Source organism: Spinacia oleracea, chromosome 3 (assembly GCF_020520425.1).
Source record: "Spinacia oleracea cultivar Varoflay chromosome 3, BTI_SOV_V1, whole genome shotgun sequence".
NCBI lineage: Eukaryota > Viridiplantae > Streptophyta > Magnoliopsida > Caryophyllales > Amaranthaceae > Spinacia > Spinacia oleracea.
Window position 1 is genome coordinate 84,622,983 of NC_079489.1, and position 72,089 is coordinate 84,695,071.

The 72,089-nt window shown below is 35.4% G+C and overlaps 2 protein-coding genes and 1 pseudogene across 2 annotated transcripts; 2 read left to right on the plus strand and 1 right to left on the minus strand.

Moving 5' to 3' along the window:
* Positions 1 to 22,878: 22,878 nt before the first annotated feature.
* LOC110786335 (proline-rich receptor-like protein kinase PERK9) lies at positions 22,879 to 30,881 on the plus strand. Its single transcript, XM_021990878.2, has 8 exons — positions 22,879 to 24,614; positions 24,931 to 25,332; positions 25,422 to 25,508; positions 27,583 to 27,653; positions 27,741 to 27,817; positions 27,961 to 28,108; positions 29,959 to 30,120; positions 30,205 to 30,881. The coding sequence occupies exons 1-8, from the start codon at positions 23,525 to 23,527 to the stop codon at positions 30,673 to 30,675; spliced, it is 2,508 nt and encodes an 835-aa protein (XP_021846570.1). The 5' UTR covers positions 22,879 to 23,524; the 3' UTR covers positions 30,676 to 30,881.
* A 567-nt stretch (positions 30,882 to 31,448) lies between these two features.
* Positions 31,449 to 33,067, plus strand: LOC110786328 (uncharacterized). The gene has a single exon (XM_021990872.2). It carries the CDS (start codon positions 32,410 to 32,412, stop codon positions 33,001 to 33,003), a length of 594 nt encoding a protein of 197 aa, XP_021846564.2. The 5' UTR covers positions 31,449 to 32,409; the 3' UTR covers positions 33,004 to 33,067.
* A 292-nt stretch (positions 33,068 to 33,359) lies between these two features.
* Positions 33,360 to 53,240, minus strand: LOC110786326 (uncharacterized; annotated as a pseudogene).
* Positions 53,241 to 72,089: the final 18,849 nt, after the last annotated feature.

The following is a 72,089-nucleotide window of genomic DNA, read 5'->3' on the forward strand; positions in this document are numbered from 1 at the left end:
TGAAATCTATCTTTATCATATTGAGTAGTCTATTATGGCAAGACTCTAATATTATTTATTTATTTAATTAGTTAATAACTTAATTATATGCGATGACATGGAGATCCTACGTGGACGCTCTAAATGATCTCCAAAAAACTCCCCTTTATATATATATTAGATTTCGCATGTAAACGGCGTTTTAAAATTTTGACAAAAATTAGAGAGTTGATGCCGAACCCAGAATTCCGAAATTCGAAACCTAACTATGACTTTTCGGAGGTTTTAGTTTTTCGAACGCAAAATTTTTAATTTTTATGACGTTAAATTAAATATTTGCGAATCTTATATGTAAATCTTGAATCTATGATTGACCTATTGTATATGTTTAACAATTTTAAATCCTAATCTTGTTAATTATGCAACCTAATTTGTAGTTGTAATTAAGTTGTTGAATTTCGAATAATTTAGAATTTGTTTTGATTTTCAAAATTAATTGACAATTTAATTAGAATCCTATGATTAAAAACCAATATAAAATTTGTTAAAATTGAAAAGTTCTAAAATTTTATGACCTAGATTTAAATCCATAAAAATAAATGTAATCGGAAATAATTTGAAAAATACATTTTCGATTTTTGCCCAAATTTAATGAAATTAATATGATTTATTAATTTGTCGATTAAATTTAAAGTATAAAAATTATTAATATTTTAAAACCGATCACCAATCTTGCACGCACGAAGCAATGGAAGCTAAGTGTTACCCTTAAGGGGTTTTGCATTGTGCGGGCATGCGACGACGAGCAAGCGAGCTCGTCGCCCATGCGGTACGATGCAATGAGCGAGCAAGCATGCGCGGCAGGCAAATCTTGTGCCGTGTGGATGGTCGAGCAAAATTTGGGCAGCGATGCATCGTAGCGCAAGGCACGAGGCAAGGCAGCAGCATACGAGCAAGGGAGCTCGCATGCCGCTGCGCATGCCACGGCCCAGCGCGCAGCCAACGACGAGTAGGCAGCAGGCACAACACGAAGCTGTGCGCTGCGATGGTGCATCATTCGGCCACAGCTACGTGGGCCTTAGGCACTGCTTTATGCACGCGGCCCATGTGCGCTGCGGAGTTGCTGCTTGGGCGAGGCATGGGCTTCGGCCTATGGCCTTGCCTTGCCACGTTGGGCCGTTTATTTTATGTTTCGGTTGAAAACGATTTTAATTAAATTTAATTTCGTAATTTAATTTTTCTCGGAATATAATTTTGATTAATTTAATTATTATAAATTTATTTATACTAATTATTTTACTAAAATTAAAACCTTGATAAAATTTATATTAAGTAAATTTAAATCAACTGAAAATAAAATTAAAGGATTTAAATATTATTATATATGAAATTTAAATTTTAATTAAATTTGTAAGTTCGCGGTTGGACTAGGAAATAAAATTTTATGTTTAAAATTTGTAAAGCATGTAAATTTCTTGGTTTTAGTGGGAGATTTTAGTAATTTAACTCTTGATTAGGTCTACTTTCCTTTAAGGTTAAAACAACTCGATTAGAACTAATAAGGTTGAATAATTTGTAGATTATTGGAACCCTTGATTAGTTGTTGCAAATGTTTATGTGATGCATAATTTGTTCTACTAACTTGCTATGTGGGCCATTCATTGATAAATGAATGAGTAAATGGTATATTGTAAATCTACTGTTTTTCAGGTTACGGAAAATGACTACTATGGCCCAAATAGGATAGAAAATATGGTCTGCGTACCATTAATTTGAATGTAAAATTGGTCTAATGCACCAAAGTTTTTAATTAAATTTAAATTCGTAATTTAATTTTTTCTCGGAATTTAATTTTGAATAATTTAATTATTATATATTTATTTATACTAATTATTTTACTAAAATTAAAACCTTGTAAAATTTGAATTAATTAATTTAATCAACTGAAAATAAAATAAAGGATTTAAATAATAATTTATATGAGCTTTAAATTTTAATTAAATTTGTAAGTTTCCGGTTGAACTAGGAAATACAATTTTATGTTTAAAATTCGTAAAGCATGTAAATTTCTTGGGTTTAGTGGGAGAGTTTTAGTCATAAACTCTTGATTAGGTCTACATTCCTTTAAGGTTAAAACAACTCGATTAGAATTAATAAGGATTGAATAATTTGTAGATTATTAGAAGTCTTGATTAATTGCTGCAAATATTTATGTGATGCATAATATGTTCTACTAACCAGCTATGTGGGCCATTCATTGATAAATGAATGGGTGAATGGTATATTGTAAATGTATTGTTTTGCAGGTTATGGAAAGTGACTGGTATGGCCCAAATAGGATAGAAAATATGGTCCGCGTACCATTAATTTGAATGTAAAATTGGTCTAAAGTACCAAAGTTTTTAATTTAAATATGGTCTGCGTACCATCAAATAGTTGTAATTAGTTTCAATTATAGCATACCCTATTTGAAGAAAATGGCGCCTCCCATGGTGAAATTCAAGACGGAGTTTCCAATCCATTTTCAAGACGGAGTTTGAAGATGAAGCTTCAAGATGAAGTCGGGCCATACTATATCATATTTATATCTTATGCATGCTTTAAGTTATTTATTGCTTTAAATATGTCTTAATTATTCATGAGATTGTGGCTTGAATATGTTGCATGATTAAGGATTTTAGTTCACTTAAAATCTAACCAACATAGTAAGAGCCTTAAGTTCCAAACTTTAAAAAATTGAGTTAAAAGGTGCCATGCCAAAATAACAATTACTTGGATAACCTTTACATCAATCTTAGTAATATTTTTCCGCCATAGCGAGGTGTTACTTATTGATCCTAAAGGGGTAAGGTACACAAATAATTGTGAGTACATGTTAGTTTTGGTAAAACTCAACGATATAAGTAAGGAGTCCTTTTATGTCGTGGCAAAATAGATAGGTTTACCTAATAAGACCTTAGACGTACCTATCAACCAAGAGTAGTTTCTAGACTATTAGCAAAGGATTTTCTTACCTAAAATATTTTAGAATTGAGTCTTAATACATAATGTGCTTAATTCTTTAATGATTTAAGGATCTTGGAATCATTTTATTCACACCTGCCGGAACACATAACTTGAATAAAATGCTTAATAAATATTGAATTATGCATGCATGCTAGAATTTAAGTTTATTAAGAGAAACTGTGAATGGTTATTTATTTGTTTATTCTTTTCAATTGTAGTTTTAACTATGGCAAACAACAATTCTTTCAACATTCGATCAATTCTCGAAAAGGAGAAGTTGAGCGGGAAAAACTTCCTTGACTGGAAGGAACTTGCAAATAGTTCTTATGCAGGAAGAAAAGGAGTATGTCCTGGAAGAGGCGATTCCCGAAGCCGCTGGCGACGGGGTCACTCAGGCAGCCCTCAATCGTTGGATTGATGCCAACAAGGATGTAAAATGTCTAATGCTTGCAACCATGAGTGCAGATCTACTGAAAACGTTCATCAACTCAGATGCTTTCACGATCATCAGTGAGTTAAAGAACATGTTCCAAGATCTAGCTCGAGTCGAAAGATTCGAGACTCATAGGCAAATTCTTGAGACCAAGCTTAAGAAAGGCGAGCCCGTAAGTCCACATGTTCTCAAAATGATTGGACTCATTGAGAATATGAGTCGGCTGGATCAACAGTTCTCTCAGGAAATGGTTGTAGACACCATCCTCCATTCTCTTCATACCGGGTATGATCAGTTCAAGCTGAACTATAGTATGAATAGTCTGGACAAATCGCTCACTGAGCTTCACGGTATGCTGAAGACCGCTGAAAAGACGCTCAAAAGTGATAAGCAAGATGTGCTTATGGTGCGTGGGGGCAAGTTCAAGAAATCTGGTAAGAAGAAGAATGCTAAGAAAGGTGGCAAGAAGGCCAGCCCAACTAAGCAAGCTGGCGTCCCCAAGTCTGAAAAGAAGAAGGTGAGCCAACCCACTTCTGAATCTGAATGCTTCTACTGCACGAAGAAGGGGCATTGGAAGAGAGATTGCTTGAAGCTTAAGGAAGATCAGAAGAACGGAACGGTCGTTCCATCTTCAAGTATTTTTGTTATAGACTGTATACTTGCAAATTCAACTTCTTGGGTATTAGATACAGGTTGTGGCTCACACTTATGTTCCAATTCACAGGGACTAAGAAGAAGTAGAAGGTTAAGCAAGGGTGAAGTCGACCTACGAGTGGGAAATGGAGTACGGATTGCTGCATTAGCTGTAGGAACTTATTATTTGTCGTTGCCCTCTGGGCTAGTTTTGGAACTTGAAGAATGTTTCCATGTTCCAAGCCTTACTAAAAACATCATTTCTGTTTCTTGCTTGGATGCTAAGGGATTTTCCTTTTTAATAAAAGAAAATAGTTGCTCGTTTTATTTTAAAGGGATGTTTTATGGATCTGCTAGATTAGTCAATGAACTTTATTTATTAGATCACGACAAACAAGTTTATAACATAAACACCAAAAAGGCCAAAAAGAATGATTCAGATCTCACCTATCTGTGGCATTGTCGATTAGGCCATATTAAATAAAGCGCATAGAAAGACTTCAAAAGGAAGGCATTCTTGAACCATTTGACTTAGAGGATTATGGTAAGTGCGAATCATGTTTACTTGGCAAAATGACAAAGCAACCTTTCTCTAAAGTTGGAGAAAGAGCAACTGAACTATTGGGTTTAATCCATACAGATGTATGTGGACCAATGAGTACAAATGCTAGAGGTGATTTCAGCTACTTTATCACTTTCGCTGATGACTTTAGTAGATATGGTTATGTCTACCTAATGAAGCATAAGTCTGAATCCTTTGACACATTCAAGGAATTTCAGAGTGAAGTAGAGAATCAGTTAGGCAAGAAGATTAAGGCACTACGGTCTGGCAGAGGCGATGAATACCTGAGCTATGAATTTGATGACCATCTGAAAGAATGTGGAATTCTATCAGAATTGACTCATCTCGGAACACCTCAATGGAACGGTGTGTCAGAACGGAGGAATAGAACATTTCTAGACATGGTTAGATCAATGATGGGTCAGGCCAAACTTCTAATAGAATTTTGGGGACATGCACTAAAGACAGCTGCACTCACACTAAATAGAGCTCCGCCTAAAGCTGTCGAAAAGACTCCATATGAGTTATGGTTTGGAAAGCCTCCAAATGTGTCTTTTCTTAAGATTTGGGGTTGTGAAGTATACGTCAAACGATTAATTTTAGACAAACTTCAACCAAAATCTGACAAATGTATCCTTGTGGGCTATCTAAAGGAAACAAAGGGGTATTACTTCTACAATATATCTGAGAACAAGGTGTTTGTTGCTCGAGATGGTATCTTTTTGGAAAGAGATCACATTTCCAAAATGACAAGTGGGAGAAAAGTAGACCTCGAAGAAATTCGAGTCGAACAAAAAAATCTAGAGAATGCTCAAGATGAAATTCAGGTTGAAACTCATAGATCTTTAGAAGTATCTGGTGAGAATCGGGAACCATCTAGAAATGTAACCCCGCGTAGATCGCAGAGATATAGGTCTCAACCGGAAAGGTACTTAGGTGTTTTGAAAAACGAGAGCCATGAAGTTCTATTACTTGAAAGTGATGAACCTGCGACTTACAAACAAGCTATGACGAGCCCTAACTCCAAGCAATGGCAAGAAGCCATGCAATCTGAATTAGACTCCATGTCTGAAAATCAAGTTTGGGATTTGGTCGATTTGCTAGAGGCTACCAAGCCATAGGAAGCAAATGGGTATTCAAACTGAAAAAAGGACAAGGATGGGAAACTAGAAGTTTTCAAAGCTAGATTGGTTGCGAAAGGTTACAGGCAAGTCCACGGTGTGGATTACGATGAAACCTTTTCACCAGCTGCAATGCTAAAGTCTATTCGGATAATGTTAGCAATCGCTGCATATTACGATTACGAAATATGGCAGATGAAACGGCGTTTTAACAGAAACTGTGTTTATGACACAGCCTGGGGGTTTTGAGGATCCAAAGAATGCTAAAAAGGTATGCAAGCTTAAGAAATCCAGTTACGGATTAAAGCAAGCATCAAGGAGCTGGAATATATGTTTTGATGAAGCAGTCAGTGACTTTGGCTTCATCAAGAACGCAGACTAATCTTGTGTATACAAGAAGGTCAGTGGGAGCAAAAATGATTTTCTAGTATTATATGTCAACGACATATTACTTATCGGAAATGACATTCCTATGTTGAACACTGTCAAGATTTGGCTTGGGAAATGTTTTTCGATGAAGGATCTAGGAGAAGCACAGTACATATTGGGCATCAAGATTTATAGAGATAGATATAAAAGGATGATTGGACTTAGTCAAAGCACTTATATCAATAAGGTGCTTGAAAGGTTCAATATGGCAGACTCCAAGCGAGGCTACCTACCCATGTCTCATGGAATGATTCTAAGCAAGACTCAGTGCCCAAAAACACTAGATGAGCGTAGACGAATGAGTGGGATTCCATATGCATCATTGATTGGTTCAATAATGTATGCTATGATATGTACACGCCCGGATGTTGCGTATGCACTCAGTGCTACGAGCAGATACCAGTCAGACCCAGAGAGGCACATTGGACTGCTGCCAAGAATATTCTGAAGTACCAGAAAAGGCACAAAGATGATTCCTGGTCTATGGCGGAGATGATGAATTAATTTTTAAAGGCTATACGGACGCAAGTTTCCAAACCGACGAGGATGATTTCAGATCACAGTCTGGGTTTGTCTTCTGCCTCAACGGAGGAGCAGTAAGCTGGAAAAGTGCTAAGCAAAGCACCATTGCGGATTCTACAACTGAAGCGGAGTACATTGTTGCACATGAAACAGCAAAGGAAGCTATTTGGCTAAGGAAGTTCATAGGAGAACTTGGTGTAGTCCCCTCCATTAAAGGACCAATAGCTCTATTTTGTGACAATAACGGAGCTATTGCACAGGCAAGGAGCCTAGACACCACCAGAGAGTCAAGCATGTACTTCGTAGATTTCACCTTCTACGAGAGTTCGTTGAAAGAAAAGAAGTCGAGATAAGAAAGATTGGAACTGATGACAACATATCAGATCAATTAACTAAACCTCTGCCGCAAGCGAAGCACAACTCGCACACTGCAGCTATGGGAATCAAGCATGTTGGAGAATGGCTTTCATGTCCTTATTTAATGTTTTAAAGTTTTAGAGTTTAATACTTTGTAAAACGTTATTGGTTAACCATTCATATAAATGAATAGAATTCATTTTCCATTTAATTTGTGGTTTATTAAATGATGAGTCCCTTCAAATTGATGATATATTCAAGATAGACTGTCAGGACCAGTCTTGTGACTAAGAAACGTCTATCAAGTGAACTTGAATGTCAAAAGTTAAAAATGGTCCCTGGTCGGAAGTTTTCTATAAAGGTGGACGCATAGAAAATGCTAGACGACTAGAATGCAAGATGACTAGTAGTTCTGTTTCTTGAACTATGTGGACATGGCAATGTCGCAATCATTTGCATAGATACTTATTTGAGAAAGACTAGTATCGGACAGACCTATGAAACTTTACTGTAAGAGATGAAAATCTGTCATAAGTAAATTTCATTAAAATTATTAGACACTAATCCTCAATACCTGAGTGATTTGAGATTACTTGTTTGAGAACTGGTTACTTTGACGTTGTCAACCGTCGCACCGTAAAAGGAGGCTATAAAGGAAACGCTCGGGTAATCACCTATCAAACAAAGTCTAATCTCAAGATCACAAGATTGGGATTGTCCTCCCATAAATCAGGATGAGATGCTGAAAGTTGTACAAGGCCACTCGGAGAGCTAGAAACTGTAAAATGCATGGCCGTGCTCAGATGAATCATAGGCTATGATTATCTATTTATTTGATCAGTTGAACTCTGAAACCGAGAAACACCTCTGGACATAATAAGGATGACAACTCTTAACTTATGTTCATGAGCAAGCATCAAGCGACAAAGGAATTAGGCAATGCACACGTGTCCCTAAGGACAGGTGGGAGACTGAAGGAAATAATGCCCTTGGTCCAAATATGCATTCAATGTTAAGTCTAATAAATGCGGTTCAGTATTAATTATGCAAGTTAATAATTCTGTGAGATCAAGTGAACTGTATGCTAGCTAGAGGCCGCTTCAGTTCAAGTGGAATTAATAATATTAATTCACAGCTTACTCTTGACTGAACCCGTAGGGTCACACAAATAGTATGTCAACGGATCAAGTATTTAAGTTAATTAAATACTCCGTTTATGGATATTCGGAATCGACAGATCTAGGTTCCAGTGGGAGCTGAAATCGTCAAAAGGCAAATTATGAATACTCCGGAAACGATGATATTGCCGGAAACGGAAATATGGATCGTATCGGAAATATAAATATTATCCAAGTCGTAGATATTACCGGAAACGGAAATATGGTACGTATCGGAAAATATTAATGGAAATGGAAATATTGCCGGAATCGGAAATATTGCCGGAAACGGAAATATTGCCGGAATCGGAAATATTATTGGAATCGGAAATATTAAATATTTGTTCGAAACGGAAATAAATTCTGGAATCGGAAATATTCAATATTGTTCGAATCGGAAATTAATTCTGGAATCGGAAAACGAATCGGAAGCGCGACGTACGAAATAAATATCGGACGAGCTTGCTAGACGCAAGGCCCAGCACGAAGCTAGGCCTGCGCCTAGCGAAGCCCGCGCAAGCGAGCAGCAACAAGCAGCGCAGCCCGCCAAGCAAGCAGGCCCAGCCGAGCACGAAGCAAGGCCAGGCCCAGCGAGCAAAGCAAGGCAGGCTGGCATCGCCCTTGCAATGGGCCTCGTGCCAGCGCTGCTGGTCCGAGCCGCGCGCGCGCTCAGCGCCCCTCGTGGGCTGCTCGTGTGCGTGTGGGTGTGTTGTGTTCGTGCATGCTACGAATCCTTAGACGCTTAGGATTTGTCCGGTTAGTTGTTTTCCTAAATCCACTAGAGTTAGTCGTTTGATTAAACACTAAAATACAAAGGATTAATTTTAATAGAATTCTAATCGAATTAGTAAATTGAATCCTAGTGGATATCTAAGTCCGATAATTCCTCCCTATAAATAGGTGATACATAATCACAATTTATAACAAATAATCTCAAGTATTCATATAGTTTTAAGATTAAACTAAGCTTAATAATTTTCCAAATAATTAAGTTCGAATAACATAAAACCGTAGACTATATTCTAGTTAATTGAATCTAAGGCGGATCCGAACGTGCTGTGGACTATCTACGGAGGGACGACACTTGGAGTCCTAAACTTGTTCTTGTTCGGTTCGGGAGAATCTAGGGAAGGCACGCGTCACATGTATGTATCCTAAATTATGCTAATTGACTATGTAGCAATTAATTTGGATTCCTGGCTTTATGGTTTTTCCGCATGAAATATATGTTTTATATTTGTCATAACCTAACACACGGGCCATGGGCTTAACCGGGTCGGGCACACGCCAGGCCCACGTTGTTCCGTGTCGGGTCGGGTTGGGCCGAAAAGTTAAAAACAGGGCACAGGCCCGGCCCAAGCCCACTGGCTTTCGTGTCGGTCCGGGCCGACCCGTCGTGCCTAAGGATAATTTTACTAAATTTAGCGTGCTTTGTCGTGTTGGGTCAAGTCGTGTCGTGCCTTGTCGTGCTTTTTTCAAAAAATTAAGGCTTAGGCTCGGCCCACAACCCACGACTTTGTGCCCTTGTCAGCCTGTGCTTTTTTCGTGTTCGGGTCAGGCCGGGCTTTTTTTGTGCCCGGTCGGGTCGGGTTTCAGGTCGGCCCGACCCACAACCATCTTTACCTAGGGGGTAGGCGAGGAGTGCGACCTCCTAGGTCCCAAGGCGGAAAGGGGCCCAAAATAATAGCTTGTCCATTAAATTAGTACTAGTAATAAACAATACATTAAATACACATGTTATTTCCTTGACTCATTGGTAGAAAGTAGGTGCTAAAGTTTTGATATCTACCATATGTCTTGTGTTCGACTCCCCTCACTGACTTTCATCTTCCTTTATTCGTTCAACTCTTTTCTTTTCTTTCTTAACTTTGTCAATATTTTTGTATTTTTCAATATTTTTATTTTTGTGTTTTGTTAGCTTGTTATGTAATTTTTTATTTAAATTTATTTTTTAGAAACTAATTTTCTCATTTATAATACTTTGTACATATAGTGTCTCGATTATTTAAACTCTTTATTTGTATTAGCTCTGTCCTTTAATCCTTTACAAGATAATTAAGTTTTACGTTGAGTTTATGTACGTAGTATTTGACTTTTAGTACTCAGTTCTAATTGATGTAACTATATGTAGGCGAAAAAAATGCTTATTTGATGGCTATGGGTCTATAAGTTTTAAAATAGATATCAACTTTTAATGATGACAAAATTAACCGATACTTTTATGAACCTTTATTTTATAAAAAATAAAAATCTCTTTTTGCATATTAATTATCTTGTAATTAAGTAAGTATTTATTTTATTGAAATATTTCAAGATCGACTAGAGCATGATTTTTAATTATAGGATCCTTCAAAGGAGATATAACAATTTTATATTGATTTGAATTCAACAATATAGTGGAATTAACAAAAAAAATTATGATATTATTTCAATTAAAGACGTATCATTTCAAAAGGGGCCCTGACCCCTTATTTCGCCTAGGGTCCTCAAAATGTCAGGACCGGTGCTGTATGGGGCTATGGTTTTAATTTCGCACGAAAAACTGATTTATTGATGAAGATTTGTGTGGTGTTACACCAGACGTCAGTTCTACATCTACAATCAATTGAAGCAAATTTAAATCTCAAAATTACAACATATCAAAATTACAATCTCAAAATTACATCTACATTGAAGGTTGTATCAAACAGCGTTGTGAAATAGGGTATTCATCATAGTCAGATCTCATCCTCAATGATCGTGGTTTTTCCGGATTAGACTTTCGTTAGATCCAAATTATTTTGTATTTGTTAATTAGTTTCAATTTCTATTGTAGATGTTATATGACTATTTTATTAATGAATTAATTTTACCTTAAAAAAATCACCAACATTGCAATACACTTTGTCTTGCTAATCATCCCTAGATGTCTTTTTTACTATAGTTTTTTCGGTTTATGACTTACTACGTATGATGTAGTTATGTTTTTTTTTCTTTGAATAATAAGGCATGTAGTTTTTTTTTTTTTTTTGGACGGGGAAGAACAATATCATTAATAATAAGTCATACGATATCTACAATGATAAAATAGATCTGCATACCACAAATTTAAAGAAAATACATAATTGTTACAATCAAAGCAATTACTATTCTGCATTCTAAAGCACATCTCGTACTCCACCGCTTCTAGCTTGACGCGAGTAGTGATTTTCGATGATTTCACATCTTTTCAAGTAGAGCCCTTCGTAATCTGCGCACGAATTGTTCTGATCGACGAGTTGATGATAAACTCTAAACCTTTAAGGCATGTAGTTATTCACTTATTTGAATAATGAGTTAATAAACAGAAAATTTAAAAAGTTAACTAACCAAAGTGACAAGTATTTGAAAATGAAGGAAGTATTTTCTTTTGACTTTATTCATTGTGTAGTCAAGGTTTATTTTGGTTTGTGCGAATGAATAAGCCACAATAATAATATTAGGTACGGAGTATAAATTATTGTTTAATCGAGGTGACAAAAGAGAAATGTACCGCATGAAATTTGCAAAAACTTACTCGTACAATAACACAACTGCTACAGTGGCGTGCTACGTCAACGTTTGAATAATATACATGTCCATATAAAATTTATAGGACCACTAAAAAATTATCAAAATGATTGCGTAAAACCTAAAATCATACGTAGTAAGAACAAATCAAAGCACACTTCCTCTATTTTTAATAATTAAACTTTTTGCTTTTTAACACTATTCGATTCACATATAATTTTTGATAATTATTTTGTGATTTATGAAATATATATGTAAAAGAAAATATAAGATATTGTTTGATTCATCTCGATATATACTTTTAAAATATTAAAATTTTATAATTTTAAAAATATTAATTAAAGATATTAATTATTTAAGTTATACAATAACACTCATAAATTCTAAATGATAAATGTAATAATTAAAAGATGGAGAAAGTATAAAAGTCCTTCTTCCTTGGTTATACATTACGAAGTAGTATAAAATTGAAATTACAAATCTAAAATGTAATTGGTCAAACTCACCTATGATAGTAAATATAAAAATCTGTCGGTGTTCAAATACAAAATAATATTTCGATGAGGACAAAATCAAGTTGGCCAATTGTTGGTTACCTCTGCTGCTCGTGGTCAACGATTATTAATACTTAACCCAAACATGAAACATATCATTAAAAAAAAAAACACATTAGACATCACACTTTCTTATTTACATGTGGTATCAGAATGCTTAAAATTTACACTTATATATTTTTATAGTGATAAAATTTTTCATTTTAAAAATTAAATTATTCAAAATTAATAATAATATATAAAATTAATCATTTAAGCCTTTAAAAATGTTTATCAATAAATTTATTTTTTTACGATATAAAAGTTAATAAAAACTAAGTAAATGTACAAAAAAGTGAGTAAAACTCATCTGGAACTGGAGTACAAGAAATTTATTGTACATTTTGTGTGTGCAAGAACTTTTGTTTAAACATAGAGTAGAAGTAAATCGAGATTTCCTCGTATTTTTTTGTTTATTTTTTCTCCTTTTAAGGATTTCTTACCTTTTTATTTTTTGATTGAGAATGAGTTGGAAGAACATTATAAATTATGAAAAAGGGAATTTCAATTTGTACATGAACTATGTAAAAAAGTTAGAAGGACTTTAAAAATTTCCCTTGTACGTAGTGGGGATTTTGAAAATATATAAGAGTTCTTCGTATGTAGCATTGTAGCAGGGTCTTTATTTCAAAAAGGAAAATGTTGTAATTTAGCTTCATAACTTAGGTCCCATGTATAACGGGTCCCTAAATTTTCAAGTAGTAAATCAGCCTCATAACTGTTCTGGATTTTTTTTTTAAGGTAAAGTATTGTGGAATGTGTAATCATCTCTAATTGTCAATTTTCCAGATAAATGTCATTGAAAATGAAGTATAATTTTCAAAAGAATTGAAGTTATGAGGCTGGTTTGCACATGAGACCTAAGTTATGGTAGCCCCATTCCCCATTTAAAAATAAATGAAAAATCAAAAAAAAAATGAAATAATAACTAAAATCACCACCTGCCCTAAGGCGCGTTTGCCAGTAGCATTTGAGGTAGCAGGTTAACCTATTTAGAAGGAAATAAGGAAGATGAGGGTAGTCATTGTTGTTAAAGCTTGAGAGCTTGTAGCCTTGAGAGAGAAAGTAAAGGACTACATTTTTATTAATGATGTAATTGAATGTAAGGTAGTACAAACCACTGTATTTATACTTAGTATTTACAAGCTAATTCTCTATACTTCAACCCCCCCCCCCCCCCCCCCCCCGCCTCAAACTGGAGATGGTGATAAACATCTTCAGTTCGAAAGCTTTGAAATAGACTGTATACTCCTTATGAATAAGCATAGATGTTGGTTACTGCTGCAGGGTCCAATATTGCTTTGAAGAAATGAGCTCTCTGAAGTTTTGAACACTGCTAACCTTTGTGTTTCTTCAACACTTCGCATCTGAAAATTTTCATGTGAATCAATCGTTTCTTCCTTACCATGACCGACAACTTCAAAGAGGAGAACACCACCAGAATACTTCATACAAATTGAACTGACCAATCAGAATAATGTGGTTGAATCTAACAACCATGAATCAGCTTCCTGTCCTCCAAACACACCCTTAATCAGCAATCAATCACACACATACACCATAACTCCAATGTGAAGAAAGAAGGATAATGTGTTTGGGATTGAAAAGAGGGAGAAATTCAGCTATGAAAAAGAAAGCCGAAGATAGAAATTGATCAAAAAAAAGAAACAATTTGATAATTTGACCCTTTGGGTCTTTTGAGAATTGACCACTTTGGGTCTGAAACTGACCTCTATGGGTCTGAAAGAATGAGCCACTATGGGTCTCATCAAAATAAAGATCACAAAGGATCACCAAATAGACCTCTATAAGTTACAAAACAGACCTCTATGGGTCACAAAATTGACCTGCTTTTACAAGTTCTGATTCTCCAGATCTATTGCTGGGAAAAATGCACAAAACTGACCTGATTATACAGGTTCTGAATCTCCAGATCTATTGCTGGGACAAATGTTGAATCGTTCCAACATTCAAAAGAAAAAAAAACTTCAACCCAAAACTGGCAACCTCTGTTGGGTTACAAACAAACTTCAACACCCAAAAAAATTCAATACTGCCGGCAACAAATCAAGCCAACATTCAATAACCAACCTCCATCATTTAGCAACCAACCTCCATCATTTAACAGTATACTATCCTCTTGCAAAACTGATGCATGATCTCCTATTCCAAGGTTTTGCAGCCATTCTTTAAGCGGTTCCTGTTTCTTGTGAATATCCCCAATTATCACACGTTTCTTCTATGCAAAGTGTAAACAGTTCATGATTGCAGGCTGGTCCACAATACGTTCACAGCCTCCAAATGCTGGAGCAATATAAGCAATCTTCAATGCATCAACAAATTTAATTGTGGTTATCAAGTCTCCATCAATCTCAAAACTAATTGGAAATAATTCTGATGCAGTTGACAGTGTAGAAAAGGGACTCCATGGAAAACTGCTATACCCAGAACTCTGCAAAGTTAATTGACCCTAAATCCACCTTTGATGTAGGAGCCAAATCCATTTCTGCCGCCTTTTGCTGAATCCCCAAATGTTTAGAGTATGATGATCATAATTTCTTAGTGAAGTTCACAGTTAGGCCTATTTCTCATGTTCGGAAACATTGTGCTAATGCATCATCCATTGATTGGGTGATATCAGTGCACCCTAATCAGCATATAAACATTTAATTCATGTCTGTTGCTTGAATGTGTTCTCTATCCACATTCATCGAAGAAGATGAACTCAAATCTCGCGAATCCGTCCAAAGATCGAAACAATTTCAATCAAAACACTCACTCCAGTTTTCACACAAGAACCAGCCACAGGAAAAATTCAATTGAACAAATGAAATTGGGAATTAAACCCTGGTATTTCGGCTAAAACGACGCTAAAATTTAGCCATTATGGCTTGATTTAGTCATGGTTGACCATTGACGAAGTAATTCACATAACTGAGCAAAAAAAAAACAAGACAAACTTGCCAAAAAACAATTGCAGATATTTCCTAAAGAAATTGCAGCGGTTCTGTTTAATGTTGTTTACAGGAACAAAATCACCCAGAAATTCTCCAAATTCATCAAGCAGCGAATTGTAACCAAATGAATTAATGAAGAAGATCAAGAAATCAAACCGAATCTTTAGCAGAAGCAGACGACGACGGAAGAAGAACAACTGCATCCAAATCGATCATCGATCAAACCAATAATATCACCGGCAGAGGAAGCAATCAAGAAAACAAACCGCAATCTCCTGTAAAGATGAAAGCAATAGAAGAAATCGTAAGAACACTCGCACACAACGATCTCAAGACCGCTAAGGAACACGAAAACGCAAATTACTTCAAGAATCTAATAGCAGATTCCTGTAAGTATACGGAAATCTTCAAGAACCCTAGAATTTGGGGGAAAATTTGACGAATTGGTAATTTGATTCGAATAGAAATATAATGCGGAATTCAAGAGCCGGGATCGTTCCCGCTCTGATACCATGTTGAAATTGAGAGTTTAGGGGAAGGAGGAGAAGGGAATAAGGAAGATGAGGGTAGCCATTGTTGGTAAAGCTTGAGAGCTTGTAGCCTTGAGAGAGAAAGTAAATGACTACATTTTTATTAATGATGTAATTGAATGTAAGATATAGTACAAACTACTGTATTATACTTAGTATTTACAAGCTAATTCTCTATACTCCAATAAAATGCTACTTGTAAACTTTTTTGTAAGTGTTTTTGTAAGGTAGTGGTTTAGGTAGCAGTTAGTGATAGAGGAAATAGTTGGGTAGTTTTTGTCAAACGTTAAATATAGTATCGTTTAAAGGTAGAAGGTAGCGTTTGATAAAGCTATAGTAAAAGTTTAAACAATATATATCTTTTATATATTATATTTTACAATATCAATCGCTACTTTTGCCGAATACTCATACTAGTTACCAACCACTTTGACAGCTAACCATTAACTACTGCTACTCATCGCCACCCGATACTCAACCGCTAAAAGCTACTTGCTACCGCTAGTTTTACCAAACCAGGCCATACACTATATCCGACACTGCCCTTGGTTGTACGAGAATATTCTGGTATATAGTATGCGTGTATAATTTACTTTTGAAGTTAATTTAAATTAATACTCCATCTGTTTCATATTAATGGTTACACTTTGGCTTTTTAACATTATTCGCAAACTATAATTTGACTATCATTTGTGATTTACGGGTAAGGAGGAAAAATATAATGTGTGAGATCTTGTTTGATACTTTGATTCTTCTTGATAAATACTTTAAGAATATCATTTTTTTATATATATCTTTTACAAATACAAAATTTGAGATTTTAATGTTCAAATATTTTCATGGACAACCGTGAAAAAGTAATATGTGACCATTATATCAAAACGAATTGAAGGAAGAATCACATACTTAATTTGTAATACTTCGTACTTCGTACTTTGTACTCCCTCCGTTCCATAATGATATTTCAATTAATACTTTTCACGTTTGCCATTGCATATTTTGTATCATTATATCTCTAATTTTATATTGGTAAAAATAATAAAATTTTGATATTATTAAAGTACTCACGAATCAAATAAGATACCCCATGATTTTTTTTCTTATGTATTGAAAATGATTTAGAAGATTCTTTTCAATTGTTAATAATGTCAAAATTCTAAATTGTAACATCATTATGGAACGGAGGGTATAATTTATTTTTTACTGTAAATTGTTTCTTCTTTAATCTTTACCAAACATGCAAGTCAATAGTATGTGACTTTTTCTTAGGATGATAATCATGATATACTGCCATACTGGTATATATTGACATGAAAAAGTAATACACTAACAAACATTACAATTAGAAAGAGAGGTTATGAAAAAGCAAAGTGTAACATTGAAAAATAGTTTTTTTTTATCAGCACCGGTTTTCAAAATTATACTGTTTAAGTAAGGCTGCGTTCTATTCACCTGATTTCCACTTATTTTTCCTGAACTTATCTTAAATTATCTGAATTTAACTGAACTTAACTTATCTTATCTGAACTTATCAAAACTTATTTTAGTTATAAATTGTATTTGGCCAACCCTTATTTTTCCTGGACTTATCTTATCTGAACTTAACTGACCTTATCTGAACTTATTTTTCCTAAAATAAGTGGAAATAAGGTGAACAGAACAAGGCCTAAGTGTAGCAGCCCGGTCTTTCGAGCTGTTAATAAAGAACACTTAACCCTTAATGATCACAATTAACTCTTAATTTGCAGCGGAAAAATTAACCTTAATCTTAATTAAGCACGATCTTGGATCTGTGGGTTATGGGCCCACAAAATAACCTTAAATAACTTAAATGAATAATCCTTGAATAAATAATAAACCTTTAACTCACAATCACACTTACAACAATTCATAGGCTAATCTCACAAATAAATACAACCTTAATATATAACACATAATTTGAATCCCTTAAATACAATCAAGCTCCATTTGGATCCCATCTGAGCTTCCACACAACCTGCTTATAAAGAGAAGGCATAGAAAAAACAAAAATTCCAAAATGAGTGGAAAACTCGTAACCTTTACTTCAGCCCGTAAAAACGTTTTATTTCCAAACCATTTGATCAAAAGAGTTTTCAAAACACAACTTGGCAATTGTTCGGAAATAGACTTTTGTTGTATTTGAAAACGTATAGCTGGCATTGATCATTCCCTTCACAAATCAGTGGCAAGAACAGGCTTTGGACACAAACGTAACTTATCATAGAACACAAATTATCACACAAATTCGACCGTTTCGGACTTAGCTTTAATTTCAGTATCTTTTCTCCGCCTGTAACTTGCCGGACTTTTCCATAACCGTTCATAATCCAATGCCAGCAAAACAAATAAGAATCATATGTTTAGTTTGCAATATCATTTCAAAATCTATTTCAACACACAAATTATTTCCGAACAATTCCACAAACAATTTCACAATATCAATCAAATTTACTTAACAATCCAATGTAAATGCAATTCATGATATTCATGGACATGGATATATGATCATATAAAATAAAGAATAAATTTCAAACACACACAGGCACAAATATATTTTGTTGAACATAAAAGTTACCTCAAACCGCAATTCAGTTCCATAATTAACAAGAATACTCTTAAATATCTTCCATGGTCAATTTCATAATCTTTTATCACCGTAAATTAACTTGAATTGAACCCTTAATTTATCTCCAATAAGGAACGAAACAAAAACGGTGGTACGCTGGATAACAACATATCAGCAGTCCGGAGGGCGTATCTCCTAGCACACATATCCGAATCGAATGATTCTTGAGCCTAATTTGGGTATCTCGGATAGATCTACAACTTTCATGAAGGAAATATGGGCTAAAATGGATCACAAACTGGAGATAATTTAGAAAACAGAAATCAGCAGTGATAGAGAAGATAGAATTTATAAGTGAGATGAGTATTTGTTCAATTGTTTTCCAAGGTTTTCTAAGACTTTAGGGGTGGTTTTGTATTAAAGTAGAAGCATTTTTGGGGCCTGTTAGGCAACAGAAATCGGCAGCTCATGGTGACTTAAGAGGCTAAAGATTGGTGGTGATTAGTGAACCGGAAAAAAATAAGAAAGTAAAGGAGGGATCTTCAATTAATCATTTTAATGGTCCAAAAATCTTTAATACTATAATAAAATTTGGAATTTTATATTGAATTTCCAATAACTTAATCAGATTAGCTAGGAAGAAAATATGTGCATTTGACAACACATCAAAATTTCTCATATGGCATTACCATCAAATGACACGAAGGAGAACATAAGCAACAAGGGTGACAAGACTCTCAAGGAAATTTTTGGCAATTCATAAATGTGCACAAAAGAAAGAAATAATTAAATAATTAAATTAAAGGTAATAAGTTTTTCTTTTATTAAAACCATTTAAACATAATTAAGTTTACAAAATATAATTAAAATTTAGTCAAAAGTTGCTTAAAGGTTGGGCTAGTACACTAAGATTATGTTCTGTTCAACTTATTTTGATTTATTTCAGACAAAATACTTTCAGATAAGTTCAGATGATATAAGTTCAGAAAAAATAAGTTTTTTTCAGACATTTTTACACACAATTAAGTTTAGGATTTTTGGTATTTACTAACTTAAAAATACACCACTTTTGTATTTACTACCTTATGAAAATTTTATTTTAAATTACTAATTTAAAGTTCCATGTTTTTTTTATTTACTACCACTTTACATTTTTCTCATTTTACAATTGAGATGTCTCTTTCGTTTCTTAATCATTTTAAGTGATTCAAAACCTATTTTTCTCATTTATGTATGAGGATTCTATAAGGGTCTTATTTTTAACATTTTGTAAAAGGTAAAACAAATTAAATATTATTTGTAAAATTTTAAAATATTTATGAATTATCAAACGAATTGTTTTGAAATGTCGTTCTCAATGAAATCCCTATAGAAAAAGGAAAATAATGAATTTTGAATCGCTTTAAACGATTAAGAAATGAAATAAATATCTTGATTTTAAAATGAGAAAACTGTAAATGAGTAGTAAATAAATAAAAAATTAGAAGTTTAAGGTAGTAATTTAACATAAAATTTTCATAAGGTGGAAAATACAAGGTAGTAAATACCTAAACTCCCTTAAATTTATTTCAAACAAATAAGTTTTTCAGATGAAATAAGTTCAGATAATATAAATTCAGACAAAATAAGTCGAATAGAACGAAGTCTAATTGATTAAGGGATAGGAAGTACATATTTTTGGTTTCTTTAGTCCAGTGTACAAGTACAACCGCTAAAATCATTAGCAAATTAGCAAAAACATATGAAGAAGTATCCCCTCCGCTTTTATTTAATTGGTAAATTTTACGTTTCACGCATACCTATTTAAGTGTTTAATCATTAATATCTCTAACTTTCCCTCTATATAAAACTAGCTTTTGAGTCTGTTTAAACAACGGGCGGTTGTATAGTGGTTATTTAGTTTGTCTTTTTAAGTTCTAATTTTATTGAGCTTGTGATTTCAGATAGAGTATATGATTTAAATAGAGGTAAATTTTGAAAGTTGGAAAAAAATACATAACTTAAATAGTGTATTAATATTGTGTGGAAATCGGGAAGATGGAGTAGAAATCGGGAAGATGAATAGATTGGTGAATTGATGTCGTATGAGGAAGATGGGGTGAAAGAGGCGATTGGAGTTGTATAATATATCAAACAACAAAGAAAAATAAAATATAAACCCAAATTGATGGAGGAGAGAATGGATGACACGTGTCATCTAATCAAATGTGTTGACACGTGTCATCTAATCAAATGTGTTGACACGTGTCATCAAATCAAATGTGGTTTTCCTTTTTATAGACTAGGTATAGATTATTTCAAAAGTTGATATTTCGAAAGAAGATATCGAGACAAATCAAACAAGATAACCAACAACTTCATTTTTTATTACTCAAAAATCACAAATGATAATCAAATTGAAATGTGTAAAAAGTGTCAAAAATTAAAGTGTAACTATTATATCGAAATGGATGGAGTGTGATCTAACTTGATGTGTAAGCTTAATACAAACACTTGATATGAATATATGATTATGATATCATTGATTAGGTCCCGTGCACAAACATATAGGTCCCGTGCACAAACATATATTACTAGTCTTATATGCATGCTATGCGTGCGAGATTATATAAAAACTAAAAATTGCGCTATGACAACTAATCACAATAAATAATACGCTTTAAAAATTGTTCAAAAAGTTCATTTGAAGAAAAATTAGATATAATCTCTAGTTAAAAGCACTTACATAGTTAAACAATGTAATACACATATTATATGATCAAAAATCTAAATTATTAGTAATAAAGTAAAGAAAATGAACATGTAAATAGTGTGTTTCTTAGGAAAATTGAAAAAAAGGAATTCGGAAATTAGGTTTTGATAGCGAGTAGATAAAGGTTGTCGTTGAGTGGATTATTTGAACTGCAGCATTGAGCGTTAACGTTGTTCCACCATTTGGACTGCATCATTTTTTTTTTTGTTTTATATGAATTAGACTGGAGGAATTAAGGGGTTATAAATTAAAATAGAGAGAATTAAGGATTTATGAATTAAAATGGAGAGAATTAAGGGATTTTGTCATCTTTTCCCAAGTCATTAACAATTTAACATCAACACCGGTACATTATGGAGGTGAAAATTAAGGGGTATTTGATTGACTTTTTGATTTTTGATTTTTGATTTTTGTGTTTGGTAAAAAAATTATTTTTTAATTCCTCCCCTGATTTTGGTGGGTTAAGTTAGTTGTAATTAAGTACTTGGTAAAAAAAATTCATTTTTTAATTTTGAGTTTTTGCCAGTTGTTACTTGTTGTTTTATTAGTGGCGTAATTTGTGGTTGGGCCTACGTAATATTTACTGCAATTAAGTTATTTTTTAGTAGTTTTCCTTATTTATTTCTGATTTTTTTTCCCTTTATGACGTTATTTATTGTGGCTAATGACTGATTTTTTTTTTTTTGTATTTAATACTTATTGTTAATATAATTTATGGGTTGGTAGGGGTATGTTAGTCTTTTTTATAGGGGGACACCAAAAGTGTATTTACTAAAATAACCCCAGGTATTCCCTTATTTTTTTTTGGTGCGAATGAGCCACGAGGGCGGGGGATGAGAATCGATCCCAGGATCACCTGAAACCAAGATGAAAGCTCTAACCAACTGAGATATCCATATACATATGGGTGTTCCCTTATAAAATAGAGATAAAATTATAATTTGACCATTGTTTTGTAAAATATTTGAGTAATAAAAAATTGTTCGAATATAGAGTAGTATAGAGTACAAAATATTTTGACAAATTTTCAAAAGATTAATAAAGATTTGCTCGAATATACTGAATTTTTTCCATAAAAAATATTAAAACAAATAAATGAATAATATTTTTTTTGCGGAATTTTATTTCACAGTGATACGTGTCATTTTTTTTATTAAATTAGAATAATGGCAAATTTGCCAAATACAACCTAATAAAGTTTTCTATTTGCCAATTACAACCTTAAATTTCTAATTTTGTCAATTACAACCTTAAACTTATACATCTATTTTAAATTACAACCCGAAATCATTTTCCGACAAAAATTACCGGAAGATGATGTCATAACGTTATTAAAAAAAATACGAAGTACATAATATCTATATATAAAAAATATTTTTTCGATTATTTTTTTTGTTTTAATTCTTATTTATTGATTTAATTTTTTTTTTATAGAAATTATGTAATTATCATTTTTAATAACATTATGACATCATCTTTCGGTGGATTTCGCCGGCAAATAACTCCGGGTTGTAATTTAAAATGCATGCATAAGTTTAAGGTTGTAATTGACAAAATTAGAAATTTGAAGTTGTAATTGAAAAATAGAGAACTTTATTGAAGTAGGTTGTATTTGACAAATTTTTCTAGAATAATTAATCGTACTAATAAAAGGGAATTTAAAATGTCGCTGTGAGCTGAAACTTTAGGAAGAGAGGCCCCACATACCGTGTGTAGTGTGTACACACAGCAAGTAGCCGCGCTTTAGAGAATGGAGAATTGAAGAGAGAAGATCTAGAGAGAATGTTAACGGCAAAGTGACCCATTCTCATATTTTCCCTATTTTTTTGGGTTAATTACACTGGAAATCACTGTAATTGCTCACTTCACGTTGATGCAGACCTAACAATAACAATTAAGGTTTGTTTTTCAAAAAAAAAAAATCCTTTTGTTTCTCATTTTTACATTCAAATATCTTGTTTTACTTGGTTTGAATAGTTTGGAGTTTCTGACCAATTCAGTTTTTGAGATTTTTCGACTGGGTTTGCTGAGCTTGTTAATATTATTGATCTGAGTATTTTTCTCTCAACAACATTCATAATCATAATTCATCTCAATGTCATATAGTTTGTGATCTGGGTTTTGTGCAATTGATCTGGATACGTCAATTTTTATGTGATTATCTTTGTAAAATTTGAGGTTTTAATTGTGAAAGGAACTGGGAATTTTGGTTAGTTGTTGCTTCAATTGATAAGTTTGGCGGTTGAGAATTTTGTGTTATTATTGTACACATTCAAGGGTTTGGTTAAGACTTACAATTGCTGAATTAAGGGTTTTGACAGATTAACTGATCTTTGGGGTTTGAGAATGATGTTTATGTAAATATGATTAGTTGTTAGATGGCCACAGTTTCGCCATCACCAGATTCTGCACCTTCTGGTGTCCCACCAGTTTCTCCTTCCCCACCACCACCACTGCCTTCGACACCACCACAGCCTTCAACCACACCGCCTCCAGCCCAAACTAGCCCCCCGCTTGCACAACCTAATGCCAATCCCCCTAATCCTTCCACCCCTTCGCCTCCTTCTCCGCCACCAAATGCTCCACCACCTACCAATACAGGGACCCCAATTGTCTCACCTCCACCTGTAGACTCATCACCCCCGCCTACACCTAGTGCACCACCCCCTACTACACCGGTATCCCCTCCTCCAACTCCATCCACTGCTTCCCCACCGTCAGTACCTAGTGTTTCACCACCACCACCAACCACTAATCCGCCTGTAAATTCTCCTCCGTCCGCAGGTGTCCCACCACCTTCGACACCAGCCAATCCGCCTACAATTTCACCTTCGCCACCATCTTCATCAACTCCACCTTCAAGTACTCCATCGCCACCGGCAACTCCTCCGGCAACAAGTACTCCTACACCACCATCTGCAACCCCACCCAGTAATTCTCCACCTTCACCACCGTTGCCAAACCCTCCTGAAGGTTCTCCATCTCCACCAGCAGAGAGCCCACCGGAAACTTCACCTCCTCCAGAAGCACCCACTTCACCTGTAAATCCACCACCACCACCACCTTCACCATCATCATCACAGCCTTCTCAAAGCCCACCTTCTCCACCTGCTGCATCACCTCCACGCTCTAGAGGCACCCCACCTCCATCTGGTCCTGACCCAGCTTCTCCACCTACTAGAACACCAGGTGCACCTCCTGGATTACAACTTTCACCGCCGCCCCCAGGTTTAGTCCCATCCTCGCGTGATTTACCGATTGATAGACCAAGTCCTGATGCACCTGAAACTGCCAGTCCAGGGGGAATCGGAACAGGTGGAACTGTTGCTATTGGCGTTATAGTTGGTATTCTGATGCTCGGGCTCATTGGTTTGGTTGGTGTATGGATCATTAAGCGAAGGAGAAAGTCTTCTGGACCTTATGATGGCCATGTCATTCCTGCCTCAATAGGCTCTTCTCCGCGATCAGGTAATACTTTTTGAGTTTTTGGTGCTTTGCTGTAGCTGATAATTTTCCCACCAACAAAATTTAATTGTCTTTCTGGTAACCTTTATACAATGCCTCTGTATTTCAAATTTTATACTCCATGAATCCCCAATGTAAGAATATATGATAAGTTTTTGCTTTTATTATTTCCAAAGGAAACATAATGTATAAATTTATCACCAATTAAGAAGATTGTAAATGTGTACGTGTAATGTAAACAATCAACTAGCTTATAAATGTGGGAAAATTGGTGGCAACTTTCTCTGATATGTAACTTAGACGACTATACTGGTTACAGATGGGAAGCTGCTAGTGACGACAGAGTATCCCGGTTCTAATTTTGGTGGCTCTGGTAGTGAAACACCCACTGATCCTGGGGGATATGGCCATTCAAGGTCCTGGTTTACTTATCAAGAGTTGTATGATGCTACCAGTGGATTTTCTGATGAGAAACTTCTAGGTGAAGGTGGATTTGGTCGTGTATATAAAGGACTTCTACCAGATGGCAGAGTAGTAGCTGTGAAGCAGCTGAAAGTTGGTGGTGGACAGGGGGAACGTGAATTTAAAGCAGAAGTGGAAATAATTAGCCGTATACACCATAGACACTTGGTTTCTCTTGTTGGGTACTGCATTTTGGATGATAAAAGGCTGCTTGTTTATGAATATGTACCTAACAACACACTCCATTTTCATCTTCATGGTAAAGGCTTGATCCTTATTGCTTTGCTTTGTTTTTGCACCTTGTTATAACTTTTGTAAATTTGCTTATGAATTCCCTTATTTTGGCAGGAAAAGGGAGGCCGGTTTTGGAGTGGGCAACACGAGTTAAGATTTCCGTAGGTGCTGCTCGTGGTATCACATATCTTCATGAAGATTGTGAGTGTTACTCTTTGTTTTGTGATTCTACTCAAACTAAAGTTACTGTCTGTCACTCTGTCTCAGGTCATCCACAAAGACATTAATAGATGAACTGAGATTTCATTTGTGTTTCTTAACTGATTTTATGCAAAAGAAGAGGGAGTCATAACCCTGGCTATGAGATGTGCAAAATATGTCCGGAGGATATTTGTAGTTACAAACTTACAGTTTGAAATGAAGAATCAGAAAGTTTGTCGAAACACCTTTTTTTGGGGAGGTGGGAACTGGGTTAATGGTGTGTGAAAGCACTTAGTCAGAACTCAGAAGTTCTTTTCCACAAAGTCTTCATAGTTGCTGTACTAACTAAGTCATATGCTTCAATCTCGAACTGGGAAGGTGCTATTACTTTTATAATTCAGGAGGAACTTAGGTCCAAATTTCACTCAATAGGTAATTATGCATCTGTTTTAAGGAGTGGCTGTTTAAGAGGTGCTTTTACTAATAATTTAGTTTGGGATATAAACTACTACATGAAAATTGGACCTTCCTAGTTTTGGAATCCTCTTGTTGTTGCAGGTTTGGAATTTAGAGAAGGTCACAGGTTTTAGGACTCTTTTCTATTGAATCCAGTGATAAAGGGTTGATGTCATCATGCCGAGCCAGATACTAGAATGAGTTTATTGTGCGTCTTCTTTTCTGTCTGACTATCTTTTTAAAATGAAATCTTGAGAGAAGAGTCTAGAAATGCTTGTGAATCTGAAGTCACATGAATGGATTGTTAAGTAGTAATGCTTGCACAGAACCATAAAGGGGTCAAGTGTACCACTTTGTCTTGTTGCTTCAACTTGGAATTTGGCTGCCACACCCGTGTAGATCCAACAAGGAGATGTAAATGGATCAGTACCTAAACATTTCACCATGCAGTTGGACCCTTCATGCTGCTTTGAACGCTAAGTAGGGACTAGAGAGAGAGAGAGAAAGGATTTGAGGGCAGTGAAGATAGGCTTAGAGGAGTACAGTTTACTTATTTGGAATTGATCTACTGTGCAGACTAAGTCCAAATAAAGGACAGTAGAACTCTCTCTATCTCTTCTCAGCAGCTCATACTTGGATTATTCTGGTTAAAATTTGTCACATAGTCGTGTCTAAGTTTAGGACAGTATTGGAGTTTCCCATGTCCTAAACTTTGAGGCATGACGAGTTGCACACCCATACCCAATCTAAGTACACAAATAGAGAGAAGAATGTATATCTGGAGGATTCTAGAAATTTTCTCGTGTTAAATGCACGAATATGTGGAAACTTAACTCAGTAAGTATTACAACCACACAAGAATGTTTTCCCAGAAGTGCTATCACTGCTTTGTCTTTGATTACCTTATGGCGGTAAGGCCTCAACCCTTGGGAGTGTGAAGCCTGTACCGTGTACCTATCTTCATCATCTGCTGATGCTAACTGCTAAAGGTCTTTGTTTTCTCTGACTTACTGCTAGCCAGACTTAGGGTATGACCGTAAAAGGGGTGTAACCTGGACAATGCAGGTTATTTGCTGTTGCTGCATTATCTATGTTAGGATTTTAGTCAATTAAGATGTGTAACCTGGACAATGCAGGTTATTTGCTGTTGCTGCATTATCTATGTTAGGATTTTAGTCAATTAAGATGTATGTACCCTAATAGGTACATTTAATTTTAATCACACGGCTTTATATATAAATCAGTTTACTTCATTATTACTAGCCTTAATGCTTCGTTAGTGTGATGACCCAAAATTCATAATCCTGTACTTTTGTTCCATAGTAAAATGAAAGCACAGTCATACTCTTGACCGTATCTATCCTTTTACCATTGTAAATTTGAAGACTAATACTTGACGTTATCTTCCTTTTTAAGTTTCTAACTACTGCTCTGTGTAGCAAATTGTCTTGGTTACTGCCTTCGACGGTAGATTATTCTCATCAATTCTGTAAAACTTCCATATAGATGCTAATTGCTAAAAGCCTAAATCTGATGGCTTCTTGTAATGCCCTTGTTCTATATCTGTTTGCTGGTACACTTCTTTCTCTTGACTTTGTTGTTCTTTTGATAATGCCAGGCCATCCGCGAATAATTCACAGAGATATTAAATCGACAAATATTCTATTAGATAACAACTATGAATCTCGGGTATGTTATTTGCTCACAAGGCTTTTGTTCTTCAATCACCTTCCTTTTTATATACCTTTTGGATTCAGTGGTCTGGTTTTTTTCCAGGTTGCAGATTTTGGGCTTGCAAAATTGGCAATGGATGCAGAGACACATGTTAGCACTCGTGTAATGGGAACATTTGGGTAGGTATTATTTAAAAATGGTTGCTTTAGTATATCCACCTAGTGTATATCTAATTAGGTGATAACATGCTGCTCTTTGTTTAATGTCATGCCTGGATGTGCTGTCCTTAACACATAGAATTTTCATGTTTGTCTGGTTTCAGATATATGGCTCCTGAGTATGCTACATCTGGCAAGTTGACTGAGAAATCAGACGTGTTCTCTTTCGGTGTCGTCCTTCTAGAGCTTATAACTGGACGTAAGCCTGTGGATGAATCACAACCTTTGGGAGATGAAAGTTTAGTTGAATGGGTATGTATCTTGCCACTAGTCAAAACTTTTAAGCTTGAAGCTTTACTAGGGATTGTAGGGGATTTCTTTGCTTTAACAAAGGGATCTTCGAGTGTTATTTTCTCCTTGTTTGTTTCCTTTTCAGAATTCCTCTATTATTTTCCTCTCTCTAGTAAACCTTGTCTTATTGCTAATTGAAAAATTCACTGATTTGGGCAGATAGACTTGTTAAATATTATAATAATCTGAATTTTCAGTTATCCTTGTGTAAGAAATGAGGCACTGTTTCATTAGTTTTGAGTCATAAGCTGGATGCTAAATTAGGCTTGACCCGGATGATTATAGTTTATGTATGGTGGAATTAGAGAATTGACTGAAACACTAGATAAGTAAGTAACCAAGTTCTTTGCAAGTGTATTTGGGCTCAGCTTCATGTATGTTTTTCTTTTTCCTGGCTCCCAAACTGCCTTTTGGCTGATATTGCTATCATTAAGACGTCATGAGGCCAAGGCCAAGCTTGATAACTATAGGAAGGATATGTATTGACGACATCGTCATTCTGTTTTTATTTGTTTGCAAGATACCTCCATCCAAGATTAACCACTGGTGTACATATTTGTGTATGGGGACTACTTACTAATTCCTGTTAAAGGCCTTACTCCAAAGATGGACTGAAAGTATTGCTTCTTTCCTTTTGTCTTACATAAAGAGATGTATTGCATGAAGAGAGTTTCTGTAAATTAGAACAACTTTACTATGGAGAGGAAAAGTAATCCTGCACCTAAATGAAGATTGAGAATATTGCGGCATGCCCGATAAGAGAAGGCAGGCCTCTAGAGTCTAGATGTGAGATGAAGGGAGAGATGATGAAAACCTTGCAAAAGAGGAAAAGGGAACCTGTATGATGTATCTAAGTTAAGGTTGAGAAAGATAGTTTCCATTAACAGTGTATCAGATAAGAGAAGACCTTCGAGGCAATAAGATTAACCTTGTAAGAGAAAACCGTTGTGGCCGGAAATGACTAAAGAGACAAATAAAACAAACCTATCCGACTGTGAAGCCACATGAAATAGGCAAATAGCCTACAATGTGGATCATTGTAGAAAATCTGCACCTGCTTTTAAGAAAAATGAAGTGTGTCAAATCCACTTTACAGATGCAATATATTTAATTTCATCTTGTATTGTCTCTGCTTCTAAACTGAAGGAGTGCAAGAATCTTCAAATGCTCAGATAGTGTGTAACTATGATGTATCCAATTGAACAACTTTTGCAAAATCAAATGTAAAGTTTCTGCATGGATCAAAGAAAAACAGAAACAGCACCACACACCTAATATGAATGCAGCTGGTGAAGGTCATGGTGTGTGCAGACTTGTTCCTAATCATTTGTGATAGTGGTTGCATTTGAAATGCTTAAAATCATTTTCGAAGAAGAGAAAACAGTAAGGTAGAGGTATTACTTATAAAACTGTTGGCACATATTTTAGCATATTATACCTGGAGTGTGATTAAGTAGGAAGGGGATAAAAAGGTGTCTGCTGAATTAGAGAAAACAACTTATTCTCACATAGATGTAATCATCCAGGTTAAGTTTCTTGGTGTCTTTTTCTTTCCTCTGGCTTAATGCATCTGATATGAATAATGTGGTAACACCACTCTCACAACTGCTACATTTTTTTTTTATCTTCTGGCTATAAGATTTGTGATAAGAAGTCCTCAAATATTCTGATGGTAGTGATTTGCATGCTATTCATGCTTCATATGACATGATTTTCCCCCAATTGGGATGGTGTGGTAAATATTGCTTAACAAACCATTGCAATACTAATGTTTAACAGTCATTATAAGTCGAATACTTTTTCCATTTTAGGCACGGCCTTTGCTTGCACATGCGGTTGAGACGGGGGAACTTGATGGCCTGGTAGATGAACGTCTTGAAAAGAATTATATTGAGAGTGAGATGTTTCGAATGATCGAGGCAGCTGCAGCTTGTGTGAGGCATTCATCTGTAAAGAGACCAAGAATGGGACTGGTAATTAGGGCGTTAAATTGCTATTTACTGTTAATACAGAGAAAAGTAGAACTGCTTATATTGAGTCTCTTGTTATTTTTGCAGGTTCTCAGAGCTCTTAGCATGTCAGACTCTGGAGATCTGTCAAATGGACTGAGGGTGGGTGAAAGTCAGCTGTATGATTCTGCGCAACAATCTGCTGAAATTAGATGGTTTAGGAGGATGGCCTTTGGTGGAAGTCAAGATATTAGTAGTGGTTATTTCAGTAATTCCAGCCAGAATCTTGGGTTTTCAGGGCAGAGCAGGCGGAATGGTGATCTTTCAACTCAACATAACCGAAATTCTCAGACTGTGGGGATCCCAAACCAAAGTGGGAATAATGTAAACTTTTCGTCAGAGCGTCGTTCAAGCCAACACAATCAGCATGGACATAACCGAAATTCTCAGAATGTTGGGCTCCCAAACCAAAGTGGTAATAATGTCAACTTTTCAGCCGAGCATCATTCAAGCCAATACAATCAAGGTAATAGGAATCCTAATTTTTTTAGTGCGAGCCCAATGACGATGGATTTATAAAGAAGGTTAAGGCAATTGGAGTTCAATATGATTGTTGTAGGCTAGTCTAGGCTCTGCTATGGATCATGTGGCACTGGCTATGCTCTTTGCTGCATTTTTTGCACATAAATTTTGAATTATCTCCATCATTCTTTATCATTGTAAGTATTACAGGTACAGAGATTTTGTTTAGCAATTTTTTTTCGTAGTGCTCTTTTTTCACATTATTCCCTGTTTGGTTCCAAATATTCCCTTCCCTTGGGAAAAAAAAACATAATCATACGCATCTATACAATATATTATGTTAGGATACTCATAAAAGTGATCACGTTTCGCTTATTATTACCTCTGTTTCATAATGATGTTTACACTCTCTGTTTTAGTCTGGTTTATAATGTTATTTACATTGTCTATACTATTTTTGAACATGAAAGTGTACCATCTTACCTTACAAAGTTTACACCTTTTTACTCACTTTTTTTTTTTTTTTTATAATTTTTTTTTATTACACTCACCCACTTTTTTACACTCTCTTACTTTATCCATGTTTTATTATACTCACTCATCTTTTTACACACTTTCTTTCATTACTAAGTTCCGCTAATAGAGAAAGTATGGAAGGAAGGGGTGCCTTGTAAAACTATAACCGAGGTGTTGAGACAATGTAACTATTATTTCCTAATTCCGCAAGTTCTTTGATCAAGGATGCTACCATGAATTGGGGGCTGCAAGGGTCAAGTAACCTTGCTAAGATATAGCACATGTAACAAGTTCATTCAGTGGCTCTTTAATTTAGCTTACTTGATGCAATTATGTTATTAATTAGATTAAAGGATAAGAGAATAAAGAAATATACCAAAACTATTTTCATGTGCTTGTATAAGTATCAGAAATTAACGGGGGTAAGGATTCTCTATACGCCAAGCAAAAGATTTGATGCTGCAACATGAAGATCGCAGTAGATGATGGTTGGTTAACTTGATGAGCAAATAATTCTGATTGAGCTTAACTTTTACTATCAATACTCTAACCTAGGGATTTAACCTGAAGTATTAATTAGGGTGCAAGCTTTAAGACGTGAATACCAATTATTTATTACTCCATATATTTTTCCATGATTTATTTTTAGATTTTCTAATAATATTAATTTTGCAAAGTGAACAGGTAAATGCTATAGCTCAATTGGATATGGATATAGTGTTGAAATTTCAGGTTGCAGTTCGTATCTTATGCAGAATCGAGACTATTTTAAAAATGCGTTTTAATATATTAGCATAGATATGAAAGATTAATACTTTTTCTAAAATCTCTTTGGAGGGTTATGCGCGGGACAATTGAAGGTAGAACCGATGGATGTTAATTAGAAAAAATTGGTTATAGGTGGAAGACAAGGGTTAGTCACATGTAGGCAACGGAAAAGGAAAGATACCTGGAAGTGGACCTCCTTAAGTAGACATGAAGAAACATGAAATTGACATCCCTTTTGATTCACCTTGTAATTTAGTGACTTTATCTTAAATTTGCCAACCTCATTTAAATTCCCATTTGCAAAGAATTTTCATTTTAAGACTTTTTTTCTTTTTTTTTTTTTCTTTTATTCTCCTTTGCTTCCACCCTTCCTTCACAATGGGCTCCTTACAGGAGGAGAAAGGAACATACATCTCCCACAAGCAACCCTTTGTTTGCTAGCTCTCCATCTTCAATTCTTTTATATATTAATCCCTTTTTTCGATCGATCTCAATTCGGTTCCATTTATGGAGGATTGTAACACCCTTATATCCGATTGTATTATCATATCATGTTGTTGTCAATGCTTGCTCTTACAACTCGTGGTGTTCATGTTCCTACAACTCCCTCTTAGGGTGGCTCGGAAGACTAAGGAGTACGCCAAACGGAAGCTCTGGAACACAAGAAAGAAGAAGAAGAAGAAGAAGAAGAAGAAGAATCAGCAGCAAGATGATGAACAAAAGGTAGAAGAATATGATAATTATAATAGTGATGATAAAAGTGGAAAGTCAATGTCTTTGAGACTTCTTGAATTAGAAGGGATGGCTGTTAATGAGTTGCATAAGTGGGGGACTTGTATGGAAGAGGTTGATAAGGTTTTTGAGGATTTGTCTTTCAAGGGACAATTTGGATTTGGAAGTTTTTGGGGAACAAATTTTGTCAATAATCATCAAATTAATCATACTTTAAATAATAATAATAATAATACTAACAATAATAATAATAATAATAATAAATGTTATTGTAAATGTAATAGGAGGTTGACAAAGGAAGATGAATTAGATTTTGGCAGTCACGTTGTAAAGTTTCATTTGATTGAAATTATTGGTCGTTTTAGTTAAATTAGCTCCTCTTAATTTTATGTTATTTTTCTCATCATTATTAATTATTATCATCTCAAACCTCGCTTCTAAGGATCGACTACTTCTTATCACTACTTTCATTTTTAACTTTAGATTTGGACCTTTGATTTTGTTCAACTTTTTGAATACATTTGATACATGTATACTGCAGTTCAATTGTACACGCGGGTGTGATTTTAATACCTGGAAAATCTTACTGCATTTTTTTTAGGGGAAGAACAGAGCCAGAAAATTAAATTAAATCAAGCGAAAGAATTAATACAAATTCGCTCCGAATGAATATCGGTCATTGTAACATTGTCATTATATATTATATATTATATATAATGTACTCCTCATTGTAACCCACAAATCCCGTAGCCACAACCACCAGCCACCACATCCACATCAAACATAACCGAACTCTCAAAAATACCAAGTTGCTCCTTGTCATTATCTGCTGGCTGCTGCCCATTTAAACCTGTCAATGAACACACTCTGCATCCAGATTTTAGAGGCATGAGTAAACTCAAAAAGGAGTGCATTATAGTTTCCTCTGCCCCGCACACCGAGCATCTCCTAGTAGGTCGTATATGACAGTCGGTACATTACATCCATCATAACCAAACTCCCCTTACAAGCTCTCCAGATAAAGTGACTTAATTCAGGAGGCATGTCGAGTCTCCATACTATAGTCTCCATAGCTCGTCCTCATTTGCACCATTGAAAAGCTCCCAAGTTTTCTTAAATGACCAATTCGTCCCAACCAATATCCCGACCATACCGTGTAAAGCCCATCCGAGGTAGGCCACCAATATCTCATGTCCTTTGGCCATGAACGAGGCAACATAATTTCTAGTACTTCCTTCTGCTCCTCTTCATTGAACGTCGCTGCAACAACATCAGGTCTCCAACATCCTAGCTCAAAATCAATGAGCTCATTTACACACATATTACCATCATAATTTCCCATAGGAGTTGGCACACCAAGTGAGCCATCCCCCGGAATCCACGCATCCTCCCATTCCCCACTCTCCATTTCATCCCATCCAACAACAAAGATTTTGCCCCCCAAATACTTCGCCAATTATAGTCATTTTCACTTGATTAGTTCCTTCATCTTGTTCATTTTATTGTCATGGTGCATTTCCATCCCCAGGTTCATTTTATATCTTTCAAAAACCGTGAAGGTGGACTGACTGAACCCCTAGCTGTTGGTCCTGAGATTGATTTTTTCCATTTGAAGTTAATGGCCTATGTTGGGCCCAAGTGAGTGACTAATTGTGAACTCTTTTATGTAAAGTGCATAATAAGTTTTATTTTTTCATTTGTTTTGTGCATCGAATAATTTGCCATTTTGTTTGTTCATTGCTTTTAAATCTGTTATGGTAAGACAATCAAGGATGTACTTTAAATATAAATTTTATTGATCTTGGATAAAAGTACATGATAAGAAGGGATGACAACAATTTAGCCTCTTATTCTATTTTAGGAACGAAATGGAAGGGAGAATGACATAGAATTAGTTTGTAGTGCAATATTCTAAGTCTGAGCTTCTTTGAACTTTGAGTCTGTATCTTCAAGTTTCGGATAATCTTTAGTCTTCAGTGCAGCCAACAATCTAGTTTGTAGCTTAGCGTTTTCAGTCCAGTAGAGATTTGCTTATGAGTATGTCATTCTAAACATTCTGGTGGTGGAATGTTCGATATGGCAGAGGGTAAGTATGCCATAGTTGTCCTAAATGTTGTTTGGTGCTAAAAGAATGCTATGAGAAGTAAATTAAGTTTTAAACATTGTAGGTGAATGTTTAATCTTATTGGAGTATAATGCTCTCAACTTCATATCTTACATGGGAAGGGTCAAGACTCCGTCCTCAATTAGATATTGTATTGCATTCTTTAGGTGCCAACGCTGTTTGATAACATAACTTTTTCCCTGATGATACTCAAAATATTAGATATGGTCCCAATACTTGCCTTTAACACGAGGGTCCGGGGTGAGACCTATTGGACACAACATTCCCCGAGTTTTTAGTTTAGCAAGTATTTTTGTGTACGACTCACCTACCGGGGTGAATTTTCTGTCTTTATTCCACCTTTTAACCCTTTTTGGTTGACAAGCAAATTCATTTACTGTCTTTTGTTTTTCAAAGAGGGAACTCCGTCTCATTAGAGAGGTTAGTTCATTTATCCTTTGATGGTAACTATCTCAGGAGTAGGGTGCTCCGAAGTGTTGTAACCTATTCGGCGGATTAGGCAACTGAGATGATTACTTGGACCGTGCTCAAATTGATGAATTTGCTTGTGTTTTCCTTCTAAGGCGATGAGGCGAGAAGTAAGCTCTACAAGAGTAATCGTTATTAGATGGATATGCTCTTGAATGCTACTCATGTTCGGATTGGAAGTTAAAAGAGAGCGGATTTGATGAAGACTTCCCTAAATGATTAGAGTTTATGATGCCAAGAGACCGTTCCTTGAATTATGCTCAAATTAGTCAGGACCCTTAGGGAAGAGTTGATGAATTATTATTGTTTTTGAAAAGTAAAACTGAATTTTGAAAGTTGGATATGATCACCTAGTTCTTGATTAATGTTGACAGATTAACACTACCAGCAAGTTCAGATGATAAGGAATGCTTGGTCAATCTGAGTGGCAAACTGAGTACTTGAAGGTTTGGGTTGCCCGTTTAAAGGTAGTTTTCGTGTCCTTGATTAATTTATAGACTCGAGAAATGGGTTGCTCTAAAATCTGGACGATTAGAAATTAGATTGTCATGATCGTCTTAAGATTCGATTAAAATGACAAATTGAGTAAATGTCAAGTTTGCATTTTGGGAAATAATTCTGTGTCTATTAGTCAAGTGGGAGTTATAGTGCTCTCATGGTCTATACTTTTAAGATCTAGGTGATTTGAACGGAATGTAATAATCGCTTATAAATTAAGAGTGTTAATTTATTAATTTCGAGGCATGGACTGAGTTAATAACACCTTTAGATGGTGAATGCCGTCTATAACAACGTACTAATTATTTGGAATATGTTAGCACGCTATTTCGGACGACTCAAACTCAAAGGTTGGACATGGGTTTGACTCATTACACAAAACGGATTTTTATGAAACTGCTGGACTACAACAACTATAACTTTCAATCTGCTAACTGTTTTGGGCGGAAACTGACTCTGGGTGATGGAATAAGGATAAAACTACGGACTTATAGGTTATGGGCCTCACAGTTCTTAGTTAAACTCTTTTTATGCCCGTAGTGTTACTTTTGGCTTTACAGGTTGGTCTTTAGTTACAGGATGAGGATAAAAGGAACTATCCTAGGTGTAAGTGAACTCTAGGGGGGGGGGGGATTCTAAGTGTGTGAAGACTCTCCAGGATGTAATTCTAGGTGAATGATGCCTCTAACGGTAGACTTTAATGTTAGGTTATGATACATATGACATTACATAGATCATGCGGAAACAACCATTAACCCAGGACAACATATTATTTACACATAATCATATAGCATAATTTAGATGCATACTCTTTGTTGCGTGCCCTCCCTAGCTGCGCCCGAACCGAACAAGAACAAGTCTTTAGGACTCCAAGTGTCGTCCCTCCGTAGATAGTCCACAGCACGTCCGGATCCGCCTTAAGATTGACCAACTAGAATCGCCCTTAAGGTACTAGAAAATTTTGGCACTTTATGAGCAAGATGTGTGTTTTAATTTTCTCTCAAAAAACTCACTTTTGAATACTTTGAAACTTCTTATAAATTGTGAGTCCTAGCCTCATATTTATAGGGGTATGGAAAGGGAATCGAAATCCTATTCAGATACAAATTAATTAAACCTAGAATCCTACAAGAACTCTAATTTAATTAATTTATCAAATAGAATTAGGAATTTAATCATTAACCGAACTCTGCATGTTTTAGGAAACGTGCACGAACACAAACACTTGCACACACACGCACGGCAGCCACGATGGGCCCCATGCGTGCGCGCGAGCAGCAGCCCACGCAGCGCCCGCGCGCGCTGCGCAGCCTGCTGGGCCTGGCCTTGCGCTGGGCCTGGCGTGGCTGTTTGTGCGGCACGCTTGGCTTGCTGGGCGATGGCCTGGCTTCGTGCTGGGCCTCGTCCGGCAGGCCTCGTCCGATGCTTATTCGTACGATGCGCTTCCGATTAAATTTTCCGATTCCGGAATTCATTTCCGATACGAACAATATTTAATATTTCCGATTCCGGAATTAATTTCCGTTTCGAACAAATATTTAATATTTCCGTTTCCGGAATTATTTTCCGATTCCGGTAATATTTCCGATTCTGACAATATTTCCGTTTCCGGCAATATTTCCGATTCTGGCAATATTTCCATTTCCGATAATATTTTCCGATACGTACCATGTTTCCGTTTCCGGCAACATCTACGACTTGGATAATATTTATATTTCCGATACGATCCATATTTCCGTTTCCGGCAATATCATCGTTTCCGGAGTATTCATTTCTTGCCTGTGACGATCTTAGCTCCCACTGAAACCAAGATCCGTCGGTTCCGAATATTCATAGGTGGAGTATTTAATGCCATTAAATACTTGATCCGTTTACGTACTATTTGTGTGACCCTACGGGTTCAGTCAAGAGTAAGCTGTGGATTAATATCATTAATTCCACTTGAACTGAAGCGGCCTCTAGCTAGGCATTCAGCTCACTTGATCTCACTGAATTATTAACTTGTTAATTAATACTGAACCGCTTTTATTAGACTTAACATAGAATGCATACTTGGACCAAGGGCATTATTTCCTTCAGTCTCCCACTTGTCCTTAGGGACAAGTGTGCATTTCCTAATTCCTTTGTCGCTCGATGCTTGCTCTTGAACATAAGGTAAGAGTTGTCATCCTTATTATGTCCAGAGGTGTTCCTCGGTTTCAGAGTTCAACTGATCAAATAAACAGATAATCATAGCCTATGATTCATCCGAGCACGGCCATGCATTTCACAGTTTCTAGCTCTCCGAGTGGCCTTGTACAACTTTTAAGCATCTCATCCCGATTTATGGGAGGACAATCCCAATCTTGCGATCTTGAGATTAGACTTCGTTTGATAGGTGATTACCTGAGCGTTGCCTTTATAGCCTCCTTTTACGGTGCGATGGTTGGTCAACGTCAAAGCAACCAGTTCTCTAACAAGTAATCTCAAATCACTCAGGTATTGAGGATTTAGTGTCTAATAATTTAATGAAATTTACTTATGACAGATTTTCATCTCTTACAGTAAAGTTTCATAGGTCTTGTCCGATACTAGTCTTCCCAAAGTAAGTATCTATGCAAATGATTATGACATTGCCATGTCCACATAGTTCAAGAAACAGAACTACTAGTCATCTTGCATTCTAATCGTCTAACGTTTTCTATGCGTCCAATTTTATAGAAAACTCCGATTAGGGACCATTTTCAACCTTTGACATTCAAGTTCACTTGATAGACATTTCTTAGTCACAGGACTGGTCCTGACAGTCTATCTTGAATATATCGTCAAATTTGAAGGGACTCATCATTTAATACTAAACCAAGATTAAATGGAATATGAAAATACATTTCATATATGATAAATGTTCAACCCCAATGTTTTATAACCATGGGCCTCAAACCCATCTTCTAAAACAATTCATGGAATTCAAAGCTATGCTTGATTTCCAGTGCTACAATGTGAGTGTTGCTTCTCACTTGTTGCATAGGTTTAGTTATCATGCTTTGCCAATCTTAATATCCTTTTCATCGAATGTTCTTCGAGATATGATGATAAGATCTTTTCGAGTTTGTTTATTATGTGATCTAGTCTTTCTTACTTCGATGGTGGTTTTACTCATTTTGCAATGAAGAACCATCAAGTTAGCAGACGTTTTTCTTGCTTCAAGAGTGGTTCTACGCATTTTTCAATGAAGAACCATCAAGCCAGCAGACAGGTGATCTACCCAAGTTCAGTGAAGAACTTTAAACAACCCTGTTTTATTGCTTCTTAGGCAACAATTACTTTTACTTCAACTGTTGCTAATGATGCTTTGTTTGGATTTACTTATCCAAGCAGTTCACAGACATGTGGAAAACTTTCCAGCTGTATCTTAGAACATAGAAATTAATATTTTAATTTCCCACGCAACAACTCATGGTCTCCAATCCATGTTGCCATTTCAAAACACGATGCTCTATAGCTCGTCCTTATCAATGATTAACTCCAAAGGGTCTTGCTTGATCCTTTGCCAGTGTTTATGCGTGTAGCATCAATATTTAGCATATCTTTATTTCCTTGAATCAAGAACTATTCCTATGTACCTTTTCAAGTACCATAAGTATTCTTGATCTCAATCTAGTTGATCTTCACTTAGATCAATAGAGATTGGTATATGTTCGTCATGCCTAAAGTCATACGATACATTTTTGGCGATCCTCATATTATATCATACATGATAAATTCTTTTGCAGAATAATTCCCAATTGAATTCTATTCATGTAACTTTAGCTTATCTAGTTTCAGTAGATACTGAATTCGGCTAAATTCTTTGACATATAATATAGGTTAAGAATCTTATTTAGATCCTTTGATGTTTAACTTAGTAAATTCTTATACATAGTTCAAACATCCTTTACTTAGATTTATTCACATGGGTCGAATATCTCCAATGGAGACTTTCGTGTTTGATTTAGTAAATGCCATTACTTAATCCAAAACAATATCATAAGATCTTTGTAAATAGATCTTAATACCCAGTATGTACTAAGTTTCGCCATGGTCCATCATTGATGAATAATTTCAAATCTAAGTCATTAGCATTTGAATGTTATTTCACAATAGAGAGATATGTGTGTAATACACATAGGACCAATTAAGTTTTAAGTACTCCCACTAAACTTCTTATATATCTATAAGAATCATGTATATTTTATGAAACTAAAATACTTATTAGCTTCACTAAAATACAGTTCTAATTCCCAATTGCTTGCTTAAATCTGGACTTAGATTTCATAAGCTAGCTTTCCTTTTCAAGCATTTATTTGGATCCACAAATCCTATGACATACCATGTACATAGTTTATTCCAACATTTGATTGAGGAATACGTTTTGTCATCCAATTGCCATATGTACCAATATGCAATCATTGCTTGAATTATAGACTTAAGCATTACGATTTTGCATGAGGTTTCAACACAATCCATGCCATGAATTTGCTTGTAACCTTTAGCAACTAATCTAGCTTTGTGTGTGAACACAATTCCATGTTTGATGGTTTTTATCCTTAAAACAAACTTGCAACCAATAGGTGTGAAACTATTCTTGCAAATCAACAAAATTTCAATTTTGTCATCAAAACATTGAGTATGTTTTATGGCCTCTAACCATTTAAAATATTTGAGTCTATATATGGCCTCTAACCATTTTAGGGAATCTAGGTTTCGTCATAGCTTTCTTACAAGTCATAAACTCATTAATCTACATGATAATAGTTTGACTGCAAGTTGTAGGTTTCTTCACTGTCGAATAGAAGAATCTCATAGTTTCATTGACCAGAACTCTATGTTTCCTTACTATCTAATAGAAGAATCTCATAGTTCCAGTGACTTGAACTCTATGCCTACTTGGGTATAGAACATCAAACAATAGAATATCAACAGGCACTTTGAGAGTCCTTTGAATATTCTATTCTCCTTGAAGCACTTGTAAAGTCTTCTAAGAGATGTCTATTCTTTAAAAGCTACTTCTAAAGTCCTTTCAGAATAAGTTCGGATTTTCTGAAGCACTTCGAAAAGCCTCCGGAATGTCCGTTTATGTTTGTTGTTCGCCTCGAAAACTTTCGAGGTCTATTTTCTCCCACTTGTCATTTTGGAAACGAATCTCCAAAAGGACATTATTTCGAGCAAACAAACATTATGTTCTCAAAAAATTCGTGGTAGAAACAATACCCTTGTGTCTCATTTGAATAAATCACAATGAAACATATATCTATACTTGGGCCTTAGTTTGTCGAATGACAAACACTAAGCTCCCACTGAGTTTTGCAACTCTCTAGATATATTTTAGAAAAGTTATTCTGAAATTACTTTTCAATAGCTTTGGCGAATTTGGTTTAGTTTGGTGGTAGTTGAGCATTTTGTTTTAGAAATTATAGGAAAAGTCTTTATGATTCATCATTGATCGAATCAAGTACTAATTGACTTCGATCATTCCAACGTAGATATGCCATATCTTATGGAGCTAGATCTTGAAATTACAACACACAATCATTGATGATCATATTTGGTCTCAAGTAATCATTAACATGATCTAACCTAGATCTTTATGATTTCTTACCAAGTGGATTTTATACTTCTGAATCTTTGAACTAGCCAAACAGATTCAACTTATATCATATTTGAGTAAATAAACCTATATTCACTCAAATCCATGTGAAATAATAAAGTCATAAAATCTTTCTTTAGCTTTGAACTCCATTGTCTAGGCGTTCTAACAATAGTTCATATCTTTTGTTACTTTCAACAAGTAAGACTAGTTGTCTTAAAATGATCTAGAAATCAATCAACTTTCAGAAGTCCATCAAAATAGAGCTTATGAATGTTAACTTGTTGATATGGTCTAAGCAACAATGCCAAAGATTTGTGGAACTCAAATCAAGGGGTTGATTTGAACCTAGTAAAGTTCTTTAAAGAGTTGTTTGTTTTAATCAAGCATATTGACTCAACCTGTAATTGACCATTTCATTCAAATAAACAAACAAACATTGTTTTTGTTTTTCTTGAATGTGAGTCTTTCTGTGTTTGAAAACAGAAATTTAGGTATGTTGATTATGGAACAAAATAGCCATTAAGTTCCAGCCTTTGAAAGGACTTAAAACAAACTTAGATGATCCTACAATCAATGTAGCATTGCCATGCTTCATTTCCCACTTGTAGGTCATTAGTGTATCCTAGCTTCCATTGTTTGAGTTATTACCGAAGTAAGAATCTCAAGCGGTATATGATACCAAGGAAGTTTGATTGCTAGGTCACTTCTCTTTAAACATAAACTTATAGGTAGAAACGGAATCGTAAATTCCTTTCATTTGTTCCTCGTTATCCTATTTCTTGTACCCTTTCTTATAGTCTTAAGAATTGAATTCTTCAGTGTTGACTTTTATACTTTGTTAGACATGTCCAATGTCACCAACAAGGTTCTTTACCATTTTATGTTGAATATTCTGTTTCAACTAGATGATCTTACCAGAAGCTTCTAAAGTTCTCTAAGCATCGATCTATTCGAATGTCTAGGGACTAGACTCATTCGAGAATTAAATGGACAAAGATATTAGGTTGTTAACCATTGGTAAAGCTGAGCGTATTAAACTCAATGCTTTATGATCTCAAAACTACATTGTATTTTGAATTCACAAGCACCAATTGGTTTGCCATTCGATTTTGATATTCAAAAACAACCATAAAAGTCGATATAAGAAATGTACATTTTAAATTGCTCACTTTCTCTCTATTCCGTGAATCGTTCTTGGATTCACTACCAATTGAGGAAATTTACTGTTACCTTTCTAAAAGGATTTATTGCAGTGCAAGATATTTAATTATAAACAATAATTAAAACATACATTGAAGCATGCAAAGTCTAAACATTTATCATGAATAATAACTTGAAATTAAAGCAACCATGCAATTCAAACAAGTTATTAGCATTTTATTCGATTTTATTGTTCCGGTAGGTGTGAATAAAATGATTCCAAGACCCTAAAATCATTGAAGAACTAAGCACAGTTTGTCGACTTAATCCTAAAACATCTTAGGTAAGCAAAAGCCTTTTGCTAATAGTCTAGAAACTATTCTTGGTTAATAGGTACGTCTAAGAACTTATTAGGTAAACCTATCGATTTTGCCACGACATAAAAGGACTCCTTACTTATATCGTTGAGTTTCACCAAAACTAACGTGTACTCACAATTATTTGTGTACCTTGCCCCTTTAGGACCAATAAGTAACACCTCGCTGAGCGAAAACTATTACTAGATTGATGTAAAGGATATCCAAGCAAGTGTATATTTTGGCATGGCACCTTATAACTCAATTTTTAAGTTTGGAACTTAAGGCTCTTACTATGTTGGTTAGATTTTAAGTGAACTAAAATCCTTAATCATGCAACATAATCAAGCTTTTGATCTCATGCATTTTAAGACATATTTAAAAGCAATAAATAACTTAAAACATGCATAAGATATTTGTGATCTAGTATGGCCCGACTTCATCTTGAAGCTTTAACTTCAAAGTCCGTCTTGAAAATCTTCGTGGGAGGCACCATTTTCTTCAAATAGGATAAGCTATAACTAATTACAACTATTTGATGGTACGCAGACCATATTTGAATTGAAAAATAACTTTGGTACTTTAGACCAATTACATTCAAATTAATGGTACGCAGACCATATTTTCTATCCTATTTGGGCCATACTAGTCACTTCATAACCTGCAAAACAGTACATATACAATATATACCATTCACCCATTCATTATCATGAATGGCCCACATAGCTGGTTAGTAAAACTCATTATGCATCACGTAAACATTTGCAGCAATTAATCAAGGGCACCAATAATCTACCAATTATTCAGTCCTTATTAATTCTAATCAAGTTGTTTTAACCTTAAGGATTTGTAGACCTAATCAAGAGTTTATGACTAAAATACGCTCCCACTTAAACCAATAAATTCATATGCTTTACTAATTTTAAACATAAAAATGTATTTCTAGTCTAACCGGAAACATACAAATTTAATTAAAATTTAAAGCTCATGTAAATTTATAATTGAATCCAAAAAGTTTAATTTAATTTCAGTCGTATTTAAATTAATTCATGATTTTAATTTTAGTAAAATAATTAGAATAAATAAAATTTATTATAATTACAATATTCAAAATTAAAATCCAAGAAAATAATTTAAATTATTAATTTTAAAATTAATTAAAATTACGTGAACTGAAATTTTCAAGTTAAACATTCAAAACGATCTTTAATCGTAACGCAAACACCCTACGCGTTGCACCCCCATGGGCCGCACGCACACAGCCATTGCTGGCCATGTGTGCGCAGCCCATGCGCTCGTCGCATAGCTGCTGCATCCCCATCGCAAGCCTCCGCACGCATTGGTGCTCGCTGCGCGCGCCATCGCTCATCGCACGCGAGCTATCGCTCGCAGTGCGCGCGCGACATCGCTCGCTGGGCGCGCGACATCGCTCGCTGTGCGGGCGACATCGCTCGCTGTGCGCGCGACATCGCTCGCTGTGCGCGCGAGTCCTCGCTCGTTGTGCGCGCGAGCAATGCTGGGCGCAGCGCTCGTGGCACGCGAGCTTGCGCTCGCTGCGCGCGAGGCTGCGCGCTCTTGTGCGAGGCAGCGCGCGTTGTGGCGTAGCTCGCTTGCTGCCCACACGCGACTGCCTTGGCTCGCCCTTCGCCCATGCCCATTCGTCCATTGCTCGTGGCACACGACACAAGGCAGGGCTGCTGCCTTGTGCTCGTGCACTACGCCCTTGCTCATTGCATTCGTGCCGCACGGGCGACGAGCTCCCTTGCTCGTCGTCGCATGCCCGCATTATACAACACCCCTTAAGGGTAACACGAAGCGTCCATTGCTTCGTGCGTGCAAGTTTTATGAACGAATCGCATAAAAATTTAAAATTTATATTTAAAATTAATGACAAATTAATAAATAATATTAATTTCATAATTTTAGGGCGAAAAAATCGAAAATTTATTATTCAATTGATTTCCGATTGTTATGGATTCAAGTCTAGGTCATAAAAATTTAAAATTTATCATAAATTTACAATTTTTATGGTGGTTTTTAATCATAGGTTTCTAATTAAATTACAATTAATTATGAAAATCAAATTAATTCTAAATTATTCTAATTTTCAACAAATTAATCATAATTACAAATTAGATTGCATAATTAACAAGACTAGGCATTCAAACCTGTTAAACATATGCAGTAGGTCAATCAAAAATTCAAGATTTATCAACAAGAATCGCAAATATTTTAATTTAACATCTTAAATTTACGAAATTTTGCATTCGAAAAACTAAAACCTTCGAAAAGTCATAGTTAGGCTTCGAATTTGAGAATTCTGGGTTCGGCAGAAAAATAATATTTTTGTCAAAATTTTAGAATGCCTTTTACATGCGGAATTGACACAAAAATCACTCAATTCGGATGAGTAACGAAGAAACTGCCGAAAAACTGCGTACGTATAATTAAATAAACGCAATTTGCAATTAATTAACAATTACGAAAATTAATCACCCCTTTTAATTCTTGCAAATTTGTAATATTTAACCATGTTCATGCAATTTAGATTATGAAAATAATAAGGGGCTCGTGATACCACTGTTAGTTTATGATACATATGACATTACATAGATCATGCGGAAACAACCATTAACCCAGGACAACATATTATTTACACATAATCATATAGCATAATTTAGATGCATACTCTTTGTTGCGTGCCCTCCCTAGCTGCGCCCGAACCGAACAAGAACAAGTCTTTAGGACTCCAAGTGTCGTCCCTCCGTAGATAGTCCACAGCACGTCCGGATCCGCCTTAAGATTGACCAACTAGAATCGCCCTTAAGGTACTAGAAACTTTCGGCACTTTATGAGCAAGATGTGTGTTTTAATTTTCTCTCAAAAAACTCACTTTTGAATACTTTGAAACTTCTTATAAATTGTGAGTCCTAGCCTCATATTTATAGGGGTATGGAAAGGGAATCGAAATCCTATTCAGATACAAATTAATTAAACCTAGAATCCTACAAGAACTCTAATTTAATTAATTTATCAAATAGAATTAGGAATTTAATCATTAACCGAACTCTGCATGTTTTAGGAAACGTGCACGAACACAAACACTTGCACACACACGCACGGCAGCCACGATGGGCCCCATGCGTGCGCGCGAGCAGCAGCCCACGCAGCGCCCGCGCGCGCTGCGCGCTGCGCGTGCTGTGCGCGCTGTGCGCGCTGCGCAGCCTGCTGGGCCTGGCCTTGCGCTGGGCCTGGCGTGGCTGTTTGTGCGGCGCGCTTGGCTTGCTGGGCGATGGCCTGGCTTCGTGCTGGGCCTCGTCCGGCAGGCCTCGTCCGATGCTTATTCGTACGATGCGCTTCCGATTAAATTTTCCGATTCCGGAATTCATTTCCGATACGAACAATATTTAATATTTCCGATTCCGGAATTAATTTCCGTTTCGAACAAATATTTAATATTTCCGTTTCCGGAATTATTTTCCGATTCCGGTAATATTTCCGATTCTGACAATATTTCCGTTTCCGGCAATATTTCCGATTCTGGCAATATTTCCATTTCCGATAATATTTTCCGATACGTACCATGTTTCCGTTTCCGGCAACATCTACGACTTGGATAATATTTATATTTCCGATACGATCCATATTTCCGTTTCCGGCAATATCATCGTTTCCGGAGTATTCATTTCTTGCCTGTGACGATCTTAGCTCCCACTGAAACCAAGATCCGTCGGTTCCGAATATTCATAGGTGGAGTATTTAATGCCATTAAATACTTGATCCGTTTACGTACTATTTGTGTGACCCTACGGGTTCAGTCAAGAGTAAGCTGTGGATTAATATCATTAATTCCACTTGAACTGAAGCGGCCTCTAGCTAGGCATTCAGCTCACTTGATCTCACTGAATTATTAACTTGTTAATTAATACTGAACCGCTTTTATTAGACTTAACATAGAATGCATACTTGGACCAAGGGCATTATTTCCTTCATTTAACTTGGTTTAGACTTTAAGAAACAATTATGGTTAAGACTCTAGGTGAGCTTAGGCTTTAATGGATATGATGAATTCAAAGGATGACTCATATAAAGGGTGACAGACTCGGCTAGGATTTTTTACTCGACTTGACTCGTCATTTACCTCGAATGTTATTAAGCGATTATAACGAGTAATTTGGTGTAAATCCATTTTTTCCTTTTTTTAAACTGATTTTTGAAAACTGACTTTTTTCGTTTATAGAAACTTTTGCTGTTTTAGTGAACGTCAAAGGTTATTTTAGCAAAAACGGCATTACGCCGGACATTAGTGTTATTAGTGTTATTAGAGGACTAATAAATATTTTACGAATCGTATTTTTTTAGTCATGCATATTTAGAAGCTACTAACAGGAATTGAACCAATAGGCGCTAGAAAATTCTAGCGTTGGGATGAGCGGTGCCAGAAATTTCACGCGCAGGCTTGTTGTGCGCTGGTTATTTCCAGCGCTTGCAATTCCTTTTGTTGCTTATTCGTGCAGTTGGCTTTGTTATTGTTTTGTTTCAGTAGACTTTCCCGTAGCTTTATTTTACCGATCTAAGCCCTTTGTTTGAGCATCTATGCATTCAAACATTCAGCGTTCCGGCACGAAAAGATGTAACTTGTGCGTACTGGCCTTTGGGGTTGAGTTGTAAATGCTAGTTTAGGTTAGTTTTCGTGTACATTTACTATTTTAGAAATGAACATTTATTCATTTATTTGAAAATGAACATTTATTTACTCATTCGAATAGGAACGTTTATCTAATTATTTGGCAATCCTCATTTATTCAACCAATTTAGAAATGAACATTCATCTACTGATTGTGAACTAAGTATTTACTAATTTTAAAATGAACTTAGTTATTGCATGACTATGTTATTACTTTTGACATATATTTACATATATTGAGCAATTAAAACATGTCAAATAACATATTTTACCAAAAATATGAATATTTTACTATTTTAGGCATTGCTTATGTAAAATTGTACTTGAATTACAAGATATCAGTAGAAATCATCCGCTTATTTATCTATATATTCAATCTCGAATCTTGCTTTTGATGCAGTCTCGAGTTCTTATACTTTTGAATGTGTGTATGAATTGTGATTTGAACACAATATTTGACTTTCACGGTTTCAATTTCCTCATTATTGTAGGCTGAAAATGAAAATAGTAAGTAATTTGATATGATGATCACAACTAATTTAAAAATGAACATTTATTGATTTGAAAAGGATAAGCATGCAAAGAAAAAAAATAGGTTAAAAAGAAAGAACAGAGGGTTTAAAAGATGCTCATTAATAGAACAAGAAAGAACAAAAATACAAAAGGCATGAACAAATTAAACAAAAAGTATGAACAATTTCATTATAAACATTAACTCGATGATTATTATGAACAAATAAACAAGAAAGAACAAACAATATAAAAAGAATGTGAAATTCCAGAATAAAAATAAACAAACAACCATTATGAACAATTTTATAATGAATTTAAAAAAACAACATGAAAGAACAAACAATACAACAAGAAAGAACAAACAATACAAAAAGAAAGAACAAATAATACAAGCGCTTGTAAAAACATAAAAAACTAGTGAACAGCTTAATTTTATTATAAACATGAACCATATGATTATTATGAACAAACAAACAAACAAGAAAGAACAAATAATTCAATAAAAAAGAACTAACAATATAAAAAGAACATAAAATTCCAGAAGAAAGAACAACAACAATTATGAACAATTTTATAATAAATTTTAAAAACAACATGAAAGAACAAACAGTACAACAAGAAAGAACAAATAATACAACATGTGCGTCGTTTTTTGGGGGGTACAACCAGAGTTGGATGTACCCGGGTACATCAGTTAGGGGTTAGTGAAAATGGGGTTTGGAATTTGTTGAGTGGAATTGGGCTGGGCCTCAGTTTGATTTTTGTAAAATATTAGGCTGTAAAGAAGTGGATTGTGCCATATTGTAGAAGTATAGGTTGACTTGTCATGGCCTATTTTTCCACAAGCTAGTAAACATTGAGAATTGACATTTTCGTAAACAATGGATTGATTGATGCCACATACCCAGACTATTTGGTGACTAGAGGTTGTACCAGGTCAATTTTCAAACAGACACTTGCATATCTAGCCCGTGTTAGAGCATGTTCAGCCCTGTCTTATCTTAAGACTTACTTCAGATGCCACATCAGCTTTTTACTAATTTTAATAATTTTTTATGTGCTAAGACTTGCTAAAACTCAACTAAAATTTTCTCTTCACCCCTAAGATTCAATTAACATTTCTCAATACATCTACATGACATCACCCACTTTTAGGATGACATCACCCATGTGAGTGTCCAAGTCTTAAATTGAGTCTTGAAAAACCAAGACTCCACTTAAGACTTTGTTAAGACAAAAGGAGATAAATGGATGAAATTATGGAAGTCTTGTCTTAAGATAAGGGTGAGTTTATCCCCAGACTCACCTCTAATATTCACTCTACCACATCAACTTTCCACTAACTTTTTTATTATTCAGACTCACATAAGACTCTTCCTATTTTTACACATTATCATCAGACTCACCTAACTCCTAAAATAATATTTTATGTATATTATTTTTGGTACATTTTCTAAATAATATTGAAATTATGTTTTCTTATATACAACAAAGTATATGGAATGCCGGAAGTGGATTCGACACTAACGGGTGTAATGAAAGGTTGATCTATATTTTGACTAGTATGAGTGGATTGGGAATTTGGTGTTTGGAGAAATTGGGTTAAATTTTTCACTTGTTCGTTTCTCATATTCTGAGATTCAATTTTTTTTTTAAGAATAAAAATATAATTATAAATCAAGTTTGAAGAAAAATTGATTAAAAATATAAAAGTTTTTTTTGAGTGAAATAAGATAAATTAAGTTTGATGATGTGGCATGATTTGATTGGGGGGAGAAAAAAGTGGAGTCTTAAGTGAGTCTTGGATTTTCAAACTCACTTCATGACTTGGTGTAGTCTTTTACCTTATTATCCCAAGACTTAGACTAGAGACTCATCTCGAGACTCCCTTCAAGATTAGGGATAAACTCACCTTAATATTGATGATGTCATTCCAAGTCTTAAGACTTAGGGTGAGTTTATCCCTCAGACTCAAACCCAATCTTCAGACTGTGCCACATCAGCTTTCCACTAACTTTTACCTTCTTTTAATTCTTCAGACTCACTCCAGACTCATTCCAGTTTTATACTTTATCCCTCAGACTCTCTCCAGACTCTCTACCAAAAGTTTAAGATATTATTTTATAGTTAATCTATTTTATGTTTTTTTTTCTATGAATGTTAATTACTTTTCGAATATATATCGACTATTATATCATTTAAATTACAATTTATGTAATTATTTATTTAAGATTTTAAGCTTACTTTAATTTTATATAAATTATGGGACACAAATTGAGTACATTTTAAAAATAATGACATAATTTAAAGGCATAAACATAATTAGTTGCATACATAATAGCTAAAACATAAAAGAAGTACAACCACATGAAATTGAAAATTACACACGAAATTTAATTAGCGTCTCCTCCAAAACGCGACCATATGTGTTCCACCAAATCGTGCTGTAGCTGGTGACATTGGGCTCGGTTGCGAATTCGCGTATGATTTTCAAAGTACCTGCTCCGGTTTACATAATAATTTCTAAGTAGACCAGTATGAAGTTGTGGACCTTCACTTTGATTCCTTGCTACTGTATAGTTAACGCTAGTTGATAGGCTGTCGTACACCCGTCAAAAGTAAAATCCTAACGAAACCTCCTAACAATGTAGTAGGGTAAGCATGGTCGAATCCACAGAGAGATGGCTATTTAAATATAGCTTTCATGGTATGGCGAAACTAACAATGTCACGAAATTTAGGATTGAATGTTTAAACTAAAATAAAGGAAAATAAACTAAAAAATCTAGGGCAATGGTTCACCATGTTCATAGTTCAAAATCAATCAAAACATCATCGACAATTCAAATATTCAAATTATCCAAAGCACAGGTTAATCCTACGGCCGGGTCTTAACACTCTCAATTCAACATAATGCAGTACGATCGCTAACATAATCAGAATTGCTAGTTGTAAGTAAGTCTCTAAAATTCAATCTTTCGATTCTGAACCCTATTAGCATGATTTAATCAAACAATTGATCAGATTGCAAAGATTAACAATATAAACCTAATCAACTAGAAATATCAATGAATAATCAAACCATGAATAATAATAATAAAGATTCATAATATAAACATGGATTCCCAAACCCTAGAAAGCAAACTAATCAATCATGAAAATAAATTATGAAACTTAAGTCTAGGAATGAAAACATAATTAAAAGCGATAAATAAAATAAAGAGAAAAATCAATAATACCTCAAAGAATTACATTAATGGAGTAAGTAGAAAAACTAGGGTTCATGAAAAAGAGAAGAGAGAAAAGGAACGTGAAATAGAATTCTAAGGGAATTATAACATAAAGGAAAATAAAAGCATAAGGGAAAATAAATTAATTCCCTGAAGTATTTATATGCTTCCTAAATTCTAAACAAAATAGGAAATAATAATAATTACATAAGTTATCATTTAATTGAACGATCACGAGAAGCGACGCAACGAACCCACGCGGAAGTAGTTGGGCGGAGAAACCAGCGGCCCCGCTGGTTGGTCGCTGGTTTTCGCACCCAGGGAGAAAAGTTGGGTCTGCGTTGTGGGCCGTGGGCGAATCGGATAGTCGAGCCATCTTGTTTATGTCATAACTCTCGTTCTACAATGCCTATAAGGACATGTGACCTGCCGTTGGAAAGATCTTGAAGCCTACTTTTTAGCCCAATCAAAATCGTCTCATTCCGACATGTAGAACTTGAGATATCATCAAAAGAGTGAACGCTTGTCCGTTTTGATGCTTAGAAAAATAGCGTTTAGCTTCGTTGTTGACTCAAAATTATCCCTAGAGACATGCAATGATCCTCGAGTCAACATTCCATCCGTTCATCATCCAAATCAACTCATAACACTCCGAAAGCATCCAAATGACCGTGAAATCACCTGAAACATTAAAGAAAACACAAACGGGGCGTAATAGAGTACGACAATGATAATTTATGCAAATGTGACCCTAAATGCAACTAAAATGATATAAATGCCTAATAATATAATGCAACCTAAATGTGCCTAAAATACCCTATACAAATATGACTCATCACTAGTGGTCAATTCGGTATCATCTCTTTCATCCTCAATAATCATATTATGTAATATGATGCATGCTTTCATGATATCGCCAACTTCACTTTTTTTCCATAAACGTACGGGGTTGCAAACAATCGCAAATCTCTTTTGGAGCACCCCAAAAGCTCATTCTATATCCTTCCTTGCACCTTCTTGATGTTGAGCAAATAGTTTTCTTTTTTCAGATAACATGTTTGCTCGAGGAATAGTTTTGACGAAAATAGGCCATTCAGGATAGATACTATCTGCAAGATAGTATCCTATATTTTACATGCTTCCATTTATCGTGTACTGGATTTCAGGACCTTGACCTTCAAGCAACTCATCAAATATCGGAGATCGATCCAAAACATTGATATCATTGTTAGATCCTGCAACACCAAAATATGCGTGCCAAATCCATAAATCATAAGAAGAAAAAGCTTCTAATATCATTGTTGGTACACCTTGATGACCTCCAGTGTATTGACCTTGCCATGCCGTGGGACATTTATCCCATTGCCAATGCATACAGTCGATACTACCAAGCATATTAGGGAATCCACGAGATTCCCCGATTTGAAGAAGACGTCGAGTGTCATCGACTATTGGCCTTCTCAAGTAATGAGGTTCAAAAACCTCTATTACACAAGTACAAAAGTTCTTCAAGCATTGTAGTGTCGTACATCTAGCAATTCGCACGTATTCATCTACGACATCACCAACCATTCCATAAGCCAATAACCGAATGGCAACAACGCATTTTTGAAGTGGGGAGATAGATTTCCTACCAATAGCATCAAATCTTTGTTGGAAATATTCAGAATGATTTTCAAGAGCATTGACGATGCGAAGGAATAGCTCCTTTCTCATTCGGAACCTTCGACGAAATTGTTGTGCACTATACACTGGGTTGCTTGAGAAGTAATCATTCCATATGCGCTCATGCCCTTCCTCATGCTTTCTTTCTGTGTTTTTCTTTTCTTTCTTGTTTTAGTAGGGTTTGAAGGTGATGTATCTTCAATCACATGATTTAGGATATCATCAACTAAACCTGTGGAAATGTCACCCCCCATATATGAATCATATGTTTGATTATACAATTCATCAAAGGTGTTGGGAGGGTTAAAGTATGACATTATCACTATGCTTTGATGTTTATAATTTTTTAGGGGATTTGTGGAAAGGTTGCTACGAGAATTTGAGCTCAAAAATGGGTAAATATATAGAAGTTTTGGAAGTTAATAATTCAATGCACAATATTCAAATAACTCAATGAGTACTGCAACAATAATGCACTGCTCGTTGGTACAATAATTCAAAAAAAGAGTGCAATGATATCTGACAAAGTTACTGAAAAGATGGATGTGAGGTAACAAGTCATGCATTGATATAGACTTGGAGGTGACAACTCACAGAAGTTGGAATCAATTCACTATTATTGTTTTGATTATTATTAATAATAATATTACTAATAATTATTATAGTTAACGTTAACATAGAACATGCATATTAAAACATAGCTACAACATATTAAAACATAGCTACAACATATTAAAACAACAATAATAAACATTAATAAACATAATCAAATTGAGCAAGTTGGAAGCACCCTAATCATCAAAAGTCCATCCATATTTTTCCGCAAGTGCTTGCAACTTCTTCTCATGAATCTTTCTTTGTAAAGGAGCCATCTTGGTGACATCGGCACAAAGTAGTTGATTTTCAAGCTCCTGCTCTTTCAAATCTGCCATGCGACTCATTGATTGTGCACGTGACTCTTCAATATTCTTTGCAACTGATATGGCTTCACTATGATCACTCTGGATGCTTTTTCCCTTCCTCCTGGCAGCTAGTTGTTTCTTTGCAGCTTGTTGACCTGTTGGTCGGGGCTCATCAACTCAAGGAAATAATGCCCTTGGTCCAAGTATGCATTTAATGATAAGTCTAATAAATGCGGTTCAGTATTAATTATGCAAGTTAATAATTCAGTGAGATCAAGTGAACTGAATGCCTAGCTAGAGGCCGCTTCAGTTCAAGTGGATTAATGATATTAATCCACAGCTTACTCTTGATTGAACCCGTAGGGTCAAACAAATAGTACGTAAATGGATCAAGTATTTAATGGCATTGAATACTCTATCTAATACATATTCGAAATCGACGGATCTTGGTTTCAGTAGGAGCTGAGATCGTCAAAGGCAAATAAATGAATACTCCGAAAACGATGATATTACCGGAAACGGAAATATGGATCGTATCGGAAATATAAATATTATCCAAGTCGTAGATGTTGGCGGAAACAGAAACATGGTACGTATCGGAAAATATTATCGGAAATGGAAATATTGCCGGAATCTGAAATATTGCCGGAAACGGAAATATTGTCGGAATCGGAAATATTATCGGAATCGAAAAATAATTCCGGAAACGGAAATATTAAATATTTGTTCAAAACGGAAATTAATTCCGGAATCAGAAATGTTAAATATTGTTTGTATCGGAAATGAATTCCGGAATCGGGAAATTAATCGGAAGCGCGTCGTACGAATTAGCATCGGACGAGCTTGCTAGACGAAGGCCCAACACGAAGCCAGGCCCACGTCCAGCAAGGGAAACGCGCGCCACAACACGCCAGCCCAAGACTGCGCCAGGCCCACCGCAAGGCAGGCCCAGCGCGCGCCCAAGGCTGCGGCAGCGTGTGGGCTACGTGGCAGTGGGCTGCGAGTGCTCGGGTTGCGCGTGCGCGCATGGCGCCCCTCGTGGGCTGCTGTGCGTGCGTGTGTGTTTGTGTTCAGTTACGAAACCTAAAGCGTATAGGATTCGTTTGTTGATTGAATTTCCTAATCCTAAAAAGATAGATTAATTAATTTTAGAGTTCTGCTAGGATTCTAATTTAATTAATTCGTATCCTAGTAGGATACGACTGCTTATTCCATGGCCTATAAATATGAGTTCAGGGCTCATAATTTAGAACGAGTTTCAAGTATTCAAAGGTAAGAATTTGAGCAAAAATTCAGCCAAACACTTGCCCATATTAGCCGAGTATTATTAGTACCTTAAGGGGTGATTATTTTTCGTAATTAATTGCAAATTGCGTTTATTTAATTATATGTACGCAGTTTTTCGGCAGTTTCTTCGTTACTCAACGAAATCGAGTGATTTTTGTGTCAATTCCGCATGTAAAAGGTATTCTAAAATTTTGACAAAAATACTTTATATCGGCCGAAGCCAGAATTCCCAAATTCGAAGCCTAACTATGAGTTTTCGGAGGTTTTAGTTTTTCGAAAGCAAAATTTTAGTTTTTCGAACGCAAAAGTTTGTAATTTTAAGATGTTAAATTAAATATTTGCGATTCTTGTTGTTAAATCTTGAATTTTTGATTGACCTACTGTATATGTTTAACAAATTTGAATGCCTAAAACTGTTAATTATACAACCTAATTTGTAATTGTAATTAATTTGTTGAAATTCGAATAATTTAGAATTTGATTTGATTTTCATAATTAATTGACGATTTAATTAGGTATCCATGATTAAAAACCACCATAAAAATTGTTAATTTATGATAAATTTTAAATTTTTATTACCTAGATTTGAATCCATGATAATTGGAAATTAATTGATTAATAAATTTTCGATTTTTCGCCCTAAAATTATGAAATTAATATGATTTATTCATTTGTCATTAATTTTTAAAATAAAAGTTTTAATTTTTATTCAATTCGCTCATAAAACTTGCACGCACAAAGCAATGGACGCTACGTGTTACCCTTAAGGGGTGTTGTATAGTGCGGGCATGCGACGACGAGCAAGGGAGCTCGTCGCCCATGCGGTACAATGCAGCGAGCAAGGGCCATGGCACACGAGCACAAGGCAGCACGCTGCCCTTGTGTCGAGTGCTGTGTGCAGCGTGGGCGAAGGGGCAAGGGTGAGGGCGATGGGCACAGGCGCAAGCCAGGCTGCCGCGCCCAACGAAGCAAGCAGACGCGACGAGTGAGCGGGCTGCGCGCAGCGTGGCCTAGGCTTGCTGCGTTGCGTGTGGCCTGCTCGCGTGGTGCTGTACGATCAGTCGAGGGGCGGTGCAACCTCGTGCACTCGACGGGGCTTGGGCGCAAGCCCAAGTGCCTCGTCTTGTTACGATTGATTCGTTTTGATTTTAATTTTAAATTTCAGTTCGGAAACGTTTTTTAATTAATTTTAAAATTCGTAATTTAAATTATTTTCTCGGAATTTAATTTTGAATAATCTAATTATTATAAATTTTATTTATACTAATTATTTTACTAAAATTAAAACCTTGAATTAATTTAAATTCATTTTAATTCAACTGAAAATAAATTAAATGGATTCAATTATAAATTTATATGAGTTTTAAATTTTAATTAAATTTGTATGTTTCCGGTTAGACTAGGAAATACATTTTTATGTTTAAAATTAGTTAAGCATATGAATTTATTGGTTTAAGTGGGAGCATTTTAGTCATAAACTCTTGATTAGGTCTACATTCCTTTAAGGTTAAACAACTTGATTAGAATTAATAAGGACTGAATAATTGGTAGATTATTAGTGCCCTTGATTAATTGCTGCAAATATTTATGTGATGCATAACATGTTTTACTAACCAGCTATGTGGGCCATTCATGATAATGAATGGGTGAATGGAATATATTGTATATGTACTGTTTTGCAGGTTATTGAAAAGTGACTAGTATGGCCCAAATAAGATAGAAAATATGGTCTGCATACCATTAATTTGAATGTAATATTGGTCTAAAGTACCAAATTTTATTGCTTTTAAATATGGTCTGCTTACCATCAAATAGTTGTAATTAGTTTAATTATAGCTTATCCTATTTGAAGAAAATGACCCCTCCCATGGTGAAATTCAAGACGGAGTTTCCAATCCATTTTCAAGACGGACTTTGAAGTTGAAGCTTCAAGATGAAGTCGGGCCATACTAGATCACATTTATATCTTATGCATGTTTTAAGTTATTTATTGCTTTTAAATATGTCTTAATTATGCATGAGATTATGGCTTGATTATGTTGCATGATTAAGGATTTTAGTTCACTTAAAATCTAACCAACATAGTAAGAGCCTTAAGTTCCAAACTTAAAAATTGAGTTAAAAGGTGCCATGCCAAAATAACACTTACTTGGATAACCTTTACATCAATCTTAGTAATAGTTTTCCGCCATACCGAGGTGTTACTTATTGATTCTAAAGGGGTAAGGTACACAAATAATTGTGAGTACATGTTAGTTTTGGTGAAACTCAACGATATAAGTAAGGAGTCCTTTTATGTCGTGGCAAATGCGATCGGTTTACCTAATAAGTTCTTAGACGTACCTATCAACCAAGAGTAGTTTCTAGACTATTAGCAAAGGCTTTGCTTACCTAAAATATTTTAGAATTGAGTCAAAATACATAATGTGCTTAATTCTTCAATGATTTAAGGATCTTGGAATCATTTTATTCACACCTGCCGGAACACATAACTTGAATAAAATGCTTAATAAATGATAAATTATGCATGTTTGCTAGAATTTAAAGTTTATTAAGAGAAACTGTGAATGGTTATTTATTTGTTTATTCTTTTTCTATTGTCGTTTTACTATGGCAAACAACAATCAAAACATCATCATGGGTTCTGAGCTTATGGTCAAGCTGAACCTAACAGATTTTCTTGAATGGGAAGCTAAGCTAGTTGAAGTAGTCAGACTCAATGGACTTGAGTATGTACTGTTACATCCCATGCCAAGCTACTATGCCAGAGACATGACCCTTGAAAGATTTTCCGCCTGGGATGCGGATCTCAAAAGGTTACGAGTCTCATGTTGAACAATATCCCTGATGAATGGGCTAGAAGATTTGTAGCTTACGAACCTTTTACGCTCATCAAGAATCTGAGAGATATCTGCCGTGGAAACACAGAGGACAGGGACCTAAATGTCCATGAGTTGATTGAATCAATGTCTGTTCTAAAGGTTGGTTCTCCTAACAGGTGTTATAGGATGGAATTCTAAGAAACACATGTTCAGCTCATTCGCACTAAACAGAGGGTAGGCGTCCCACTGAGGTTCCATGTGGAGCTTATGCTTTCATATTTTGATCGCCTAAGTCTGCTAGGAACACCAATAAGCGAAAGGATGGCAATCTCTATCTTGCTCAATTCACTACACAGTGGGTTTGGTCGCTTCAAGCAACTATACCTAAGTGAACCAAGAGAAGAAACAATTGCAGAATTTGTTCACCTTGTAAGAAAGGCTGAGATAATACTCGATTGTGAAGCCAAAGATTTACTCAAGGCTAAAGGGAGACCCTTCAAGAAAGGTGGAAAGTCCAAGGGCAATGCTAAAACAAAGCAGGACAAGTCCACATCAAGCTGTCTTTATTGTGATGGAATAGGCCATTACAAAAGAGAATGTCCAAAGCTTAAGGAAGATCAGAAGAACGGAATAGTCGTTCCATCTTCAGGTATTTTCGTTATAGACTGTATACTTGCTAATTCAACTTCTTGGGTATTAGATACAGGTTGTGGCTCACACTTATGTTCCAATTCACAGGGACTAAGAAGAAGTAGAAGGTTAAGCAAGGGTTAAGTCGACCTACGAGTGGGAAATGGAGCACGGATTGCTGCATTAGCTGTAGGAACTTATTATTTGTCGTTGCCCTTTGGGCTAGTTTTGCAACTGGAAGACTGTTTCCATGTTCCAAGTCTTACTAAAAACATCATTTCTGTTTCTTGCTTAGATGCTAAGGGATTTTCCTTTTTAATAAAAGACAATAGTTGTTCGTTTTATTTTAAAGAGATGTTTTATGGATCTGCTAGATTAGTCAATGGACTTTATTTATTAGATCACGACAAACAAGTTTATAACATAAATACCAAAAAGGCCAAAAAGGATGATTCAGATCTCACCTATCTGTGGCATTATCGATTAGGCCATATTAACTTGAAACGCATAGAAAGACTTCAAAAGGAAGGAATTCTAGAACCATTTGACTTAGAGGATTATGGTAAGTGCGAATCATGTTTACTTGGCAAAATGACAAAACAACCTTTCTCTAAAGTTGGAGAAAGAGAAACTGAACTATTGGGTTTAATCCATACAGATGTATGTGGACCAATGAGTACAAATGCTAGAGGTGGTTTCAGCTACTTTATCACTTTCACTGATGACTTCAGTAGATATGGTTATGTCTACCTAATGAAGCATAAGTATGAATCCTTTGACAAATTCAAGGAATTTCAGAGTGAAGTAGAGAATCAATTAGGCAAGAAGATTAAGGCACTGCGGTCTGACAGAGGCGGTGAATATCTGAGCTATGAATTTGATGACCATCTGAAAGAATGTGGAATTCTATCAAAATTGACTCCTCCTGGAACACCACAATGGAACGGTGTGTTAGAACGGAGGAACAGAACCTTGCTAGACATGGTTAGATCAATGATGGGTCAGGCCGAACTTCCAATAGAATTTTGGTGACATGCACTAAATACAGCTGCACTCACTATAAATAGAGCTCCGTCTAAAGCTGTTGAAAAGACTCCATATGAGTTATGGTTTGGAAAGCCTCCAAAAGTGTCTTTTCTTAAGATTTGGGGATGTGAAGTATACGTCAAACGATTAATTTCAGACAAACTTCATCCAAAATTTGACAAATGTATCCTTGTGGGCTATCCAAAGGAAACAAAGGGGTATTACTTCTACAATACATCTGAGAACAAGGTGTTTGTTGCTCGAGATGGTATCTTTTTGGAAAGAGATCACATTTCCAAAATGACAAGTGGGAGAAAAGTAGACCTCGAAGAAATTCGAGTCGAACAACAAACTCTAGAGAATGCTCAAGATGACATTCAGGATGAAACTCAGAGATCTTTAGAAGTATCTGGTGAGAATCAAGGACCATCTAGAAATGTAACCCCGCGTAGATCGCAGAGATATAGATCTCAACCAGAAAGGTACTTAGGTATTTTGACGAACGAGAGCTATGATGTTCTATTACTTGAAAGTGATGAACCTGCGACTTACAAACAAGCTATGACGAGCCCTAGCTCCAAGCAATGGCAAGAAGCCATGCAATCTGAATTAGACTCCATGTCTGAAAACCAAGTTTGGGATTTGGTCGATTTGCCAGATGGCTACCAAGCCATAGGAAGCAAATGGGTTTTTAAACTGAAAAAGGACAAAGATGGGAAACTTGAAGTTTTCAAAGCTAGATTGGTTGCAAAAGGTTACAGGCAAGTCCACGGTGTGGTTTACGACGAAACCTTTTCACCAGTTACAATGCTAAAGTCCATTAGAATAATGTTAGCAATCGCTGCATATTACGATTACGAAATATGGCAGATGGATGTCAAAACCGCTTTCTTAAACGGCGTTTTAACAGAAACTTGTTTATGACACAACCTGAGGGTTTTGAGGATCCAAAGAATGCTAAAAAGGTATGCAAGTTTAAGAAATAAATCTACGGATTAAAGCAAGCATCAAGGAGCTGGAATATATGTTTTGATGAAGCAGTCAGTGACTTTGGTTTCATCAAGAACGCAGACGAATCTTGTGTATACAAGAAGGTCAGTGGGAGCAAAATTGCTTTTCTAGTATTATATGTCGACGACATATTACTTATCGGAAATGACATTCCTATGTTGAACTCTGTCAAGATTTGGCTTGGGAAATGTTTTTCGATGAAGGATCTAGGAGAAGCACAGTACATACTGGGCAACAAGATTTACAGAGATAGATCTAAGAAGATGATTGGACTCAGTCAAAGCACTTATATCAATAAGGTGCTTGAAAGGTTCAAGATGGCAGACTCCAAGCGAGACTACCTACCCATGTCTCATGGAATGACTCTAAGCAAGACTCAGTGCCCAAAAACACTAGATGAGCGTAGACGAATGAATGGGATTCCATATGCATCATTGATTGGTTCAATAATGTATGCTATTATATGTACACGCCCGGATGTTGCGTGTGCACTCAGTGCAACGAGCAGATACCAGTTAGACCCAGGAGAGGCACATTGGACTGCTGCCAAGAACATTCTGAAGTACCTGAAAAGGCACAAAGATGATTTCCTGGTCTATGGTGGAGATGATGAATTAATTATTAAAGGCTATACGGACGCAAGTTTCCAAACCGACAAAGATGATTTCAGATCATAGTCTGGGTTTGCCTTCTGCCTCAACGGAGGTGCACTAAGCTGGAAAAGTGCTAAGCAAAGCACCATTGCGGATTCTACAACTGAAGCGGAGTACATTGCTGCACATGAAGCAGCAAAGGAAGCTATATGGCTAAGGAAGTTCATAGGTGAACTTGGTGTAGTCCCCTCCATTAGAGGACCAATAGCTCTGTATTGTGATAATAATGGAGCTATTGCACAGGCAAAGGAGCCTAGACACCACCAGAGAGTCAAGCATGTACTTCGTAGATTTCACCTTCTACGAGAGTTCGTTGAAAGAAAAGAAATCGAGATAAGCAAGATTGGAACTGATGACAACATCTCAGATCCTTTAACTAAACCTCTGCCGTAAGCGAAGCACAACTCGCACACTGCAGCTATGGGAATCAAGCATGTTGGAGAATGGCTTTGATGTCCTTATTTAATGTTTTAAAGTTTTAGAGTTTAATATTTTGTAAAACATTATTGGTTAATCATTCACATAAATGAATAAAATTCATTTTTCCATTTAATTTGTGGTTTATTAAATGATGAGTCCCTTCAATTTGACGATATATTCAAGATTGACTGTCAGGACCAGTCCTGTGACTAAGAAATGTCTATCAAGTGAACTTGGATGTCAAAAGTTGAAAATGATCCCTGGTCGGAGTTTTCTATAAATATGGACGCATAGAAAACGTTAGACGACTAGAATGCAAGATGACTAGTAGTACTGTTTCTTGAACTATGTGGACATGGCAATGTCATAATCATTTGCATAGATACTTACTTTGGGAGACTAGTATCGGACAGACCTATGAAACTTTACTGTAAGAGATGAAAATCTGTCATAAGTAAATTTCATTAAAATTATTAGACCCTAATCCTCAATACCTGAGTGATTTGAGATTACTTGTTTGAGAACTGCTTACTTTGACGTTGTCAACCGTCGCACCGTAAAAGGAGGCTATAAAGGCAACGCTCAGGTAATCACCTATCAAACGAAGTCTAATCTCAAGATCGCAAGATTGGGATTGTCCTCCCATAAATCGGGATGAGATGCTGAAAGTTGTACAAGACCACTCGGAGAGCTAGAATCTGTAAAATGCATGGCCGTGCTCAGATGAATCATAGGCTATGATTATCTGTTTATTTGATCAGTTGAACTCTGAAACCGAGAAACACCTCTTGACATAATAAGGATGACAAATCTTACCTTATGTTCAAGAGCAAGCATCAAGCGACAAAGGAATTAGGAAATGCACACTTGTCCCTAAGGACAAGTGGGAGACTGAAGGAAATAATGCCCTTGGCCCAAGTATGCATTTAATGATAAGTCTAATAAATGCGGTTCAGCATTAATTATGCTAGTTAATAATTCAGTGAGATCAAGTGAACTGAAATCCTAGCTAGAGGCCGCTTCAGTTCAAGTGGATTAATGATATTAATCCACAGCTTACTCTTGACTAAACCCGTAGGGTCACACAAATAGTACGTAAACGGATCAAGTATTTAATGGCATTGAATACTCTATCTAATACATATTCGGAATCGACAGATCTTGGTTTCAGTGGGATCTGAGATCGTCAAAGGCAAATAAATGAATACTCCGGAAACGATGATATTACCGGAAACGGAAATATGGATCGTACCGGAAATATAAATATTATCCAAATCGTAGATGTTGGCGGAAACGGAAACATAGTACGTATCAGAAAATATTATCGGAAACGGAAATATTGCCGGAATCTGAAATATTGCCGGAAACGGAAATATTGTCGGAACCGGAAATAATATCGGAATCGGAAAATAATTCCGGAAACGGAAATATTAAATATTTGTTCAAAACGGAAATTAATTCCGGAATCGGAAATGTTAATTATTGTTCGTATCGGAAATGAATTCCGGAATCGGGAAATTAATCGGAAGCGCGTCGTACGAATTAGCATCGGACGAATTTGCTAGATGAAGGCCCAACACGAAGCCATGCCCACGTCCAGCAAGGGAAACGCGCACCACAACACGCCAGCCCAAGGCTGCGCTAGGCCCACCGCAAGGAAGGCCCAGCGCGCGCCCAAGGCTGCGGCAGCGTGTGGGCTTCGTGGTAGTGGGCTGCGAGTGCCCGGGCTGCGCGCGCGCATGGCGCCCCTCGTGGGCTGCTGTGCGTGTGTGTGTGTGTTTGTGTTCAGTTACGAAACCTAAAGCGTATGGGATTCGTTTGTTGATTGAATTTCCTAATCCTAAAAAGATAGATTAATTAATTTTAGAGTTCTGCTAGGATTCTAATTTAATTCACTCGTATCCTAGTAGGATTCAATTGCTTATTCCATGGCCTATAAATATGAGTTCAGGGCTCATAATTTAGAACAAGTTTCAAGTATTCAAAGGTAAGAATTTGAGCAAAAATTCAGCCAAACACTTGCCCATATTACCCGAGTATTATTAGTACCTTAAGGACGATTCTAGTTGGTCAATCTTAAGGCGGATCCGGACGTGCTGTGGACTTTCTACGGAGGGACGACACGTGGAGTCCTAAAGACTTGTTCTTGTTCGGTTCGGGCGCAGCAAGGGAGGGCACGCTACAAAGTGTATGCATCTAAATTATGCTAATTGTTATGTGGCAATTAATTTGAAATCCTGGCGTTTATGGTTTTTCCGCATTATTTATATTCGTTTATATGTATTATAACCTAACATCAACTTCATGGAAAGTCTCAACATCCTCCCCACTTGCTGTGTAGTCTCCTGATTTAGAAATCTTATTCCTTTTTGACGAATCAGTTTCGCTGCCTTATAGCTTTCTTACTTTTGCTCTTAAGTTCAGCTCTGAACTTATCTGTGTCACACACAATACTCCATACATGATCGTACTGGAACTTGGAATTGTAGAGACATTGGTAAAGTGCACGAGCCTCTGAGAGTTTCAAGGCTTCATTGAACCCACTCCTTTTTGCATACTTGGCATAACACCCTGCAAACTTTCCAAGTGCATTATTAATTGCCCACCAATGTTGTTTGCAAGGATTTACCTCTCGTTCAGCTTGATTTGTTTGCCTATTTTCATTGAAGAATGCACAAATGTTCCCCCAATAGGCATCCGCTCTCTGTGAATTGCCATTTATTTCATCTTGGGTAGTATTACACCACACCATACCAAGAAGTTTTTCATCTTCTATCGTCCAATTTGTCCCTTTTTTCTCTCTAGGTTGACTTACTTTGCGACGTGTAGTAGTACGAGAAGCAGTACGCGTAGTTGTAGTAACATCAATATCTTCCCCCTCTTCAATTCCCACATTATCTACAAATGGGTTTTCGGAATTGGATCCAATACTGATGGGTGTTATAGGAGGTTGGTCCATATTATCACTAGTAGGAGTATATTGGTTATTTGGAGTCAGGAGAAATTGGGTAAAAGTTTGCACTTGTGCATTTCCCATATTATTAGGATTGGGGGTAGAGAAATTTGGAAATTGAGAATTTTGGGGTTGGTTTTGTTGAGCAACAAAAGTTTGAAATTGGGCATTGTTTTGCAGTAAGCTCATTAGAGAATTCAAATCAAAATTTTGATTTGGATCCATTAACAAAAACAATAGGTTGCATATGGAAGAATTTGGAGAGATAGAGAAAATTGATATAGGAGAATTTGGAAGAATTATAAAAATTATACAAACAAATGGCTATTTATAAAACATTTTCACAAAATAGTACTATTGACCAATTTTTTTTTTTTAAAAATAAAATAAAATATAACCAGCTGTCACATTTTAATTGTGTAATATGTATTAAGTTACCGTTGCTTTTTTTGTTTTAGGAACAAAGTTACCGTTGCTTGCATTGAATGAATACCAAAAAGGGAAGTTTAATTACTTGTGGGGCCCACAACCAAGTCTGAGATTGAGTTTGGGCAACCAAAACTCCTTCCCAAACTCCACTTCTCTTTTGTACCAAATAACGGTAGTCTGGAGGCAGACTCACCAAAGTCTGCGCTCAGACTTGTTGCTCCAAACTACCGATATTCTTACCCTTAGGGCTGATCTTTCTCTTGGACGGTCCGTGGCGTAATCAACTCGAATAGGTTTTCCGACCGCCGCTATAATTTCAAAGAGGGCTTGATTTTCGTAATATTCTACCGAGAGTTCTGGGCATTGAATCCAGACCACCATTGTTTTGTAGGAATGAATAGATGGCCTAAAGTTTGGCTTCCATTTCGTTAATTATCAGACAGTGATCTAGAACAAACCGAGGGCCTCTAAACAAGGCTCGCTCGTAATCATCTTCTAAAGATAACCTAAATAAGAAAACATTTTCCCCTAAATCGGTCGTTTTTAGGGATCCCTTAAATTTCCATATTATTTTTGCTCTTTTCAATAAAATTGGGTCGAATGTTAATCCCCGTACATTTACCCATTAAAGTAAGCTTCTATGGGGTTCGAAGTCTGTCCAAAGTACCTTTCAAAAATTGGACATTAAAATTTCCATTTGGAACCATGAGCTCCTCTTCCTCCCACTCAGTTGAGGTGGCTATTATTTTCCTTGACTCATCAAACCATTGGGTTCATGTTGCAGCAGCTTCGCGAAACGATTGTGGCATTTTTGTTTGATCCTTGTTGATAACCGATGATGACTTGGTTGCTGATGAATTAGGTATTAATTTTTTTACCGTGTCATTATGAGAACATCAGAAATATTAGATTGAAGATTTGCATCCTCTTCCATTAGAAGAGGTGTAGATTGGACATAAATCCATTTAGGTAGGATTTTCTCTCTAGATTAGCACAAATGCACAATATCTAACTCAAAGAAATTGTTGTACTAGTAATAATCAAGATTTTAAACACACATGAAGTTGTTTGTTGAAGAATAACTTTTCTTATCGGTTTTCAGTTTTTCGAAATTTACAGAAATACTCCCTCCGCTTCTTTTTGTTTGTTACATTTAGATTTTTGAACGTTTATTAACGTATAATAAAGATTTTTTTTATTAAAAAAATAAATCCAAGTAAAACCTCAATCCACTAATCATTACAACAACCAATAAGATTGTTTTATTTATCAAAATAAACCAATAAGATTGTTTTATTTATCAAAATAAACCAATAATGGAAAAGCACAAAGATTGCTAACTTAATATACTTGAGAAATTGTAAAGAAATTTAATGATTTGAAAAAATTGAACCAATTAAAAGTAAAAGTTGACACAAAAAATTATAGTATAATAAGTTTATAAAAGGAAAGATTATCCCACATAACAAACATTGTGAAACACCCTAAAAGGGAATACGTAACAAACAAAAAGAAACGGAGGGAGTATAAGAATATGTTTGGAAACCATCTTTAGCTTTTAAAATAAACACAAATACTCCGATGTTTATAGAATTATACTCCGTAATTGAATATAATTTATTTTATTAAACTTAAACCACTTTTGAGTGGTACTTACTAGGTTAGGTCACGTGCAACGCACGGATGAGACTAATTTTTTTTTTGTTCTGAATAATTTATTTAAACAAAGTTTTTAATGAAATAAAATTAATTTTTATCAACGGTTGTTGGGAAAATCAGAGAAAATTATTATTTACTTGGATTTTAAAGTGATTTGTGCGATTTTAGGAGTTTAGCGTTTCAACAAAAAAACTTAAGTTGGGAAAATATAAGAAAAAAACTTATCAGACAGTTATTAGAGGAATTGAATAATATCCGTAACCGTAATCATACCCGTACCCTCGATCTATCAAAATTTTGGGATATGGTAATGATTTGATAACTATATCAGTTATAATACCCTATTTTCTAGATTGGGTATATAATAGGCTTTCAGGTTTATAAGTAATTTTGCTGGACACACTTTTTAACACTTGTTTTATATAAAATAAAAAATAAAAGAATGTTTTTTGTTTGGGTATAGTCGTATAATAACACAATTCAGTGTAACTTGTTTATTTATTTATTTATTACTATTGTAGGTTAAGGGTATTATGCATTTTTTTGAAATTTTATATGCAAATCAAAAAAATATTTTGCTTGTTTGCTTTTACGGAGTTTCCGTAATAACTTACTACGTATTTTATAAAAACAGTAATATCAAAAAAACTGTGATTTTTTTTTCCATTCCTAATATATATGTTCTTTAAATCAATAATAATATAATTTTTTTTATTCTTGTCGTAATACATGAAATCATAATTTATTTTTTCATATATACTTCTATTATATTAAAGAGAAGGAAAGAATAAGAAAAAAAATCAGGAAATCAAAGATATTTTAAAAGATTCTTAAATTAAATTATTTTTTTTTAAAAAAAAGAAAAAATACTAAGGACTTACCAGGATGTGACACGGGTCATTTCTGATGTGTCTTTTAGTATATAGTAATAGATGGAGAAATAGATAACTAGTCCTTTAGCAGCGAGGTGCCTAAAAGGAGTAGTATCATAGATTCCACTTCCGGAAAATGTGTAGATCGATATTAATCGGTAGATAGTGGCATTGCATATTGCCTTTGTTATGAATTAATGTCGAATTAATTCAATAAAGATCAAAAATTTAATTTGTGGTTTCCTTTGACAAAAATGAAGAACAATAAATACCAAAATAAGAACACCAAGATTTATAGTGGTACACTTATCCAACATGAGCTATATCCGCTTTTGGGGAGGGGGACTAATGATTAGTGAATTTTACACCTATTTTAGTCCCCAATTCCCTTCCTCATTTTGCATGTTATAGCTTCGTTTTTCCTAGTTGCTCTTATTTGTAATATTTGTGTTTTGTTTGTTTGTTTTTGTTTCTTTTATTATATTTTTAGGACTTTGGTACTTCTCCTACTTTTTGTGGTCTTGTAGGTACATCCTAAGAGGTCTTGCAAAGCATGGAGAAGTATCTCAGATGGTTTAAAGCCGTTGCAAAAAGATTCGGGAGATTGCTTGCACAAGGGTAAACTTTAACTGCTCTTATCTCCCTATCTACTCAATATATTAAGGTGATAGCTTATCTCAATAGCTTTCCGATGAATGGTCACACGCCCTTTCCGATGAGTAGAAATGAAGTTATGACGTTTTTAAGAGTAGTACAACGCAGGTCGCAGGTCGCAGGGCGCAGCATGGACCGTGCAGCTTCCCGGAGGTCGTTTAGATCTACTTTAACTCTCTTTTGTTTTGTGTTTTTCTCAATATAATTCAGAAAATAGGTTTAATTGGGTTTATATAGTACAAAGGAATAAGCTAAAGATATGGAGAAAAATAGGCCACGTACCTCAAACAAAGAAAGCCCGTGCAGGGTCGTGTGGGCGCACGAGAAAACATAAGGTTTTGGAAATTGAGCTGCAGGGACGTGCAGGGGCACTAGATGAATGAAGCTAAAATGCTTCATTTCCTTCTCCTTGCTTCTGATGGCCACGTCTAGGCCTGAATCTTTCAGCCCAATTCTCAACACTTAAAACTTATTAGGCCTCAAGCTTATTTGCCCATTTAAATCGTTTTTACACTATAATTGCAAAACCCCAAAACAATATTAATCCTGTTGTGAAACAAAGAGAGATAGATAGGAGAAATTAGGAGAGAACGTCTATATCATTTATTCCATGAACAATAGGGCATATATACATACAATGGAATAGAGTTTGCTTGGAGAATAATAAACCCTAGATCTAGAATATTCCAGAAAGATATCAGGATTATAATGGGCATCCACATAATATTTCATAACACTCCCCCTTGGATGTCCATTATTAAAGATTATGCCTCGTTAAAACTTTACTAGGAAAACCCTGTGGAATAAAAACCTAGTGAAGGAAAAAAAAGTACATCGTTCTTCATAATACGCTTGAGATGTTGCCTCATTAAAAACCTTGCCAGGAAAACCCAGTGGGACAAAACCTTGGTTAAGGGAAAAAGAGTGCAACGCGTATTTCTCCCCCTTATGAATACATCAATTGAGATCTTCTTGTGCAATCTATCCAATATTATTGAGTAGCTTCTCAAATGTAGCAGCATGGAGTTCCCTGAAAATTTATTCTCCAAAGCTTAACTTGAATCTTCAATTCTCCACTTGAACGGATGAGGTGAATATTTATATCACCAATGTTTTGAAAATAATATATGTAAGATCATGTGCTTTTCTCTATCTCATTCGATACATTTATTTTCGAATTTCCCGATGCACAATATAATTATACTTTAGCTTCACCTGAGATAAATACATTTTCTTGTACATGATACTACAAAACTTATCCATACATATTGGACATATATATACCATCTTCTGGAGGTCATAAATGATAGTTTTCGATCAACAATGACCAAACTTTCTTTGGTCATATATTTTCATAGAAATACATGATAAGTAACAATATCATTGTCCAACTTGGAGGTATAATATGGCTAATAACGTTATTTATGGTTATTCTGGACCATAACATATTATCCATTGTAAGGACATTACATAACTGCATCTTATATAAGATGATTCACATTTGTACAAGAATTAATTTCATTTCATGAATAAATTAATATGTATATTTCAAAACTCTCAAATACTCAAACTACTGGTTGAGAAGACATTTAAAAACTCTCTTTTAAAGTTTTAATAATATCTTATCAATGTTGGGATGTTTATATGAAAAACTCAAAGGGCTAGATGTTTAAGAACATCATGTATAAGCTCTTTAGGAACTCTTATTTGCATGAATCATAACATGCTATTAAATCAACATCATATACTTCTTTTGCAACTACTAGCGCAACGAAGTAAGAATCTCCTCTTATAAATGTCTACCAAAGTTGCAAATTTGACTTATTATGCTCTAAATGCGTATTCATGTATGTCATTATAATATAGTTTAGAAACCTTTGCATAAAATATAAAATTCATAACTGGATAAATCAAAAGCATACAATGGTAAAATGTAAAATGAACTAAATGTATGATTAATGATGCATTTACCTATTAATTACACATGCACATGAATGTAAGACTCAAAATGCAAAACACTGTACAGTGTGGATTATAAAATCCATAACCTTTTGGAGTTCGGGTCCATGAGCTCATTTTGATAATTATGATTTTGTCGACATCAACAAGAACATATATTTCAGATCCCCATTCTCATGTCCATTACTTTTCGCATATGCATATCGGTTCCATCTTATACCGGCATCATCAAGTATTAGTTAATATATATTTTGCATGCTATTCATCGATGATATCTAAATACATAATAAATCGGTACCATTAAACTTTTCTCATAGGTCATCTATTTTAGTTCAGATATCTATACCACTTCAAGGGTATTTCATACACTATATGTTAGCGTTTCTTTATTTTCAATAATATGTCAACTGCACTATCTTGCCCTTTTCATTTGAATAAATTTATTTTGCACTATGTTGGAACCGTATATATAATCTACACTTCAGGTTTAGAGATTTAAAATTATATTGGCAAGATATATAATTCTCAACACTTAATATATGTCACATCGAGCACTATGACTATTATACACTTTTATGCCCCTGAACATGTAACAATTTAACACAATCAAGTCATAGATATTTATGTCCAAACATACTTCGAGGACATAAAGATGGCATGTACACTTACTCATATGAGGATCAATTTATTATCTTTCAATTTTGCCAACTTATTCTTGCTCGTCTCCCCTAAGTTGGGAAAATATTTTCGATTTATTATGGGGCATAACATTCTTCACCAACTAAATAATACACTTTTCAACATGTATTTTGATAAATATTTCATACTTTTGTTCTCTTCTAGAGATCAACATTGATTATGGGGAGTAGATGCAATATGAAGTTGTTTTTCTTCATATTTTCTCATTTCGTGCTGACATATGATTGCCCCTATCAAGAGATTTATGATACTTAAATCAATTAGAAAGAACTTGTAAACTTCTTGGTGATATTCAAGTCACCTACTATTATTCTGGTGAACTTCAGGTCACTTACTATCATGGTGAACTTCAAATCACCTATAATTATACAATTTTTTCAAAATCATTAATATCTCTTGTATTTATTTTCTCAATCGATTAATTTTAACTATTCGATTGAAATACAACTCAACCTCATCATTTTGTCCTGCCTTTGAATATATACAACATACGAGGGAGTGTCAACACATAAAATTTTATTTGATAAGAATTTTCAAATTCTCATAACGGGGGTTCTTAAACCCGGATGGCCTGGACTATAACATCATGCGTATATAATATTATATAAAATATTTCATTCGATAACTGCTGGTTATCCTCTCAAAGTGATCACTGTAATTATAGAATACTATAATTTGAACATATTGTGATGTGATATAACGACACAAACTGGTGTCTCAATTATAACGGCAAGACAATCTAAACAAAACTTATGGAAGATAGCTTGTACTCTTCAAGAGTATCCATTACAATTTTGGTACATATCACAAAAGTATACATCTTCAGAATGTAGTATAGTACTCATGCTCATAGTGAAGGAAATAATGCCCTTGGTCCAAGTATGCATTCTATGTTAAGTCTAATAAATGCGGTTCAGTATTAATTAACAAGTTAATAATTCAGTGAGATCAAGTGAGCTGAATGCCTAGCTAGAGGCCGCTTCAGTTCAAGTGGAATTAATGATATTAATCCACAGCTTACTCTTGACTGAACCCGTAGGGTCACACAAATAGTACGTAAACGGATCAAGTATTTAATGGCATTAAATACTCCATCTATGAATATTCGGAACCGACGGATCTTGGTTTCAGTGGGAGCTAAGATCGTCACAGGCAAGAAATGAATACTCCGGAAACGATGATATTGCCGG

Bases quoted from the DNA above. Each gene is read 5' to 3' on its own strand.
- LOC110786335 (XM_021990878.2), top strand. From the start codon at position 23,525: ATGGCCACAGTTTCGCCATCACCAGATTCTGCACCTTCTGGTGTCCCA. The intron at 24,615-24,930 runs GTAATACTTTTT...TACTGGTTACAG, and splicing joins AGGCTCTTCTCCGCGATCAG to ATGGGAAGCTGCTAGTGACG. The intron at 27,818-27,960 runs GTAGGTATTATT...GTCTGGTTTCAG, and splicing joins CGTGTAATGGGAACATTTGG to ATATATGGCTCCTGAGTATG.
- LOC110786328 (XM_021990872.2), top strand. From the start codon at position 32,410: ATGGAGGATTGTAACACCCTTATATCCGATTGTATTATCATATCATGT.